Source organism: Marmota monax, unplaced genomic scaffold (assembly GCF_021218885.2).
Source record: "Marmota monax isolate L192 unplaced genomic scaffold, Marmota_monax_Labrador192_F-V1.1 WCK01_AAM20220418_F8-fsc00012, whole genome shotgun sequence".
Taxonomy (NCBI): domain Eukaryota; kingdom Metazoa; phylum Chordata; class Mammalia; order Rodentia; family Sciuridae; genus Marmota; species Marmota monax.
In genome coordinates, this window is record NW_026695227.1 from 4,810,123 (window position 1) to 4,882,211 (window position 72,089).

A 72,089-nucleotide genomic window follows, 5' to 3' on the forward strand; every position below is an offset into this window, starting at 1 on the left:
GCTGTGAGGGTGGAGGAAAAATGAGTAGAACAGCATTCCAGTTCTCAGCTTGCTTATGAAGTTGGTTTTTAGTAAAATGTGGACCTCCTGTGAAAGAGCTGACCATTGAATTCCTAACTGGTAGCAGAGGAGGATCAAATTCTGGCATCAGATCCAAAACATCTCCATCTGAAATGTCCACATTTCCAGGAAAGGCATGAACTTTCTTTCTCAGTGCACTTGCTCACTGGGCACCTGTTGAACTTTAAATCCTGCTCCTCCTCTATTTGCGAGCTGGCACTGACCTGGTGAGCTAGCTACGGACATATTTGGACATATTTCTCCAACTAAAGACTGTAAGAGAATGCCTGGCCTTTCATGATATCGCCACTCTAATATTGGTACCATAACCCCCTTTATTAGTTGTGATCTTGGGAAAGCTAGAAACAAAGGTTGTAGGATCTTGGCAATAATGTGGATGATATTTATTGTTTTCTTACACCAAAAGTCATAGAAGGAAAAAAAGCCCTTTAAACCTATCTTAGGAGAATTCATTCTCAATCAAGAATTAAGTTTGTTATCTCTCTTTTACTCTGTCTCACACATACACACATGCCTACATGCACACACGCATATACACACACACACATGACCACATGCTACCTTCTCTGAGCATGTCATTATATATTCTTTCAAATGATCTTTCCCCTAATGTGGTCAGAAACCACACACATCATCTGGAGCAAGAATGAGTGACAGGAGCCTGGAATTAACATTATCTGAAAGGACTTGAATGGACTTGTTTGCCACCATGATCTTCACCCTTTGTCCTAACGTCCTGTCTCCTAACACCAGGTTACCTTCAGCATTACCCAGTAACCTCCAGTGCATGGGTCTCTCCCTAGGCCAGTGTGAATAGGTTGATATAAAAGCACTAAAAAATTATATGGATCTTAAATATTAACTAGGATAAAGATAAGACACATTCTAAGACAAAGAGGGAGTGAATTTATGGCAGATGGCTTTATTTAATAGATAAGAAAAGCAGACTGGGTGGCTATCACTCTTGAAGCTGTGGTTTGACTCTGTGCTTGCTAAGCAAGGCCTTGACTGCAATCAGTCCAAACTAAATACGAGACTGTTTTCTTCCCACACTCTTTTTTCCTCCATGTCATTACTTTTTCATAGTTAATGTCTATGTGGAACTAACTCACTGTGCTGTTTTTCAATTCCTACTCCCCAAAGCCTCCTCTGGAGTCATAAAACCATGAATAAGAGGAATTAGCAAACAGAAAGCCTATGATTTTAGAGTATCTGGGGTAAATGGGAATATAATTAGGCTGGTGCTGGTTTACAATTAGGAAAGGGATTATATCTGCCTTTACTCACTATCTAGGAAGGTAACCTGGAGAAATATGACTAATTTTGAGGAGAATTATCACGTTAGCCCGTAGCTCTAGGTCAGCCTCTCTGTCCCCCAGCTGTGGTAACCCTACAGGCCCCTTCTCAAAGAGAAAGCACTGGCAACTACCCCTGCTGCTTTATGAATGCTCTCTTCAACCTGAAGGGATTGTGCTCACAGCACAGGGCAATTTTCATTTAGAAATGGGCTTCCAATTGTGTTGACACACCTCATTAGCTAAGCCCTACCTTTTAAGTCAGGGACTTTCATATACGTGTTAAGCACCAGAAAGTGGGGGTGGGCGGAAAGCCCCTAACAAGTAAATGAAGAAAAGCTTCAGGCTTCTTCCAAATAAATAGGGGAGGACAGTGTTCCTTATTCCCAGTCCTTTGTACCAAGTAATACTAAGGCTTGCTATTGTCATTGTTGCTATTTTTGTATTCTGTTTTATTTTTCTTCATTTCAGGTTAGGAAGTTATATAATTTGTAAATGATCAAGGTGCAGAGAGATATGGGTTTGAATTTTTAGAATTATGGGGAAAAAGCCTCACATTTTTTTCTCTCTATGGCTCCCACTACTATGCATTCTCTACATTGTCAGGTGTGCCATTTGGAAGTATTCAGCTAAATTTACTTAAATGTTTTATTTTATCAGTCTCTGTTGAGGGTGTGTTTGGCACTTTATTTTACTTATTGGTTTACCCAGTGAGTTGATTCTCCGTTGTCTAAGGGAATATGTGTACTGATAATGGCAGCAGGTGTTTAAGCCTTTGGCAGGGTCTGTCACTTGGAAGACACCCAACCCAGCTTGGGCTGTGTCCTGTGGTAGTAAATTTCAGCTCCACGCTAGGTTACTCCTGCTCGTTGATGACTTACATGTCAGGAAGAACATCTAGGAGGTTCTGTTGAGTTAGATGACTCTGCTGTCCTCAGAAATATTTAATGAGTCCGTTTCCATTGTAAGACCCGTCTAGAGATAATGGCTTCTCTATCTTGCTCTCTTTCTCCCTGGTTTTTGTTTGTTTGTTTGTTTTCCTAAGCCCTTTCATTTGAAAGAGAATTGCATCATAAACCCACTATATGTAATTACTCTGTGATGCTTGCCTTTTCCTGGACACATTTTTTATGTTTCATGATTAGCTTTGTTAACATCAGAAATGGGAGGGAAACGTCAGGAGAGAGAAGTGGCTGAGAAGGCTTTATGTGTCAGACCATATTGTCAGGCATTAACAGAAAAAACACTGCTGCAGACCAGCAGTGACGTGCTAGGCAGAAAGAACTAGTGGCCTTCCCAGATAGCACCATACATTTAGGTCCTTTATTCATGGGTTATTATTCTGCAAATCTATGAGTATTATTCGGGTAAACTTATCATTTTTAGTAAAACAAATTTTTCTTAGCCACGTCAGTGCCTCCTTTCTAGGTTTTGTGGAATGGCTTTCATTTTAGCCCTCATCCTATGTCCTTTTCATTTGACCTATTTGTAAACTGCAGTTGTGCTTCATTCTGATCATCAATTGTTACTAATGATGTTTCCAGACCTGTCAAACAGTGATTCTACTTTTGAATTGCACCATCACACCTAAAATAGCCAGCGAGTGGCCTACCGCCTGACATATGCTCCATTCTGCTTAGAAAATCTCTTCTACAATGTGGAAATTATGATAAATTCTTTACATACTCATTTGGAGATATTATAGTATTTCTAGTCTGTTTCAAATTCTGTGCTGGATAAAATGCCCTAGGGTAGTGTTTCCAAAATTTGTCTAACCATATAATTTACCTTATTGAAAATATTGATTCTAATCTTGAACTAAGCTGGGTTGAATCAGAATCTCCAGAGGGAGGGGTGCGGGAATTGGTAATTTTGACAAAATGCTTACTCTTACTATCAGTAAGTTTGGGAAACACCTCTCGGTGTCCATGGACCATCTACTATAGGGGAAAGAGAATGGTCCATGAAGACGGGCAGACATGGATTTGAGATGCTGCTTTATCATTTACTAATTATGTGACCATGGGTAAGTAAACTTCTTTGAATGTCAATTCTCGGATGTATAATACTGATAGTGAGGAGCTAACATTAAAACTAACTGACAGTGAATATAGCACAGTAGCAACCAATCAGAATCAATACTGGCCAGAGTACTGCCAAGCTTTTAATTGCTAGATCATGGGGTAGTGGGACAGGTGGTGGCAAGAAAGCCTAGGAAACTGGGGATTCAGTGGAGGGGCACTTGGAACACTGAGTTCAGTGGCTGTTTACCAACCCATGAGGAGGTGTATTTAACCAACTAGGATACCCATATGTCCATCAGCTATCATCCTTGCAAAAATGAAAAGGTTGTTGTTCATATTAAAATCATGCTTGAAATCACAGTGCTTAATACCTTGCAGGTAGTCAACAAGTAGAAGCTACTATTATCATTCATAATTTCTATTATTCAATATGGCACTTGTTTTATCTGGGGTATAGAACTAAACAGAGCAAAGAAAGACAGAACAAGAGTACATAGATACCCTCAGGGCTTCTAAGATAGAATACTGACCAGAGTATTAATCTAGCTGTGGGAAAACACGGATGTAATTACAGAAAGGGACTCTGAAATTGAAAGATTACTTAAAGGGGGAAAAACACATAGGATATAAATCACCTTAAGCAGAGAAGGGGAGCAGGTAGTCATTGTGGGGGCATGTTGAAGGCACAACCGGCAGAGATGCAAAGAGGGGTGTATTCAGATATTCAGTAGTTGATGTCAAGAAACCAGATGTAGGGATGGGCACAAATTAGAAGTCATGGTCAGTTTGATGTTCTATTATAAATATTATGAACTGGGCGGCTTAAACAACAAACATTTATTTCTTGCAGTTTCAGAGGCCGAGAAGTCTAAGATCAAGGTGGTAGCCAATTTGGTTCATGGCCAGGTTCCTCTTCCTGGTTTGCAGATGGATACTTTCTTATTACATAGTGAAACAAGAAGTCATATCTCTGATGTCTCTTCTTATAAGGACCCTAATCCCATCATGAGAGCTCTACCTTCTTGACCTAATTATTTTCATCCTGAATATATTTCAGTGTTTAAATTTTGGTGGGACACCAACATTCAGTTCATATGATCACATGAGATCCCAGGTAATAGAGATGTCTTGGGACCAGGAACCCAGTCTCAAAAGAACTTATGCTGTCGTGATAAAAAAAAAATGATTTAATATGGAGATAAAATTTCTTAGATATGAATGCTTAAATTACCTGTGACTATGAACTGGTCTGATTTCACCATATGAGGCAAGTCTTAGCCTACAGATGAAGGCTAAGCAGACATTTTTCTAATCCATATTCTGATCTACACAGAGGAAACCAACCAAACTCTAGAGAGATACTGGGAAAGGTGTGGATGAGAGACTAAGGCAATGATTTACAGGGAGCAGGCTGGGGAAATAGAACTCAGCAGCCATGGAAGAAGCCCTGGGGTGACATGTCAGTCTCATCCTTCCCACTCCCCAGCTCTTTCTGCTGGTAGCCCATGTCTTTCTCATCCATTGACATCTGCTCCCCTGTAATGTAATCATGTAGAAGTGTATCTGCATGGCCCTAGGAAAGGATTATATATATTTATTAAATGGTAACAGAGCTAATTGTAGAAAACTAAACTTTTTGGGGAAAAATGAAAAATATTACTTTTAAGGTGGTGACAGCATTTTGAACTACTGCTGGAAGGAAGAAGAATCCAGCTTCTGGCACCTCTGGGGGTCTATGAGAGCCACCAGAGCTCAAATCTAGAAACTCTGTTTTGTAACCCACAGCAGTATTGATTATTCTCTGCCTCCTCCTGTGGGAACCAGAAATAATTGCAGAAAGAGGGCTGGCCAGGAGCAACAGAAAAAGGGGCTTCCTAGTAGTTCCAAACACAAGAGAGGGGGTGTCTATCGACTGGGAGTTACAGACTGCCTTCTGCAACTTGCCTCTTTTTCCATATACTCTGGCCAGTGTTGGTATAAAGAGGAACATTGCATTCCATTATCAGTAAATTCCAAAAGGAAGTCCTACCAAACTGCCTCCTGGTTGCTCTCATTTCTAAATTTTGAGCTAGTACCTAGAGTTACAAAGTGGTTAACTTGTACTCAATGACTTAACTAATGCATATTTATTTATATCTTTAAATAAGTTTCTTAGGCATCTTCTGTTCTTAGAACTGTCACAGCAAAACTGAAGAAGGTGAGTTTGCACTGGAAAGACAGTTTCTGTTTCTGGAGTTTCAATTAAAACCTTGACATAAAATATTACAGGTACATTACCATTGTCAATTGTGTACTCTTCGTGTTTTTGCTATTGCATTATTCAGAATTAGATTAAAATTCTTTTTTATTGTGTTTCAATGTTTCTAGGATGTGGACAGATCAATATTTCTAGCCCGTGCACACACTGTACCTAAGGGCTGTGAGTCATATTTGCTTTGAAAGAAATAGCACTTAAGGACTGTCAGTCAAGTCAGTTGTAAGAAACATAAAACTCTTTAAGAATTACTCTGCCTCCTCCTCACATCTAAATATAGCTAACTGGTTGGAGTGTCTAAGAAAGATAGCTAAGCTGCTCTTAAAAAATGGTGCAATTGCAACTAATCAATGCAAATAAAAAGCTCAAGGTCTTTTTTATCTAAACATATCAAATACGTAAACTTTATTAAATTAGAAATTGTATAACAATACAGGTAAGGACTACTTGTAAGGAAATGACCCAGGTTCTTAAAGTCATTAATATATCAATGTTATACTTTTAGATATTTTACTTTTATAGATCTCTAAACCCTGATTGAGAAAGTGCAGGGCTGGCTGTGTGAAAAATGGGATTTCGAGTCTCCATTCCGCCATTGCTTAACTGCATCATCTGGAAAAACTTTGGCCTTCATCTCTTCCTCCCCAAGGTCTGAGTCTCCTTTCAGATTACAGGTTAAAAACTAAATATGAAGAATCAGCTGGGGCTGGGAATATGGCTCAATGGTAGAGAGCTTGCTTGACCTGTGCAAGACTGGAGTTAGGTCTCCAGCAACGAAAAAACCAACAGAACAAGAATGAAGAATCAACTGTATATTTTCAGATTTATTTGGAGTATTTCTGTCAGAAGCCGGAGCTAATATCAATACAGCTTTATATAGAAGAATTTCTTCCTTAACACTAAAACTGACTTGCCTAATTAAAATCTGTTTACTGTTCCTGAAAGTAAATAAAAGCAAAATGGTTCCTCTCATATCTAATATACTAATAACCTAACAACTATTTATCCAGCGACTACTTACTTTAGGCTCATCCCTGTGTGTATATTTGATCTTCTCCCTGTATGAGCTTCCATTTACCTATCACATAATTTATATTTACAAAGTGATATTTGGATTCTTCTGGTGCATTGCTGCCAGGAGTGCCAATAAAGGAGCCATACTGTGCCCTAATATCCCTGATTACATTTGTATCAGTGTCTACAGAGGTTGTATCAGCAGACGGAACAATGGACTGTACCATTAAATTAGCACAATTTTGCAGCATTGCCTGGCAGAGGCTCACGCTTAATCCAAGAGGTTATTCAACCCTATCCAATATGATTACTCTATAAATATTTGCCCAAGCTCAGCACCAGCCGTTATATCACTAATCACACACAGGTTTGTTATAGTGAAGACCCTCAGTGTCAGCAATTTGAAAAACAAAGCTAATTAGTTTTGATTTAGGGATGGGAAGACTTATTAAGTTGAAAGCAAACTGTTCACATGGTATAGTGGCTATTTAGAGCACACATGAATATGAAAGGAGATTTATTATTGTTTGCATAGGCTTTTGAGAAGGAATGGAACGACTACAGGGCTAGGAATGCAGATGCATATGACAATCAGTGGCAGTAACCAGTGTTGATGTGGGGGATGTAACAGAAATACCCCCTTAAAAATATTATTCCAAATAAACACGCATCAAAGTAAACAGTATCTTTAGGAAAAGTCCCTGCTTTTTTCTTTTAAAATAGATCGCTGCCCCTAAATTCCTGTAATAGAGTATGGTGGGACTTACCGTAATCTTGATCCACTAGTACTGATTGGGGGGAGAGTGGCAAAGAAGCCCCTCACCCCTACATGTCTCAGGTACCACTGTACTGTGACATTGACATTTGAGTTTGTTTTATTCTTAAGTCTGTATCCTTTAAAAGCTGTTCTAAATTGTAAAAATCTTACCTAGTAACACATCACTTTGTTCACACCAAATAGTACAGTACTATTTATTCCAGTTTTTCTTTTTTCTTTTTCTTTTTTTTTTTTTTTTGGTATGGGGATTGAACTCAGGGGCACTTGGCCACTGAACCACATCATCAGCCCTATTTTGTAGTTTATTTAGAGACAAGGTCTCACTGAGTTGCTTAGCACCTTGCTATTGCTGAAGCTGAGCTTTGAACTCGAGATCCTCCTGCCTCAACCTCCCAAGCTACTGGGATTACAGACATGCGCCACCACATCTATCTCCAGTTTTTTGAAAGACAATATCATTCGGTGGAAATATATTGACTCTGAGGCATGAGTGAAGCAGAAATAACATTAATTGAACCCTTGTGCCAAGCCCTCTATTACTCTTTTAAAATATACTCCCATTTAACTTAATACTCATAACAATCCTATTTAATAGGCTTATCGTTCCCTCCTTAAAGAGGAGAAAACTGGGATCCAGTGGATTCAAATAACCTCCCTGAAGTCATGTCACATTGACTGAGAGCCAGGTTCTTCCACTCTCAGTTGAGATCTTGGGTGAATTGTTTCTCTTCTCTGGGTCCCTTGCCTCCTCTGTAAAGCAAGAGGAGTCCATGACATCATAGGTCTCTCAACTTTTTTGATTATGCTTTTATATTAGTTATTTTTTTAATCATGTATCCTCTAATATATATTTATTTTAAATCATGTTTACATGCTATTTTAATCCATTCATCTAGTAGTCATCTCATTTCTTATAGTATAAAAACCAATTTTAATATATTTTCTGTTTAACTGAATGAATAAAGTTTCCAATGTATCCTACTTTGGAAAGTACTAAATTAGATGATCTTCATAGTGTTAGAAATATTGGCATGCCTCAAGGAATCAAAAACATACTCAGAAGTAGTATGGCAAGGCAGACTTTATTTCTGCAGAAGCGTATGCTACCAAAGAAAATCAGGCATGCAAGAGCACCTGGGCGGGCAGTATGTCTGCTTTCATCCCTTCCTCTGTACTGCCCCTGGCTCTAACAGGAGAAGCTCAGAGTTACAATCTAGGCGATGAACTAATTTTAAAATTGGGACCAGCAAAGGGAAAGGCTATAATTAAAATAAAGTGGGGTCAGGGAGACTTACTCTGGTGATGTAATGTGCTTTGGGACAGATGTATCTCACAAAGGTGAGGGGAAGGGTTGCTTGGAATGCAGCCCTACACCAAGGGAGCCGAGAAGAGAACAGAAGAGCAGTCCCAATATCATTTTATGAAATTCCATTTTAGCTCTTTTAGATGCAATTACATCAGTCAATAAAACCCTGTTGGTTGAATTTGGGTTGGCTAGTCTCATATGTTCCACATTCAAAAGTTCTAAACAAATACGTAAAGAGAAGTTAGGCAGGGAAGGAGCCCAAACTCTTTTGAGCTCAACTTCAAGTTCCAGGTAGCTGCCATGCTCTCTCATAGCTGTTGACTATTACACAGATCTAGGGTAACTTTGCAGACATTTTCATATTTTCATAGGTGCAGAGAAAAGCCTGGCTGACCTTTTCTGCCATATAAATTATTGCCTACTTCATGACTTTGCCTAAGGCTCACCTAATGACTAACAAAGAGAAGGATGCAGTCATAATCAATTAAATCAAAACTAGAAATCTTGAAGGATTTATGACTAAAGTTATGTTAATATACTCTACAAAATAATTAATCCCATGCTCCAGTGAAAAATAATCTTGGAAGAATTCCCTTATATAAGCATTTCACTTTTTTCTTGATGCAGGTCAATCTCCTTGTATTTCTGATTATTATTTTTTGCATATCGGCTTCCTTCTAACTGTCTATCCAATGGTGCAGAGAAGGGCTGTTTTTCAGAAGCATTTTCTTGTTTATTTTCACCAGTATAGCTCTTGCCTTTTTCTGAACCATTGAAGATGATATTGCTTGTTCTGTTCATGAGCCTTTAGTCCTTTGTTGTCTTATTACAGGGCAGATTTGTGTGTGTGAAAGAGAATGAGAGATGCATCCCCTCAATTAATTCTTAGAGGTCCAAGATAGAATGACTCAAGCACTGTTCCCTACAGGTTGAGTGAAGTGAAAGCAGAAGAATAGGGGTAAAGTCTAGATATGTTGTTGTTCAGCATGAGGGGGGTGGTAAATATAGGGACAGGCATATGGAGTGCTTTCAACTGCAGAATCAGGCCCAGGGTAGAATAGACATAAAGGTGTAAGTACCTTCAAGTTTCATCAAATCTTCATTGTCAAAGGAGGAGCAACATAGAAGATGAACAAATGGCTAATAACAAGCCAAGAGTTGAGGACAAGCACGAAGTGGTCAGGAACATAGCCACGGGGTGACAGAGATTCTTGATAGGAAAAACTTCCCTGGCTTCTGAAATGAAAGCAGAATTCCAGATTCCATTTTTAAATTTGTTTTTGGTACCAGGTATTGAACTCAGGAGTGCTTAACCACGAAGTCACATCCACAACCCTTTTTAATTTTAAATTTTGAGACAGGGACTTTCTAAGTTGCTTAGGGCCTTGCTAAGTTGTAGAGGCTGGCTTTGAACTCATGATCTTCTTGCCCTAACTTCTGAAAATGCTAGGATTACAGATGTGCGCCACCGTATTGGACAGAACTCTAGACTTTGAAGATAGGGTGTAAACAGAGTATAGAGACTCTATGATTCCACTGAAAAGATGTCACAATTTGGAATTAAATGTGAGACGTGTAATATTCTAAAATAATCACAAGCAATTATTGAGATAGTATGACCAAATAGCAGGAATCTAGACTTAAAAAAAAGTATGATCTTAGAAAAGTTACCATAACCTCCCTGTGCTTCAATATCCTTTTTGGTAAAATGAGGTAGTTGGACTGGATGAAGCCCAAGAATCTTTGGAGGTGCTTCAGGGATTTTCTAACCAAGGAAGTATATATTTACCTCAGTCACTAACAAGGTCATCTGAGAGGCAGAATAGTCACATGTTGGAGGTCAGCCTGGGCAATTTGGTAAGACCCTGTCTCAAAAAACAAAAAAGAATGAGGATGTAGCTCCGTCATAGAGCACCCCTGGGTTCAATCCCCAGTACCATACACAGAGATACATAAAGATTGCATTCAAAAACAGAATTCAGAATTCTATGAAAACAAAGTTTGAGAACTAATTGAACTGATGCTCCTGAGATCTGTCAGTGACATGAGCATGGAAACTCTGCTGTCCTTCTAGCGAATAACCCTAGGTGATAAATTGTTTATAAGTTTTGTTAATATCTCTTGGCAAGTACCATTGCTAAAGGATATAATAAGACATTTAGATTTTTTTTTGTACCAGGGATTGAACTCAGGGGCATTTAACCACTGAGCCACATCCCCAGCCCATTGGTATTTTATTTAGAGATAGGGTCTCACTGAGTTGCTTAGAGCCTTGCTTTTGCTGAGGCTGGCTTTGAACTTGTGATCTTCCTGCCTCGGCCTCCTGAGCCGCTGGGATTATAGGCATGAGTCACAGTACCCGGCAATACATTTGGATTTTTTGATCAAATGTGTGTATCCTTATGCTGAACATTATAACTAATACATATCATAATGGGCATTTTCAAGAATATATCAGGAAGAATATGAACACACCCATATACATATATGTATACATGTGCATATGTGTGTGCACATGTATATATAAATAAATAGAGTTTTCAACCCACTTAAGGCCATACTGCATATTTAAATGTTGATTTAGGATGGTTCTGTAGAAATTTTGAATTACACAAGATATCAAATTGCAAGATGATATAAACATGGAGTAAAAGAGATAAATAATATTTGCTGCAAAAATTTAGCAGAGAATGAATTATCTTTTAATTGGGGAAGAGCTTCAGAATTAAGAAGAAATAGGAGCTCAGATTGTACAGACTTTAGACTGATGTGAGAAAGAATATACTTTAAGATAGGACCGTCAGAGGAGCAGTATAGCAATGGAAGCTGGAGGAAATATGTCAATTAGCCACCTCCAGACTAAGCAACGCATTGAGACTCTGACCCTACTCTTTCACTTTCTCTGTCTCATCAGGAATTCCATATGCCGTCAAGACACCAACAGTTTTCTTATTGGCCCCAGAAACTAAAAACTATTTTACCATTTCTAAGCCGTTGCTGATAGTAATGTGAGAGAGGTAGGTTTTGTGGTGTTAAAGAAAGTGTCCTTCTCTGTTAACTGAACAATCTATTTTTGGATCTCCTTTAAAGCAGGAAGTAACTCTTCCTGTCAGAATAAGTTTTGTTGTTGTTGTTGTTGTTGTTGTTTTAAAGAGACAGTGAGAGAGAGAGAGAGAGAGAGAGAGAGAGAATTTTTTAATATTTATTTTTTAGTTTTCGGTGGACACAACATCTTTGTTTGTATGTGGTGCTGAGGATCGAACCAGGGCTGCATGCACGCCAGGCGAGGGCGCTACCGCTTGAGCCACATTCCCAGCCCAGAATAAGGGTTTTAAACTACATCCCCTGTGAGTAAGAGAACAGAAGGATGTTGATCTTACAAAGAGATGGCAGACGTGGAGAATATCATCTGTAGCCAGACAGCATTTAAAGATCATATTGAAAAGAAAACCTTTTCATAGAAGTCACATGTAGACTTCCATACATAGACTGCACCATGAACAAGTGTCCAGGTAAAGGTTGAGATTTCCCAGTAAAGGTTCTACAGCAAAATGCAGCATGGGTTTTGCAGGACAAAATAGAGTAGAGAAATGCACAAGAGAAAAATCCACTTTGAATCAAGTTATCACCACTTACTGAGTTACTGAATTGAATTATTGCTAGCTTATTTCCAAGGAGGAGCTGGAACTGTGATCAGAGCCTGTTGTATGCTTATTCTATTTTAGTTGTTTAACCAAGATTGGCTGTGCCTGAGAGCCCCTCTCTATTCTCAACATGTTGTTTGAAGCCCAACTCAATACCTCTCACAATTCACCAAAGACAAACCAATTCCCTAAGATTTTAGAGAGCTGGATACTTTACTGAAGACTATGGGAAAAGAAGAGGAGGGTTTCATTACACATCATGCCTGAAAACTCAATGAAAATCTCCGTTAGTCACATCTGTTCTTCCTTTGAAGTTCATCTCATTCACCAGCAATTTCAGCTTTCCTATCCCTTTGCCCAATTATTCCTAAAGGTTTTCTGGCTCTTTTTGGTAAAATTTTGGCTCTAGTAACCCTCCAATCTGTTTACGTCCTTCAATCTCTTGTAGAATGAGTTAAATTATATTTTTAATATCTTTATTATTTACTTTTATTTGGTGCTGAGGATTGAACCCAGTGCCTCACACGTGTGAGGCAAGCCCTCTACCACTGAGCCCCAGTCCCAGCCCTCTAAATTCTATTTTAAGAGCTACTTTTTTTTCAAAGGTGCCAACTTGCAAATTATTAAGTGTTCCAGGTAGAATTTTAAAAACTTTCTATAAGGTTACAGAAAAATAATGTTTATTTTCAAAATGTCTGCTTAATGGTGCTCTGCAAATCCTTCATACTCCTTCAAAGAGAAACATCACTCTTTCAAGTTCTGTTGTAACTTAGTACAGGTGGATCTTGATTATTATAGGCAAGACTTTGACAACCCAGAAGTTGACCAAATTGTGTAGGAAGATGATCCAGTTCCCCAATATTTGATCTTATACTACAATGTGACACATTAAGGATGGAAATCATTAAGTTGCTTAGATTCCACTAAGGGATTTTGGTGAAAGAGTGGCTTGACCAGAGCTGTGCTTCAGGAAAACTAAACAGGCAGTGCTGGGACAGGAGGCAGGGTATGTTGATAGGGAGAGAGGTTAAAATTGGGAGAATCCAGTTACTGAGGTAATTATGTGGTTACTTGACAAGTATCCTCCAGAAGGTGAGATAATTCTCCAAATTCTTCTATAGCTCAGATAAAGCATTTCTTTTCGTACTGGAAAACTTGCTATTTCTCATTTGGTTTTCTACCTAAGACGGGATTACTTTACTAAGTAGATATGCATAGTCTGATGAATGGAAAGACAGAACCCACCTCTTTTACTTATTAAATTGGAATTCTGATTTGCAAATCAGTAATCATAAATATGTTACTCTGCATTCATTCTAGAAAGATGAAACAATTGCTTGGGCCATAAAAAGGAAATGTTTCAAATATTTAAGATATTTTAATGTTTAAAGGTAGAGCCATCTGTGAGATTCAGCATTGGCAGCCCACCCAACTGTATGGATTCACCTTGATGTGACTGGAGTCACATTGCATCATAACCACCATGACTGCCCCTAAGTTACCTGGTTGGTTTTTTTCACATAGTTTTCTAGGATACTATAGATAGACTAAACCAACAGATAGTATGTAGAGCCTTATGACTGACCCTGGCACTGGAGGTGTGACTGACTCTTGAGATAAACCAGGTATATTCTGACTTGGAGGAAGTAACTTTTGTCCTAACCACTTTATATACCCCCATCCTCTGATATGTGTTTCATGCATCCTCCTGGTCTCGTTGCCTCTCAGAATCACACTTCCATCAAGTCCCCACTAAATTGTATTCTGTGTAATCTTGGATCTGTCTGCCTCTTTAATTTCACAGCATCTTTGGGTTGGTTCTCATAGGCTGGCCTCATACATGGGGTTCAATGTCATTTAATCTCTGCTCTTTAGTTTCCTAATCAATGAAAGCAAGATAATATTTGTTCTGAAGTGTTGTTTTGAGGCTCAAGTTATCAATAGAAGGGAAAACACTTGGAAAAAATGTAATTTTTAAGATTTCTAATGGGATAAAAGGTCAACTTTGGAAATAGAAATTGTTTAACCTTATGTTCCTGAGTGGGCTATACCAGGTGCTGAAAAAGATATTTAACATATAAATAACCGTAAAAATAATAATGTTTGCTCTAATGTGGCAATCGTAGACTCTGTAAAATGTTGAGAAACCCTGGAATTTAATATGTAATCTTTCTAGCATAAAAATTTTAACTGAGTGTACATAGGTAGCTTCATTTCTTCAAAGGTTGGAAACATGTCCAACTGAGATGAGCCATCTCAGAAGCACTCAGTTTGGGGTAAATTGTTCTTTGCTCACCACAAAACAATTCTTTTTAATAATATTTAATAATCTCAGTGCCCATGTCACCCTTTCCAAGTATTAATGCCTTACCTCAGCTGTACTTGAAAATCTGTGCTGTATCTGTTCCAGAAAGAAACAGGCTTTTGTTTCCAGGACTGTCAAACCAGGAGCTTTCACAAAAACACAAAGATTCACTCTATTATTGCACATCATAGAACTCATGCCTGTAGCTTGAAAATAGAAGTCTTTGGTGTAGGCATTTGCTTGTTTGACAGTTCTGTTCTAAATTTTGAAACTAGTGGTACTGTAAAGTGCCTGTCTGACAATGGTGAACCACGGCTTAGTCATGCAAAATAATTACTGTTCACGGTTCCTTAGCTACAGTCAATAATTCCCTGCAAAATACAACATAATGCAGAAATCTAAAGTTACTAAATCAAAACTGAGAAAAAGAAGAATTTTAAACAAGTTTGGCAGAAAAAAAAATAGATTCTACAAAGATTTACCAAGTGATTTCTCCACCCATGGAAGGCTGTAATCTTTCTAAGAGAAGTTTCATGATAGAAACAGTGGTAACTTTTACTAGTACGTTCTGGTAATTGTAGTCAGTAATCTTATGTGATGTCAAAGACACAAAAGCAATTACAGATATAGCAAGTAGTGCACAGTGCCTGTTTTCTGAACTTGAAATAATATTTTCAGGTTTGCATCTGTGAATTCAGTGTTTTAAAGCCATTAAAACATCACCTATAATGCTACTCTGAAGGTGTACACACACATACACACACACACACACAGTTCTGGTACGGAGGTAGCAGGATGTTTTCTCTACCCCTTTAATAGGATCCAGGAGTTAGTGGAGTGAAAAAGTCAATATTAATGCCACAAATGATAATTATGTCTCCATGTTTCCTGAAACCTTTGCCAGGGAATGTCTGACTACTTGAAGGAAAGGATGATCTCCTGCTTGACCCTTGGTAGACAATTGACTTAAGAATATCCTCTTTCTTGGAAAAACAAGGAAACAAATAACAATATTTATTGTTTTCCTAGAAGAGGCAGAAAGACAGAAACTAACTAGGATTTTACAGACTCCTCTGTGACTTATTTACCTTCAGTATTCTCAATCTAATATGAAAGTGGCAGTACTAGTGGTAAATATATAATTATTTTAGTCTTAGTTTATTGCCACCTTTTATAAAGTTTATGAATTTTTTAAAGTTAATTTGTTTTGAGATACAATCTGTGTACAGTGAAATGCATAGATTTTCAGCATCCAGGCCAGTGAGTTTTGACAAGTGTATACTCCCATGTAACCAATGCCCTAAACATTCCTATCACTCCAGAAAGTTCTTTTATGCTATGCTATGGTTTGAATGTTTGTGTCTTTCCAAAATTCATGTGGAAAACTAATCCTCATTGTGGTGATACTGAGAGGTGAGGTCTTTGGGGAAGGGTTAAGGATGGCATTGGTACCCTTATAAGCAAAACTAGAACGCAGCTCCTTGTCCATACTTCCATGAGAGGATGGAGTAAGAAGTTGCCATCTTAAGGAGCAGAGATCAGGCCTTCACCAGACACCAAGTCTGCTGGTACTGTCATCTCAGACTTCCAGCTGTCAGAGCTAAGAGCAGTACATTTATGTCATTTATGAATTACTCAGTCTAAAGTATTTTGTTATAGCACTTTGAACAAACTAAAGCATGCTCCTTTCCAGCCAATCACTTGCCTACCCTCCAAGAGAAACGACCATTTTGCTCATTTCTATGATTATAAATTAGTTTGCTTGTTTTTGAATTTCCTGTAAATGAAATCATATTCTTTTCTGTTTGGTTTCTTTTGTTTTGCATAATATTGAGATTTAATCATGCTATTTATTTACCAGGTTATTATTATTTTTATTGTGATGTAATTAGTATATATCTTTTTATGCATATGCATTTGGTTTTTGGTTGACATTTTTATGCATATGCATTTTGGTTTTTGGTTGACATTTTGTTTTTTCCAGTTTTGGGCAATTATGAACTTATGAATAAAGCAACAAAGATCTTTTATTTATTCATTTTTTTGTATTAGGGATTGAACCCAGGGGTGCTTCACCACTGAGGCAGCATCTCACTAAATTGCTTTGGGCCTCACTAATTTGGAGCTTGGCCTCAAACTTGAGATCCTCCTTCCTCAGCCTCCTGATTTGCTGGAATTATAGGCGTGCCACTGCACCCAGTCAAAAATCCTTCTTGAGCTATCCTTTTTGAGGCTGTAAGTTTTCACTTGTCTTGGGTGAATATCTATAAATAGAATTATCAGATTATAGGACAGATCCATGTTTATAAAAAACTATAATACAGTTTCTCTAGTTGGTGTTTCATGACATGAGAGTTCCATTTGCTTTACTCCTTTGTCAATATTTGATTTTGTCTGTCTTTGTAATTCTTCCCTTTCTAATGCTCCAGGTTTTGATTTGCATATCTTTGAAGACTAATGACATTAAATACCTTTTCATGTGCACTTAAACCGTCCATTTATCTTGCTTTGTGAAGTGTCTGTTCAAATATTTTCCATATTTTCTACTTTTAATTGTATATTTCTTGTTTCTTATTGTCATTTTTTTGCATATAAGTTCTTTGTCAAATAAGTATATTGAGAATATTTTCTCATGGTCTGTGGATTGCCTATTCAGTTCTTTAATGATATCTTTTGTTGAAAAGAAGATTTTAATTTTAAAAAAGTCCAATAGATCAGGTTTTTGTTTTATAGACAATGCTTATAGACATGTACTGTCTAAAACACCCCTGCCTATCCCAGGTCATGGAGACAATCCATGTTTTCTTTTAGAAGCTGTGTAGTATTATCTTTGAGTCAATGATCCATCCTGAATTAGTCTCTGTGTATGGTGTAAGCTAAGGGTCAAAGTTCATTTTTTCCCATATGGCTATTCCTGTTCCAGTCCTCATTGTTGAAAGTTTTTCTTCTTTCTCCTTTAAATTGCCTTGGAGCCTTTGTTGAAAATCAATTGACCAATTAAATGTGGTTCTACTTCTGGACTGTCATCGGTTCTTTTGACTCACTGGTTTATCTTTATCCCCTTACCATACTCTCTTGACTACCTTAAAGAATTTTATCATGTTTAGTTTTCTTTTGTTGTGGATACTTTCGCCTCTTGCAGGTGTTAGGTTCAGAGTTTATTTCAGAAGTTAACACAACTTTCACATTGCTCTGAATCTCATATCCACAGTAGGAAAAATAAGAATTCACTTATAGAGTTGTTGGGAGCAATAAACTATTTTATATGCATTTATAATTCTAAAATAAAATTTGCATGTTTAGAATATTGCTTATTTTTATTTCTTTTTTTTTTTGCTTCCCTTAAACTTAAGCTTTATTCTCAAGACATATTCTTAAGTATTTCTTAAGAAATTTCTAAGAAGGATCTGCGTCATTAGATTGTGGGGGCACTTATACTGTGGATATAAGGGAAAATAAAAATTTGAGACAATTGAAAGTGGTGATAGGCTGCTGATCTCCACCTATTTGCAGGAAGCCTAGTCTAGTGGTTACTGGAGCCCTAGGCCAGAGGCCTGATTCTGGGTATCCATTCAATCAGGTCTGACCACTCACCCCAAACACCAAATACAAAAGGTAATAGTGAAGCATGAAAGTTGTTGGTGGGACTGCAAATTAGTGCAACCACTCTGGAAAGCAGTATAGAAATTATTCCTCAAAAAACTAGGAACCACCATATGACCCAGTTCTCCCGCTCCTTGGTATATATCCAAAAGATTTAAAATCAGCATATTACAGTGACACATCCACATCTATGTTTATAGCAGCACAATTCACAATAGTGAAGCTGTGGAACCCAACTAGATGCCTTTCAACAGATGCATGGATAAAGAAAATGTGGTATATATACATATTGGAGTATTACTCAGCCATAAAGATGAATGAAATTATGGCATTTGACAGAAAATGGATGGAACAGAAGACTATCATACTAAGTGAAACAAGCCAGTCACCAAAGAGTCAAAGATCAAACATTTTCTCTGATATGTGGAAGCTAATCCAAAATAAGCATGGGGGCGGGAAGGGGAGAAGAATTTTTTAAAAAGGAAAGAAAAAAGAGGAGAGAGGGAATTACTTCAAAATAGCAGAAAGATCAATAGAGAAAGGGATTGAGGAGGAAGAAAAAGAGACACAGAAAGGGAAGAACAGTGGAATGAATGTGACTGGACTTTTGTATTTGTGTGCATGCATGTGATATTGTGGGTCCTGGCATTGCGTACATCCATAAGACACTAATTAAAAAAAAATGAACTGTAAATGGACTGAAGAGGGATCAGGGATTAGCAGGGGAGGAAGAGGAGGAAGAGGATGAGGGGGTGGGGGCTGGTGAAGTATTGGGTACTGAATACCAGTAGGTTAGTTCCAAGCACTTTTGATTATGTCAAAGTGTATCCTGGTGTTGTATCATAACCAGAAGAATGAATAAACAAACAAATAAAAGACTATAGAAATAAAAAAATAAATAAAGGCATGAAAAGAAATTTGATCAGTGCAGCTTCCCTGAAAAGACAAGGGGACCTGTGTTCTTAGCCCTGCCTTCCAGGGGCTGACAATGACCCTGAAGTTTTATAGAAAGGGGAATAAGGGCAAGGTTGAGGGTGTGCACTGTTGGAGGCTATTCACAGCTGCCAAAGCAGGTTATCTTGATCTGGTGTGGTCTAATCATTATCTCAGGATTTGCCAGGTGAGGCCTTGGGTAAGAAAGCTGTGTGGTGTTGCCAGGTGTGTGGGAGGGGAGTTAGCATCCACAAATCATAAGATATTTTTCAGATCACATTGTTCCTGGAATCCAAGGTGACTTGAGCAAGAAGACAGATGCAAAACAGGCAGAGACCCCAAATCTTTAATTCTGCCTTTAGCCCTGCATTGGACAGTTGCAGGCAAAAGTGAAGAGTCTAAGTGCCTGTTACATGCTGGTGGCTCTCCTGTCTGATATTTCTTCTTTGTCTGCTTTAAAGGGTAGGAACTAATGGCCTTCTAATGCTTTGTTCTTCCAGATATTTCTGATTCAATCTCTCCAACAGGCAGCTTTCTTTTCTCTATTGTGGCAGCTACTTTTGGCTGAATGACCTTTGCTCTCCCCCACCCCAAACCCATGACCTTTAAAACTCTTTTTTTTTTTTAATATTTATTTGGGAATTGTCTTGTTGCTTGGATTGAGTTTCTCTGAAAGATTTTATTCTTGGGTTAAAATATGATAAAAAGAAGTATTGGTAATACGATCACTTCCTGTTACTCAAATTGAGTATTCAACTGAAACAAGTTGAATAATAGTCCTTTCCTCTCTCATTCATCCAAAAGGATTAAATGAAGATGAATACGAAGTGTCTATTCCTTCCCAGCCTTTTCCCTGTTACTGCTTCCTGCTAAGTTGTCATTCTTATTTCTAAATTGAGATACTTTCCTCCACAAATTTAATGACAGCTTGCTAGTTTTTTTTTTTTTTGCCTTTGTTTTTGCTATATTATAAATTCTGTGAGGACAATTATTTGATGTTATTGATCTTAGTTTTAGATTTCTGGCATCAAACCAATTAGCTTGCAATCACCTAATGAATGTTTATTGAATTAATTAGTCAAGTGCTGATATTATACCAAAGCTAAGTGATTGACATACACGCGAGTGCTCACACACAGCCAATAACTGTTAAAACTGATTGCAGTAGGAACTCAGTATTTACGAATTGATTAGTTAATAGTTTGAACACTTTACAATTAGATTATTAGGATGAATCAGGTGTTCTTTTCTTTTCAAAAATATGCTAAAACTGTTCAAATGCCATTCTGCCAATAATGTTATTTAAGTAATAGCTCTCCTGTACCTTTTCCTATAATATTACCCATAGGATTTGGGCTGTTCACCTCATAATAAATGAAAAGAGTTTTCAAAAAATAGTTGTAATACTAAACTCTTGGAGAGAATTTTGTCCTTTCCAGTTAGTTATGGCTAGATTCTAGAGTACTTAACAGAGGTAGGTGAGTAAATATAGTTTTCAAAAGGTACAGACATAAAATTGAAGCACTTGGGTCTTCTGATGCTAAAGTGCTCCTACTTATTCTGCTTCCATAGAAATAGTTCTCAGGACTGCCTGTGATTAATTTTTGTTTTCTACAGTAAACTGGTAGTTCTGAATTCCTTTTTTGGTAGAACATGGATTTGCTCATTAAATCCTAGAAACTTAGTCCTGGAGGTATCTCTAAAAATAAAAGGGGTAAAAAGAGAAGTACACACAGCAATATGTGGTGAACGTGTGAAATGTATCACTGTGAGAAGAACAATATAGATGCAAAACATAAATCCTCAAAACTCTTCAGATAAACTCATGGAAGACAAACCCATAAATGTTATTGAGGGGATTGTGGAGAGATAGGTTAGAATATCCCTAATCTCAATTTTGATAGCAATCATGCCTTCCTAAAATACTTCCCTAAATGTCCTTGTAAAAACACCAAGGCCATGGTGTAATGAACTGGTCCAGTATCATCTCTTCCCGTTCTACTTTGGACCCTGAAGGTGGGGGACACAGTGACAAAACAAGTGGTTTGGTGATTTGGAATGCTGCTAGTGATCTTCACTAAAGATACTTTCTTCTGGGGCTAGCCTTTTAAGGAAGTCTTGCCACAGGTGCAGGAAAGATAAAGTTCAATGGAAGAAAATTTGGCAATGACTTCTTATCAGCCTCACCCGCCCCCAAGATTTTAATTTTCTGTAAAGTTTTTTTTTTTTTAAGTTTTCAAAAATCCAACGTTAAGATCTTTTAAGTTGTTTTCAGCAAAATAAAAATTGACAGCCTCCCTGTCCCTCCCCTCCCCCAGTCGTGAAGGGTGTGAGATGATAAGTTCCTTCGCAATCCCTGATGGCCCCTCCGCATCGCAAAGGGGAAAGTAGAGCTTCCACCGGTGCCAAATATAAAGGTTCAAAGAACGGAACGGGCGGATCTGTGGTTTTGTGGGGAGAGAGGCATCAGGCAACTTGGGGGCGGGGCTTGGCAAGGCCGGGCTCTAAGCGCCAGGAGTTAATTAATTCATAGGAAATTAGCCAGAGAGGGGGCGGCGCATGCGTCCCGCCCTCGCCGCGCTCCTCCGTGCAGTGCCCAGTGCCCTGTTGCCTGCACGGCCTTGCAGACCTCCACCTTCGCGGACTCGCTGTACGTGCCGGGAGGGGATGCTGCGGGAGGGCGCCAGCAGGGTGGCCGCGGAAGGGGAGCGGGAGTTGGCGGGGTCTCTGCCAGCCTGAAAGTTTTTTGCTCAGCTAAACTCCCTGCAGCCGTCCTTTTGCAGTCGGATCACTTCTGAAAGGGAATTGCGTTTCTGTTGTTCCTAAGTTGGTTAAGTTTTTACTTTTTCTCAAACTCCGAGAGTGAAACTTGGGAGGATGAATCTTTCATGTTTAAGGGATGATTTCCTCACTTTTTTATTTTCAAGCCAAAGTAGTATTTCCTTTGAAAGGGTCCCGTGATCTTTGGGAGAGTTGTGAGTACTTGCAAGCTTTAGCAACACAGGAAATCGCTGTTGAGAAACTTCAATTCTACGGTATAAAATCCTGTGCCGGCTCTGATTGGACGAAAGGCCTTGGTACCTAAAGAGGGACAGACTTTGTACTTCTCTATTCACTTTGATAGGCAAGAGAAACATCTGTAAGTTTTAAAAATAATAGTGGTAGTAATGATGTTAGATAATGCAAGAGCACTTGAATGAGAGTGTTGTATTGTCTTGTGATGTTATTAGAGTCAGAAGACTGAACAGCTGAGGGTGAAACCCCTTTGGCAGGTTCTTATGTGTGCATCCCCTCTACCCCACCCAAAATCCGAAGGAAGAAGCCATTAGTCCAAGAAGTAAAAAAAGAAAAGGATTTTTTTTTTTTTTTCCATAAGGCCTCAGATACTGCTAACCATGGACTGGGGAGGTGGAGAGAAGGTGCATATGAGCCTTCTAGTGTCTCTGCTTTCCGTTATTAGTCACAGGGCTCTTTGCAGTCTGATCATTTCCCCCAATTTTCCTCATCCTGCTTTCTCTGTTCGTGAGTGCCATGGGGGTGTTGATCAATTTTTAGGAACAGCTGACAGTCTAATAGAGTTCCCAGGCCCTGGTCCACTGTGAACCCCCAGCTGGTCCCACCTTTTTTGCATGCTCTTCTGGGAGTTAAGGTGGTATTGCACTTTGTTGTTTTAAAATAAGTTTATATATAAAAAGGACTTATATGCTGTGTCCATCTTATTCATTTTTTAAAACATGATAAATTGATCCATATTTGAATATTACTCTTTGTGCAGACAAGTAAAATTTTTCTAAGGGTTTATTTTGGAGTAGAGCTTATTAATCCTTGAGACTGGAAAGGGAAATCGGCACTGTCCTCTAAGAATGCTTTACCCCACCATATTCTCCCCTCTATCCTTCCCCACCACCCCCCAAACGATCAGTATTTGGCCTCTGAGACTTCCTTTGCCTGAGACCTCATAGGAGACTCAGTCTGCAGCCACCACAGTCCCTTCCGAAAATTCTAGAACTGATATACAGCAGCATAGCCACTTACCTATCTTTTTTTCCTTGTCCTACCTGTTGTGTTTGTTAGTTTCAGAAAGTAAAAAATTGAAGAGTCATGGTCTGGTGGCTCTGTGCCCATATTTTCTGTGTTACACAATGTTGATTTAGAGAAGCCAAGTAATCCTGCGAAGAAAAGAAGTTTGCTCTTTTGGCCAAGAGCCTATTAAGAGAAAGGGAATGTTCTTCAACTTAAGAGTTTGCAAAAGGTTCTGCGATAGATACTGGGGGAAAGAAAAACCAAATGGGAATGTGATTGACTGGGAAAACAGCCTCCAGAAAACAAGAACATTCTAGCATTCTTAGCTTAGATGGTAGATAGCCCATGAATTATACGGTTGAGGAAACTGGGCTCTGATATTGGTTCCCTTCTCTATGAATTTGGGTCTGGGTACTCATTTAATGCCTCTGGCCCTCAGTTTTATATATCAAAGGTAGAAAATATTATTCACTCTTTTAGGATTTTTGAGATCAAGTGAAATAAAAAGTATGCCACAGCTTTTTAGAAACAAATTGTATCCTCAGTGCCTAGAACAGTGTCAAAGTAGGAGCTTCTTTATTTAGCGAACACTCTTAATAGCCCTTAGCCAGGTCTCAGTGCTTTTGAAGACACTTTTCACTAAAAGCAGTATTCATAAGAACCCTGCAAGTTTATTTATCATTTACCTTGTTTTTTTCAGGAAAGGTGAGTAGGTCCTAGAAAAGTTAACTTGCAAGTAATAAGTGGCAGTGTTGAGATCTGCCAGGACTCCACTTTACCTCTAGAGTTTGTATGTGTGCATCATCTGATCCCTTGGCCTCTTAAGGAACATTCACCTCCACACCAGGGGACTGGGAGCTGGTTTCTGGGCAGATATTCACTGTGATGCCAGCCAATGAATGTATAATAAAACAAGTAAACCACTGTACAATACGATTCATCATTTGTAACCATTTATTTTATATAATTTGTTCCGTTTTTTTCTCTGTTCACTTTTCTAGATTATTTTTGAGACCTCTTTTGCATGAAACTCATGGGAGGCTGAATCTGTAGCCGTCATAATCCCTTCAGAAAATTCTAGAACTGGTAAACAGCAGCATGGCCACATAGTTATCTTTTTTCTTCATGCCACCTGTTGTGTGTGTTAGAATATTCAAATCACCTAACACTTTACCCCTGCCCCTTTTTTGGGCCAGGGATTGAATCTATGGGTGTGCTATCACTGAGCTACATTCCCACAATTATTTTTATTTTGAGACAGGTTCTTACTAAATTTTCCACACTGGCCCCAAACTTGCCATCTTCTTTCCTCAGCCTCCTGAGTAGCTGGGATTATAGGCATGCACCACTGCAAACTTGGCTACACTTTACCCTCTTAGTTTTTACCACTGCTTTACTCCTTCTGCCCTCTTGGAGACTATTCTTGGGAGAAAGCTTTCATAATTTTGTTTTCACTGCAGTGCCTAGCCATGACAGTTTGGGCCACTGGCTCCTGACAATTTGTTAACAAATTGGCTTTGGGAAAAAAAAAAAATTAAAACCAAGTCCAGACCAACATCCCTGTAATCCATGTATTCAATGACTCTAATTGCTTAATGTTCTTGCCTTTATTACTCAGTACCTGGGATGTGGAAGGTATTGTGTGGGAAAGTTAGTTTATGAAGCCATTCAGTGTGGTATCACAGGCTCGATGTTGGCCCATCTCCTACAAATTCAGGCTGGAGGAGTTCTATTGCATTCTTGGTAATTGAGAAATGCTTACTGTGTGAGGTGTGCTTTCTGTGTGTGGCTCACATATGAAGAAAAGAGTTCCTATTTCCTTTGCCCTAGCTGTTGACATCTTTTGTGTATTTCTCCTGCTAAGGGTTCCAGAAGGCCTCCACTTTTTCCTCTGCTCTTTTAATGCTGAATTTTACTACGGAGAAAAGAAGTTTCTTGGACTTCTGTTCCATCCCTGAATACATTGCATTATGGAGAAAACAGCAGAGACTGTTTAAAAATTATTAAGTGGCAACATTTCCTACTTGAACTTCCTAATTTTTAAATAGTTAAGGTCCCTGCTGTATTTCTTCAGATCTCTGTCCAGAGGCATAGGCCTTAGGGATCCTTTATTAGGCAAATTAACTTTACAGGAGCCCTGAAGGATCTTTGATCCCCACCCTTCCCATACTAGAACACATATTTTACGTGTTTTAAAAAGTATTATTGGGCACTGAGAACTAACCTAACATACTGTGCTTTCAAGACTATAAACTCATAGAGGTGGATTAATTTACTATCATGTAGGATTTGTTTTTTCTTTTTTAATATCTAGATTAACTTTGATCCTCCATACCTGTAGGTTCTAGCCAACTGTGGATTGAAATTATTAGGGAAAAAAATCATGTCCATATTAAACACATACAATCTTTGTTCCTTGTAACTTTTCCCTAGATAATGTGGTATAACTGCTGTTTGCCTAGTGTTTACTTTGTGTTAGATATTACAAGCCATCTAGAGATGATTTAAAGTAAGGGAGGGTGTGTGGGAGAATGTACACAGGTTATATGCAGATACTAGCCCATTTTATATTGAGCACTTGAGCACCACAGATTTGGGTTTCTACAGTGGGTTGTTCGGGGATTCTGGAACCACAGGACACTGAGGGGGAACTGTATGTAATCAATCTCTCTTTCTCTCTCTCTCTCTCTTTCCCTCTTTCTCTTTTTTCTGTACTGGGAATTTCATCCACTGAGCTATATTCCCAGCATTACCCCTCCCCCCTTTTTTAAACATTTTTTAAAATTTTGAGACAGAATCTCACTAATTTGCTTAGGAACTCACTAAGTTGCCCAGGATGGTCTTGAACTTGTGATCCTCCTGCCTTAGCCTCTTTGCTTACTGGGATTATAGGTGTGTGCCTGGCTGTATGTAGATTCTGTTTGCCTAAATTTACGGAGTAAATTATTAGTCTAAGGAAATAAAAATCATAATATACATAGGAAGCTTTGGTTTCTTTATCTGCAAAATGGGAATGATAATACCTACCACATAGCATAACAGGAAGAGGAAAGCAAAAAACATATGCAAGGGGTACCTAGCTGTGCCAGCCACAGTGGGCATCCAATTTTGGTTGAATCAGAATTAAACAGAATTAAGCAACCAAAAGCTAAATTAAGCAGGTCTCTTGAAGGATTCAGTGCAATGTGTTAGCATACAGGATGTCAGGTCAGAGACCTGGGTTTGTTTTTCTTGGCTGCTTAACATCCCTAATTCTCATTTTCTTTATGTGTGAAATGGATGTATTTACGAGAGTTACAGTATTATAGTTAAAAAGATTTTGTAAGGTACTGCACCTAGAGTATGTGGTATAATTGGACACATAGCACATTCTTGGGAAATTAAAAATGTACGTTTATGGATGTGATTTATATCACAATTCAACAGCAACTCATGAACAACTACATGACCAGTAACAAAATATAGAAATACATATGTGGACTTGTAGATTATTTGTAAATGGATAGAATGATCAGAATTGGAAAGATGTCAGTCTAACAAGTGTTGAGATTTAAGGGCAGGAAAGGACATCATTGAGAAGAGAGCAGTGCAGTCTAAACAAATTATATAGGGTCTAAGTCGGGTAGGAGAAAAGATAGGTGTTTATATGGAAGAGATAGAAGCAGATAGCAGAGCTCATGACGAAACAAGAGGACATTACAAGGAATGACCACAAGATAAGGCTGTGATTTAAATTTAAGCATTATCCTAAATTCCTATCCACTTTGACTTCAGTATCACTAGTGTGCCTCACCTTTCCTCCTGACCCAATTATAGTTCCAATTCACTCTCAGTTTCATTCACTTTATCCTTGACAGCATTTAGATGCTGTAAATATGGAAGGTGAAATGACCTGAAGAGACATATAAAGCTCATCCTTCTTTCTTTTAAAGTACCATGCATGCCATTTCCTAAGTGTGTGCTTGCAAGCCTGATATTTGGATGTCTCTGTTGTCTTGCTTCTCTTTCTTCACCTGTGTGGGTGTTAATGATGACCATGATCATGATGATCAAAATGATGCTAGGTTAAGGATATCATAAACTTTATCGAGGGTTTGCTATGGGCCAACTGCTGTGCTAAGTATTTTTCTGCATGTTTTCTTAATTAAATCTTGCAACAAGTCAATGTTAGGAGCTATTACTATTCCTGTCTTATAAATGAAGACATTTATCCTCAGAGAGGCTAAATTCCTCAAGCAAGGTTAATAGACACATCATGGGCCTGGAATTCAAATCATGGCACCTAAGATCTTGAACACTCCTGAAATGACACAAAGGAGTAAGGTGGGTTTCTAAAGCAGGACATACTTTTAGAACTTAGGCATCCCAATACAAAATCAGTGGTACTGCTCTGTATATGGTTGGGTGTTTCCAAAGAGATCAGTCCATGGCCTTTGGTCTTTTGCATTCAATCTGTGGTCCATCTTGATGCAAATATAGGGTTGTGGTCCATTTTTAGGGCATTTTGGCTATTTGTTTTTGCTTGTAATACCCACAAATTTTTATTTAGTATCTTTAATCTTTAGGCTTAATGACATAGAACTAGAGAAAATATACTACTGTTTATATTGAAAAATTTGAAACTTAATGATCAGTTTTTTTTTTTTTTGAAAATGGCTCCCAGATATTTTTAAGAACAATGTGGTCAATGCTGCAAGTACACCTAGTGATCATGAAGTTATTTTGCATATTTATGTCTGTTTTTTCCTTCTTGTCTGAAATCTTTTGAAAATTCTAGAGCAAAATTGAAAAATGGCTGATCTCACCCAGCTCCTGGAAAATGATGTATTCATGGCTTTTGCCTCCTATACAACGATTATCCTTTCAAAAATGATGCTTATGAGTCCTGCAACTGCATTCTATAGACTAACAAGAAAGGTAAGACATTTTTTGGACTAGTGTTTTCAGTTCTATTATAGATTTAGAGTATAACTTTTGGGGTGAGAGTGGGGAGAGATGAAAAATATTGAATAAAAGAAAGAAAAAAGGCTAAGAATTAAAGTTCTTCTTCCTAGAGTGGGCTCTTATGACTGGAGTATGCTAACCATTGAACTTTGTGTACTTCTGACTTAAGTTAATAGTATTTCTACCCAGCGTTGTAAGAGTGAATTTAAAAAAGTCAAGAGGCATGGTCAAGGTGACAGAAAGATTTTGAAGTACACATCCCATGTTCAAGCAGGTCTATGACCAAGTGAGAGGAGCAGAGAGGCTGCTAGACAAAGTGTAAAATTTTCATTGGTGCTATCCCTGTGCCTATTAAACATCTTCTTTCTGGAAGCCTCCTGTTTCTCTCTTAGGTTCCTGTCCTGAGGTTTTGTCCTCTAGAGTCTTGCTCCTGTCTAGAGGTCCTGGCCCTCTCTGAGGTGTTTCCTTGTCACTGTTGGAGATATGGGGTTGATATCTGGAGAACATTCCCACATATTTAATTCTGTGATAGGGTTCAGTTGTCCTCTGGAAACAAAGTAGAAGCAGGGAAATCCTCCTGGTCTTAAAAGAAGGAGGGAATTTGAATTTGTGGAGTGGCAGGCGCCATTATGTTATTGTCAGCATAGTCAGGTGAAGTTCAGGTTGGTCCCCTTTTTATAGAATAACTGAAAGACACAGAGGTTAAGGTCAGTAGCTGTCAGATTCATCTTGAGCTGCCTTTACAGGATATCTTGGACTGGATGGTTTACAATAGCACATATTTGTTCCACACAGTTCCTGAGGTTGGCAAGTCCTAGATCAAGATGTCAGTAGATCCAGTGCCTGGTGAGGGCTGGATTCCTGATGTGTACATGGCCATGTTATCCTTGCATCCTTACTTGGGGTGAATAGAGAAAGAAAGAAGCAAGTTCTGCCCTATCTCTTTTTAAGGGCACTAATCCCATCCATGAGGGTTCCACACATATGATCTAATCACCTCTCAAAAGTCTCCACCTCCAGATACCTTCACACTGGGGATTAGGCTCAAATATATACGTTTTGTAAGGACACATTCAGTCCATAGCAGGAGGGGCCCCACAGTGGCATAACAGTAGAGGATAAGGCTGAGATTCAAATTCAGATAGTTTAAATCCAGATCTCATACTCTTTCATTGTAATATATTAATTTCTTTATTTAAAATGAACATGTCAAACATCTCATAGCCAGGCATTTATTTAGAGGATACTGTGATGAACAAGGCCAACAGGCCTGTCTGCAAGAGCTGTTGATACTGTATCCCAACCCTGCCTATCAGTTCTCCTCAATACTTTTATCTAGAAAGAAAGCTCTTATCATATTAAGAAAAAGTTATAACATTTATGAGATGTTTTTCAAGCTTAAATTAGAACTAATTTTATAGTTTTTTTTCCTTATTATAAATTATTAAACATTGGGACATACTTAAATATTTTTAAAATGCATCTTTCAAGTTTCAAGGGATGGGGAAATCATTTCAAAGAGCATAATAATCAGAGGAAGCGATACATGAACACATGCCATGCCCTCAAATGTTAACTTGTTCTTCCTAGGAAGCAATTCAGCTTCTTAAATTTAATATTATTTGACCCAACATTTTATCTGGCTCAAGAGAAAGAAGCATACATATCCTATCAAAGTACAAAATACCTTTACCATCCCTCACTTTCTTATGCTTCTTGCCTTTTTTTTCTAACAACTTTTGGTAATTAAATGTATTACCTTCAGACTGGCTGGTTCCTTGGAAATGCTAAAATACTCGAGGGAGGGTGTGTCCACATGTCATTGTGAAAAAAATGCTAGGGTACCATAATAATAATGATAATAATTAGTGCTGACTCAGACTTATGCCTCTTTCTATTTTTTCCTTCCTTCTCACTATTTTTATATTCTGGTTTTCATTTAAGTTCACATTTATGCTGCTTTTAGAAATAATTTGCGGGCTGGGATTGTGGCTCAGAGGTAGAGCGCTTGCCTAGCACATGCAAGGCCCTGGGTTCGATCCTCAGCACCACATATAAATAAATAAAAGGAAAGGTATTGTGTCCAACTACAACTAAAAAATAAATATTTAAAAAATATAGTTTGTATTGTTAATAAAGATTCAGGTTTAAACTGTGAATGAACTGTGGATGCTCCTGTGTGATTTATTGCTCTGAAATTTCTTTGCTTAGGGACCAACCTACAGGCCTGCATTTCTGACATTAAAATGCAGATAACTTAGGTAGAATACCCTCATGCTGTTTGGTGTTTGCAATACGTTTTTTTTTTTCCCCCCTTGGCGTTTGGAATAGGTGTTTGCCAACCCAGAAGACTGTGAGAGCTTTGGCAAAGGAGAGAATGCCAAGAAGTATCTTCGAACAGATGACAGGGTGGAACGTGTACGAAGGTAAACCAGTGTCTCTGGAAATTACCTACTCAAAGAATTTTGGTCAAGGAGCTCAGTGAAGTTGTTTGGGCCTTGGAGAAAAGGAAAAAAAAAAAGTCATCCACTCGGTATAACTACAGAAAAGTAGAGATCTCAACATCTCTGAATATAACTGTTATTGCACATATTACTAATTTAGTTGCACTTTTGTATGGACTTTTTATTTGTTCTAATTAGCTATACATGACAGTAGAATGCACTTTGACACATCATACATAGATGGAGTATAATTTCTCATTCTTCTGCTTATACATGATGTAGAATCACACAGGTTATATAGTCATGTATGTACATAAGATAAAACACCTGACTTTGTTGGGATTAGTAACTGTGCTCTGTATAGTAGTAATGGCAGGTAGAAGGTAAAATGGAGACAGTGAATTCTTGCAGTTTTGTCATCTTTCTCCAGAGACATGACTCAACCCATATAAAGGGTTGAAGAAACAGGTGTTTTTGCATAAGGTTTGAAATATGGAAGTTGACACTCTTCAGAGAAATGAGTACCAGCTGAAGTATCTAGATCGTATTGGCATTATCCATTTTTTGATTCCTGGTGAAAGTCTGAAGCCCATCTCAAGATTTCTGCAGATTCTCCCATGGTACATGGCATATGGCCTCAAGATTAACTCAGGCTCTGGGTTCATGCATTTGTGCATGCTTCTGCATTCTGCACTGGGTGTAACCTCAGTCTTTCTCTCAATTCCCTTGACAAATCAGCTTAAAAAATGTGTATAAAAGTGGATTTAACTGAATTGAAGTGCAGAGAAGGTTACTGTGTGGCAACCTAAGCATTGTGTATTAGAGTTCCATGTCTGACAATGTCCTACAGAGTCCTCAGGGAGAATTTGCACCACACCTTCTTGTACCCCAAGTAGCATCCAGCATTTTATCTGGCCCCATATACTTTTTTGCCTTTCCTGTACTAAAATTAAATTTACTTTTTTATTTATGCAAAAACAGTTTTATCTCCAAGCTTTTTATCAAGCAAGTTTTTTTTTTTTTTTTCTCTCTCCTAACAGAAAGCCTGTGTTAGAGATTTAGGACAAAATGTTCACTTTTGTTTCTTTTAATTATATACTTGTTAATTCAGCAGCTCCTGAGTTAGTCAATTAGTCAATCTTGAAAATGGATTGTGTAGAGAGTGTGGATCCAAAATAGTTTCAAGACAGAATCAATGTGAGGATCTCAAACAATATCAAAGGAAAAGAATTAAAACTAGAAAAGGTGAGTGGCACTCACTGTCATAGATTTCTCAAAACCATTAGACATAGAGTTTAAAATATATCCTTTTTTGTGTTTGCCTTTGACAGCAGGACCAGAAAGTGCTAGGACCCTCAGTGGTATTAGGAAGATTGAAAGGAAGTTCCAAATTTCATATATGAAAGTTTTAACAATAAAAGCTATTTTACTGGGGAGAATTTAGATTTTTTCCCCACTATCATTTCCTACTTCTCATCCTCAACCCCTGTGCCCACAGGATTGTATCTCTGAAAGTGAAAGCCATAATCTAAGCTGATCTCCAGTCAGGTTGCAATTGACCTGGTTCTGAAAGGGTTGTCCCTGAGGTGCAGGAACTGTGTGCACTGCGCCCCCTGGTGATCAGACACTGACCTTACAATGTGGCAAGAGGAGGAAGAGGAGGGTATCTGGCAGAATAGGGTGCTAGTTGCCTGTTCTAGTTTTTGAGAATTTATTGGCTTTCTCAAAAAAAGTTCCCAATAACAATACACTTTTGAAGATAATTTTCAGAGAAGGCGTTTCAAGAATTTCCTTTTTCCATTTAACCTAGATTTTTTCCCCCTCTCTCCATCATTACACAATTATAACACAATTATAAATCCAACACTATTAGCACATCTGCATATTTCAATGTCAGGGACCCAGGAGAGACACAAATGAGGTTAAAGGTAAGCTTTAAGGAATGTGATATTGAAAAAATAAATATATACACATACAGATTAATTAGTTAAAAACAGAGTAATGTATGTTGAAATATCAAGGTTTGTGGCTCAAAGTCAGTTGTTTTGAGCTGTAGGCAGACAGAATCACTGATGATTAGGAAATCATCTATTTAATCCTGTTTCACTTATTCTAGGAAGAATTCCAGACCATGTACATTCACTACCACAAGATAAATGAAAGTTGAAAGGCAAATGGGGCAGCCACAGAAATAGTCATTCAAAAGAACTTGGGTTTGATATTTAGGGAAAGCAGAGACATTGAGGACATACTACCATCCCACCTTCAAAGGTAATGCCCATTTACTGGGAGGGTTCAATGGATCCTCAGTGATACTTGTTGGGGATTCTGTCAAGAGATTGAAATGTGTGGCTGGGCGTGGTGGCATATGCCTGTAATCCCAATAGCTCTGGAGGCTGAGGCAGGAGGAATGCAAGTTCAAAGCCAGTCTCTGCAATTAAGCGAGACCCTGCCTCTAAATAAAATATAGAAAAAGGGCTGGGGATGTGGACGTTGGTTAAGTGCCCCTGGGTTCAATCCCCAATACTAAAAAAAAAAGAGAGAAAGAGAGATTGAAATGTGAGCTGGAGGTTGAACTGTGTGATCCCTCATGTGGTCCCAGTGTATGAATAAAGCATTAATTGAGGGAGCCTTGTGTATATATCACTGCTATATCTTCTTTTGGGATCCTGTCAAGGAGCTTTAAGACTAGGTTCCTGGCCAGGCATGGTGGGAAGCTGAGACAGGAGGATCATAAGTTCAAGGCCAACCTAGTAGCTAAACAAGGCCCTGTTTCAAAATAAAAAATAATAATTAAAAAAGGGATGGAGATGTGGCTCAGTGGTTAAATAATTCTGGGTTCAACCTCTAGTACCACAAACAAACACAAAACAAAATTAAAAAAAACAAAAACAAAAAACAATTTCCTCCCCAAAATTACGTTTCCTGCTAGTGTTCCTCTTCAGAGGTTTATAATGTTCCCCATGAAAATAAGATCAACATGTCTATAATAGAAAATATTATGTACTTAGGAATATTTTATGAAGGAGTAACCTGAAAAATATGATTTAGAAGTAGGAAGAAGAAAAATATGATAACAATTTGAGGAAATTTCTTTGTGGGAATTTGGACACACTGCTGTATGCTAAGACTGAGAGGTTTGGTGAAGACGGGGTAGGCAGGAAGTATGGTTACAGCTCCTTTTGTAGTTGGCCGACCTTTGACAGTTTTTAAATGCATGTTGCAACTCTAGTCCAGGTCAGGTAGATGCCATGATCCAAGTTATTCTGATCTGAGGGAATGCGTGACCATGGTCTCTTGAGCACAGAGCTGGTGGTAGTCCATCACAGGGCAGGTGTGTTCCAAGGGGCATCTGTCCAAAGAGAAGGAAAGCTGAGAACATGGACTCATGGGGCAGTGGAGAGTAGACCCGGGTAAGAATGGTTGCTTCGGCAAACTGATGTTTACCTGGTAACAGATTCTAGCTGTGTCTATAAATAAGGCTAGATGGAGAAGGCTGCCACTCTGTGAAGGACAAAAGAAAGGACAAGGAGAAGGGTGGGGTGAGCTATATAGGGGTGTCAGTAAGTGTATACCCAGGCAGGTTGGCACCAGGTGTATACTTACCCGACTGTGGGTATTGGGCCTTCCTAGGACAATGAGGAGTGTTATTTAGAAAAGCTTTTCGAGGACTGACGAAAGAGAAAAAGAATGGAAAAGGAGAAATGAGAGAAGGAAAAAGTTGGAGGGCCCAATAAGGCCAAGAGGACCCAGTCCTTGACTTTCTCCTCCTTCTTCCACATTCCCCCTATTGCCTGTGACTTTCTTCTTTGCTTTAACGTTGTGTTCTATTTGACAGCCATCTAATAGAGGCTTAGGAGTAGACATGGTTTTCCAAGGGTATCCCTTTTGTCATTTCTTCCCCAACGCTGAAATTTTTGTCACATCATCATGAAGGAAAATCATGACATGCCCGATACTGGAAGTGAAGGCGTCTTGGTCTTGCAGGAGAATTCAGAGGAACAAAGCAAATGGCACTGGTGGACAGGCGAAGCGGGCCCTTCCACACGGAGTTCTGTCCTTCCTTCCCACTCCTGCCTGATTCTCAGTGGTCCTGGCACTGTTCCGGGAACCAGAGGGGACAAAACCACTTCATTCTGCCTTTGCTTTTACTCAGGGGCAGGTGGTTCTTTATTTCAGCCGTTTCCCAGGCGTGCCTTCTTCATCCTTCTATGCTGTCATTGTCTTTGTCAGTCAGCCTGGAGATCTTCGGGAAGACAGAAGGGAAGGGAGGGAAGGAGAGCGATGACCACTAAGCAGGCAACATGGAAGAATTATCTTTTTGGGGGTGGGGCATACTGGGGATTGAACTCAGGGGCACCCCACTACTGAGCCACATCCCCCGCCCTATTTTGTATTTTACTTAGAGACAGGGTCTTAGCGCCTTGCTTTTGCTGAGGCTGGCTTTGTACTCGCGATCCTCCTGTCTCCACCTCCTGAGCTGCTGGGATTACAGATGTGTGCCAGCAGCCTGTAAATAATTATCCTTTATGCCAAAGTAGAAGAGCCCTATAAAAGAAATGTTTTTCACTTTGGTATATGTATCAATAGCTGACAAACTCTATCAAAATCTCTAGTCCTAGTTTAGAAACTAAAACAGTTTGGGGGGCTGGGGCTGTGACTCAGCGGTAGAGAGCTCGCCTAGCACATGCAAGGCCCTGGGTTTGATCCTCAGCACCATATACAAATAAATAAATTAAATAAAGGTATTGTGTCCAACTACAACTAAAAAATAAATATTAAATAAAGAAACTAAAGCAGTTTGTCATTCTGTAGGCTTAAAAAGGGGCATCAGATTTTAAGATTATGAACTTTTAAGAATGTCAAGTCAAAAAAAAAAAAAAAAAGAATGTCAAGTCAGTAATAGATGTGCCTTTTATTAAAAATTCTAGCCAGGAAAGCCCATGGTGCCTTATGGCTAGACTATACTTTTTGTTTTCTTCTAGTGGTGATATAAAGATAAAATTTAGGAAGTCTCTTTTATCTTTTAAAAATATTTTAAAGTTTTAGTACTGCAGATTGTTCTCTATCACTGATTTATTTTCCTAGCCCCTTCTATATTTTTAGTTTTTAGACAGGGTCTTGCTAAGTTGCTGAGGCTGGCCTTGAACTTGAGATCTTCCTGCTTCAGCTTCCCAAGTCTCTGGGATCACAGGGGTGCACCACCACACCTGACTTCTTATCATCTTTTGTGTATATTCTGTTTTATACTGCAAGCTTATTAACTTATTCCTTTTGTGGTTTAAAGATATGAGTGGCTAAAGTTTTGGCCATCTTCAAGAGGCTATTTATGTGTTGTGCTATTTTTATTTGAAGAGATGAGTCTTTGCTATTCAGTTGGCTATTGCTATTAAGTTTGTAATCTAGTGGTTTGGGTAAATGGGCAAGCATTTTCTTAATCACCATTTTAAAGACTAGAAAAATTACAGGAAGTCTCTTAGGAAAGATTATACCCCAAAAGGTTTTTTTTTTTTCCTTTGTGAAGAAGAGGTTTTAGTAGGAGGAATCTTGAATTGCAATATATATATATTTCATATTAATAAAAATGAAGTGAATTTTCCTAGATGCAATTTTGATATTCCCAAAACTATAAAATGACTTCAACAGACACTAGTATGGCAGTATGTATAAACGTGGATGTATAACCAATGTGATCCTGCAATCTGTACACTTGGTAAAAATAAGAATTCATACCCCACTTGAATCAAATGTATGAAATATGATATGTCAAGATCATTGTAATGTTCTGAGCAACCAATAAAAAAGAGATACACTAAAATTAAAAAAAAACAAAAATAATGAGATGATATAACAATGAAAGTCAAGTGAGTGAGGAAGCAAAGCAGTTTGAGAGAAAGGCTTTTACTTTGCAGTTTAAAGATCCATTAACATCTACATTTAATTTTTGGAGGGCGGGAAGAATGAATACGTTTCTGCTGATTTTGAAATTTTAAGAGTCATTTTTTTCCCACAGAGCCCACCTGAATGACCTTGAAAATATTGTTCCATTTGTTGGAATCGGGCTGCTATATTCCTTGAGTGGTCCAGACCTTTCTACTGCTCTCCTGCACTTCAGGCTCTTTGTTGGAGCACGGATCTACCACACAATTGCATATTTGACACCCCTTCCCCAACCAAATAGAGCTTTGGCTTTTTTTGTTGGATTTGGAGTTACTCTTTCAATGGCCTACAGGTTGCTGAAGACTGGATTTTACCTGTAAAGAAAATCGAGTACTTCCCATGCAATTGGTTTTTAAGAATTCTATACTTCCAGTATATAATGAATATTTTCTGAGGCTTTAAGTGGGAAGGGAGCAGAGAAAGTAGGAATGGGGAAAACCCATTTTAAAGATTAGCACTGCTAATATCCTTTTATTCTTGCTTTATATTTTCTGTAGACATTCAACAATAATTCTTAAGTCTTTTGTGTGATTCTTTTAAGTTCTGATTGTTATAATTTTCAACATTCATCAACATTTCATATTATGAATCTATAAAAAATTGATTGTGTGTGTGCGAGGTCTATATTTCAATACTGTGGAAATAGTAATATGAAATAAAGAATTTAATGAATGGTTTTGTTTTCCCAACTGTTTATATTTCAAAATTTCAAAACTATGGAAAAGTTGTAAAATAGAATAAAGAACCTCTATATACCATTCATCTAGATTCACCTGTTGTTCACATTTTAGCACATTTGCTTTAGCTTTCAAAAACAATTTTTTTTTCATAAACAATTTGAAAGTAAATGGCAAATATCATGATACTTTACTTCTTTATATTTAGACATATTTCTTGTATGAACAGCATAGTCTCCACAAAAACCACAGTACCATTACCACACCCAAGAAATGTCACATTACCACAATGGTATTTGACATATATATTCTACAAATTTATCCAATTTTTCTAAAACCACCTTTATAACTTCTTTAGGATCTAAGAATAAAACAAGGCCTATATGTTGCCTTCTGTTACATTTTCATTAAAATAGAAGCATTCCTTCACTTTTTTGTTGTTTTTTGTCTATCGTGACATTGATTTTTTTTTTTTTTTGAAGAGTATATGCCAGTTGTTTTACAGAATGACCTTTACTCTGGATTTTTCCTATTTAGTATGTTCTTAGTCTTTGATTCAGAATAAACATTTGGGGTCTGGTTATGTGCTGTTCACATTGTATTATATCAACAGGTTTAAGACATCAGTTTGCTCCATTATTAGTGATATTAAATTCAATCAGCATAGTAAGGGTATACTAACCAGATTTGTCTATTATAAAGATATCTTTTTGTCTTTATAATCATATGAGGGATAATAAATTAGACTATGTTCCTATCCTATCCCCTTATAATTTTTACCCACTGAGTTTAGTACCCAGTGATGCCTAATTTGATTTCTACAATAAAGTAAATAAGCATAAAAATTTATTCAGCATATATAAACTATAAACACATTAATCTGTATAAATGCAGATTTTTTCTCTTGAATGCAACTAGGTGTATTTCAATTTTTACAACAGAGGGTTAACTTTTAAATCTCAATATTCTTCTATACATGCCATTAAATTTAAGTTAGTTGTTTTCCTTTCTACCTCTTGATTAGTCTCAATTTAAAATACATATTTCTTAAGTAGTACGTTAATGACTATTGTGAAATGTTCATTTAGGTTTGTCACACAAGAGAAAAATTACTGCAATATTTTAGTTTTAATAGTTTGAACAACTCTAAAGTCTATAAACAAAACCTATTAGGCAGTTTTCTGTGTAGACTTCTTCACAAGGTTTCTCTTGTTTTCCTAATGTTAAAAGCAGCTCTGCATACTGTGGACCGAACTGTAGTAAATCTTCATGGTGTAATTAATGGAAAAGAACATGAATTCTAACATGAAAAATCTAAAATCCAAGGATTGGGTTTGAACACACACACACACACACACACACACACACACTCTTCTGTTCTCTGGATTTGGGAAAACCCTCTTACCTTGTCTGAGCTACAGTTTCCTGAAGCTTTTTATATGACTTGTTCAAGGTAATGTGCTTTTATGTATTTGAAGCATATGAAAAAAGTATGTTCTCACAGGTAAGTGTTCTTTCTGTGTGTCACTTACTAGAGCAATCTATTAATAATAAAGACCCCATTTTTAGTTGAGTTTTCCTGAGCTTTCAGTAATAACTTTATTTAACCCTTGTCAGTGTTCCCATTGTTTTCTTAAAATTTCTACTCCCCTGGTAATGATTCTCGGAACAGAAGCAGAATGGATTATGGTTATTGTATTGGTTATCTATTAGCTATATTTAATATCCATTACTAGCCAATTATTAGGATAAAAGAACATTTAAATTTTAGAGTTTTAAAACTATACATGCAGAGCATGCTTCAGGGGGAAAAAGCCTGGAGATTAGCTACTTAACTTTCCAAGTTTGAATAAAAATGTTTTTTAAACAACAATGGTTTCTATTTTTTCACTCATAAGAGAATCTTTAGATGTTGGGAGATTTATTAGTGAAACTGCTTTTATATAGGAGGAACAGGAAGGGAAGAACATTGGTTCATGCTCTACTAAGAAATCTCTACCTAACCACATGACAGCACTGGCTTTAGAGTAGTCTATCTGGTAGGTGGTTTTAATAGGGGATGGGACGTGGGGATAGCACAGCTTGGGTTAGCACCATTACCTATGAAGGATGCTGTCATTGGAATGTCTCCCAAATGTCTATGTGTAAAAGGCTTGGTCATGGGCCTGGGGTGCTATTGAGAGGCAGTGGAAACTTTCAGAGGTGGAGCCTAGTGGGAAAAAGCACATCATGACAGTATGATATGCTATGCTGTCATAGGCCCAAAGCAACAGGGTCAAGTGATCATGGACTGAAATCTTGAAACTGTGAGCCCAAATAAACCTTTCCTACTTTTAAGTTGTTGGTCTCGGGTATTTTGGCACAGTGGTGGAAAGATGACTAATACAAAAGAGAACATGTTTCTTCCCCTTAGTTGTACCTCTTTGAAATAAAATATTATGGTTTATTTATATCTGGATGTGCATCCTCATTTGTATACACAGAAATACACACATACATTTACACACACCACCACCACCTCCACCACCATAACCAGTACTAACCATTATGGATGCTCAGTAATTAAGTTATGTTGTTGCATCTTCAAACATACCATCTCTGTTTATTCATGCCTTGCTCACTTCTCAACTGCCCCAAACCAACTCTATCATAAGTAAATCAAGATCCTTCTACTGAAATCAGAAGATATTTTTCTGTACCTCTTACTGAGGAATTATCTAGGGCAATGATGGATGTTCTGAGGGGAAGTTTCAGACTCTCAAACGGAGAGGGGTAGAAGTTTTATAAAAAATGTGTATATATAAATTACATGAAATCTTCATTATATAGTACAAAGCCCTATTGTTTTCTCTTATAATGTTATATGAGGTAGAATCTTCTTATTGGAAATGTCTGATATTTGGCTTGGGCACATTGAAAGATGGAGATCCATCATGAGATTTTCGTGTATATAGAAAGACTGAGGTTTTAATGAGGTTGAGGAAATTTTGTCCAATCAATATCAGGTGGACAAGTCCCTCTATTTTTGAAGAATGAAAAAGTTACTCTTTTCAGGGTGCAGATGTGATCAGGTGTGAAGAGGCAGACTCATAAGAACCTAAACATCAATGAGACTGGAATGAGTTTCAGAATGGCAGGAATTTCAGGGAAACTCACACTTGTACTTGTTCCATGGCCAGATTTTCTGAATTCCAGAGTTTAGACCCTTTTTTTTTTCCTGTAGTCAATTGCCCTGGCAGATAAATTGTGATAAGAGAGGAGAATCCATGTTGGTACTCTATGCAGAATCGCTGTTAAAGACACCAGAGTCATGCCACACCACAGTGCTCTGCTCATTGCTGTTTGTGAGCTTATGTGCAAAATGCAGACGCTAGTCCAAAATAAGGAAAAGGAAAGGGGACAGAATTCTATCAAAATAGAAGAAAGATCAGTGGAGTAGAGGAAGGGGGTTGATGGGGAGGGAGGAGGGTTGGGATAAAGGAAGAAAAATGGAATAAATCTGACCTAACTTTCCTATGTACATATATGAATATATCACAGTGAATCTTACCATCATGTACTAAAACATGAATTAAAAGCACTATAAATAAATAGCAGAAAGATCAGTAGAGGGGAGGGAAGAGGGGGAAGAAGAACTGGAGGGAAAGGAAAAGGACTAAGGACCGAATTAGAACAAATTATATTCTGTGCTTTAATAATTATGTCAAAATGAATCCTACTGTTATATATAACTAACAAGAATGAACTTAACTTAAAAAAAAACGTGTTTGGTGAGTGTGGATTTAGTCTACAGAGAGTTAGAGGAACTGAACTTTAAACGGCATGGAGCTGAGATAGTCTGACACATCCATTCCAAGATGGAGATGATTTCCACGAAGGGGACTAAAAATATTCATTGTCAGTTGGCTGTAGCTCCCCATGTTCACCTCCACACTTGGAACAGCTTTGCAGTCAGAACCAGGGTGGCCATGTCTAATGATATGTACCCTTTACTACTGTGGACAGCATGGTCCAAGGCTCTTTTTGTATCCTCCTCTTTCTGTTTCCTGGGCTATCTTCTTTCCTGACTGAAACATTCTTTCTTTCAACATATCAAGATGCAGTGGCTATCTCTTGGGTCACACTAACCAGAAAGTCAATGACTCAACATACAAATGTTGTGGCTGGCTGGAAGGTCAACTATCAATGGGTAATTGTATAACTTTGGTCCCTCTTTTTTAAGCAGACCTCTCAAGATTCCCTGAGCATTGCTAACAAGTACCTTATGGCTTCTTGGTTTAATGTTTGATGATTTTAAGGCCAGAAGTTTATCCAGGTAGTGAGGAGAAGGGCACAGAGTTTCTGGCACCGAAAGCATTAAAATTTAATAGAGAGGACACTCCTAGGGAATCCTGTTTGGGTTCTATAAACCATTCACCTGAGGGCTCTACTTTATAAATTAAAAAAAAAAAGTTTTTTGAGTTACATGGTTGCATCCCACTGACTCTTCGTGAAGGCAGATGGTGAGAAGTGCAGTGATTTGCCTTGGGAGTCCGTACGATCCATTCAGAAGCAGCAGCACAAAAATCCTATGATCATCTCCCCCCTGCCAGCCTGAAATGTCAGCCCTGTGGGAAGCTGATAGGTGTTCCTGCTATCAGCTGAAGCAGCACCTCTACATTCGCACCTTTCAGGGTACTTTATTCACTATATATTCTATGTAAACTGTTGGATTTGACAAGGAGGAGTTGTCGAAGGCAGACTACTGGGAAGGGGCTGTGTTGGTTTGAATTTGGCACCAATCTCTCATACTTGACAGCTCAAGTACAAGATTGTGGAAGAGCTATAGGACCTATGAGCCTCCTCAGTCAGCAAGCGCAGGCCCTAAGTCACATTTAATTCAGAAAGCTCTGACAGCCCTGCATAAAATGTGAGCCGTAAAATGGAGAGATAGGAGCTGTGTGCAAGAGTAGGCCATTTACGTTATTTCTTTTTACTGGAGTTTTGGAAAATACTAACCAGGACAATACAGACTCTGATACATCATGAAGACATCTGCATTAGTAACCCAAAGAAAATATTCCAAACTTCAAGCCAGGGCAACATGATTTTTAAGGGCCCAAATCTAAGAGGGGAAATCAGAGGAGTTAAAAGCTAACTAAAATTCTTTGTGTTTTAGACTAAATCATACATATCTATCGATGTATAAATTAAACTACCCAAAATAAAGACAGAAGTTTAGGGTTGAAGCAGTTTTTAAGTGATAAATACCAGACTTGAATAACACCTGTATCTGAGTCGTGGCCCTGAGACTTTCTGGCTGCTTGAGATATGACCAAGTTATTTAGCTGCTTTAAGCCCCATCTTTAACTCTAAACTGACAAAATTAATACTTTTTCCACTGAGTTAATACTCTATTGCTATGATAGTTCTGCATGACACACCATCCCGTGACTCAGTGACTTTGCTGACATTTCTACAGGGTTGGGCTGATCACGGCTGGGCTGACACCTATGTCTTCCGCACATTATGGTCTGGGCAGGCAATTCTGCTGGATTTGTGTCAGGTCTGTCCCATTTCTGGAAACTGATTGAAGTTTGATTGATTCAGAAAGATCTCAACTAGGATTACTGAGGTGATTTAACTATACTCAATGTTTCATGGTCCAGTATAGGGCTCAGCAAACTATGGCCTTTGGGCGGTATTCACTCCATGGGGTATTTTTATAACAACACTTTCTTAGGACACACCTGTACTCATTTGTCTTTATTTATTTATTTATTTTGAGACAGGGTCTTGTTATGCTGCCCAGGCTGGCCTTGGACTTCTGGGCTTAAGCAATTCTTCTGCCTCAGCCTCCCAAGTAGTGAGACTACAGGAGCACAACCATGCTGGGCTATTTTGGTATTTTCTTTTTCTTTTTTTGGTACTGGGAAATAAACTCAGGAATGCTTAACCACTGAGCCACATCCCTGCCCCTTTTAAATATTGTATTAGAGACAGGGTCTTTTTTTATTGATTTAAAAAAATGGCAGTGGAATGCATTACAATTCTTATTACATGTATACAGCACAATTTTTCATATCTCTGGTTGTATATAAAGTATCTTGACACCAATTCATGTCTTCATACATGTACTTTGGATAATGATGTCTATCACATTCCACCATCCTTGCTAATCCCCTGCCCCTCCCTTTTCCTATCACCCCTCTGCCCTATCTAGAATTCATCTATTCCTCCCATGCTCCCCCTCCCTACCCCACTATGAGTCAGCCTCCTAATATCAGAGAAAACACTCAGCATTTGGGTTTTTGGGATTGGCTAACTTCACTTAGCATTATCTTAAACGCCATCCATTTACCTGCAGATGCCATGATTTATTCTCTTTTATTGATGAGTAAAATTCCATTGTGTATTTAAGCCACATGTTTTTTATCCATTCATCCACTGAAGGGCATCAAGGTTGGCTCCACAGTTTAGCTATTGTAAATTGTGCTGCTCTAAACATTGATGTGGCTGTGTCCCTGTAGTATGTTGTTTTAAAGTCTTTTGGGTATAAACCAAGAAGAGGGATAGCTGGGTCAAATGGTGGTTCCATTCCCAGATTTCCAAGGAATCTGCATACTGCTTTCCATATTGGCTGCACCAATTTGCAGTCCCACCAGCAATGTATGAGTGTACCTTTTCCCCCACATCCTCGCCAATAGAGACAGGGTCTTGATGAATTGCTAAGTGCCTCACTAATTTGCAGAGACTGGCTTTGAACACATGATCCTTTGGTCTCAGCTTCCTGAACCACTGGGATTACTGGTGTGCACCACCATGCCCGGCTATTTTCATATTTTCTATGATTACTTTCATACTACAATGGCAGAAATGAGTAGTGGCAACAGAGACCATATGGCCCAAAAAACAAAGGATATCTAGAGAAAGTTTGCTGAATCTTGTTTCAGTAGGTTAGCCTCAGTGTACTATCATGGTGATGGCAAAGGAGCAAAGGAGGAAATGAAATTATGTAAGTCCCCTATCAAGAGTCTTCATGCATCCACATCCACCAACAAGCCATTGCTTTAAGCCCCACCTATATTAATTCTAAACTGACAAAATTAATACTTTACCCAAAGGAAGTCACATAGTTGACTTCAGAACAAGCTCTGTAAACTGAACTCCAACTCCTCAGTGAGAACAACTGTAAAGTCACATTGCACAAAGGTGTAGATACATGAAAGAATAAAAAAATTCTTTTATTTATGCAATTAATCACATATGCCCACTTTGTGATCATAAAGTTAAATTCAGACACATGTAAAAACATTTTATAAGCATTATAACATTCTGCAATTACAATAGCCTTTATTCTAAGGTCATTATTTTATTTGATTAATGATAATTGTGATGTGCTCAGAAAGATAGTAATAGTTATAACTAAATAAAAAACAATACAGTGCTGATTATGTGAACTTGGCCCTCTCCCTCTCATTTGCAATGCGCTGCCTTAGGAAGACAGATGGGACAAGGAACAAATATTTGGATAGCCTTATTGCCTCTATAACCAAGTTGGTTCCCAAACTGTGCCCAGTCTGTTCTCTTGAAATTATCATCTGCACCCTGCTCCTAACCAAGTGTTTCATCAAATTTAATCTGTTTCTAACTATTGGTATATTCAATGTAGGCCAGAGAATATTACTGGCCTAAACATGAAGTTACTGTGTAGCATTTGCTGAAATAATTATATATTATCTTCTATGAATTGTATTCATCATGAAAATAAGGGCTGTGTTAAATCTTTGTTTGAGCTACTCAATCTATAAACCTGATAATTAATGAAATGTAATTTCCTTTTTAAAATAAATTTTTGACAATATAATATAATATAATATAATAGGCATGATCCAAGAATTTTAACAACAGTTTTTCCATCAACATACATGGGAAGTAGACAAGTCACCTTCTCCTGCTCTCTCATAACTTTACATTTAAAATGAAGATATTTAATTAGAAAACTTTTGAAACATCTGGAGACTCTGTAAATTCTGTTTATTCTGGTTGCAGGTGTTGTCTATGCTTTCTCCAGTGATAAAATATGAATATCAACATGTGAGAATAATAATAATAGAAAACTTGTAGCCTCTATTAATGAGGTCAAAGCTGAATTTGTAGCCCCATCCAGTAGTGCACACATGAAATACCAGCAATTTGGGAGGCTGAGGTGGGAGAATTGCAAGTTTGAGGCCAACCTCAGCATCTTATTGAAGTTCTAAGAAACTCAGCAAAACCCTATCTCAAAACAAAACATAAAAAGGGCTGGGGATGTAGCTCAGTGGCAAAGCACCTCTTGGTTCAATACCCAGTACCAAGAAAAAAAAAAGCGGAGATTGTGAATTAAATAGAATTTTTAAAAAAATTATCAATGTCTTAGATTAACAATTAAAATTCTCTCGGAATCACTAATGAGATGTCACCAAAACAAAATGAGCATTTGTTAATTTTCAGAAAAAAAGTTAAGTAAATGCATTGGTTTTTTTCTACTAATTTCTCTTCAGAATTGAATATGCTATGAGTGGAGTAGACCAGTCACTGGTACCGGTGGTTGATGGTAGGACAAACAGAATGACCAGAAATGAATCAATCACATAGCTTTCCTTGGTCTTATTCATTCTGCGCTCCCAAAATCTTGACCTTGACAGGTTCAACTTAGTCCAAATATCTGTATAGCAAGACATGCCTATTTTTTTCATGAAGGTACAATTTACTAAGGGCCTTTTGTGTGCCAGGCACTGCTGAAGGTGCTTAGTATATAATTACCTTTGTAGAGTTTGCATTCTAGAGGGGGTATTTCAAGTTGGGGCTTGGAAAGAAAGCAAAAGATTTGTTGAAATGACTGACCTCACAATATAATGAAAATTTGCTATGCCAAAGGTCAGTCTGCCATAGTGTGTGGGCCAAATCTGGATGGCTATGTTTGTATATAGCCCACAAGTTAAAAGCCTGTTTGTTAATGAATATTTGCAGTCAGTTTGATGACCAAGAATACTAATCTAGAACCTCAATTAAGCAAAATGTTATTCCCTGTATTAAAAATTCCATTTTTCTTCTCATTAGTTTCCTCAAATTACCAAAAAAGTGCACGATTATTACTGTTATCCTTTGAATTTCATAAAAAACTACATGATCATTTATTTTTTGTTTTGTTTTATAGGTACCTATATAACACATTCAGCTTTGTCTCCTGTCTTTCAAATCCTACAGTATTTACTCTGCCTATTTACAAAGTTTGTTAACCCCCAATATATACAATCAAATAAAAAGTATATAATTACTGATTTCTCTAGGGTACTGAATTTCTTCAGTTTTTTGTTACTGATACCAGGATTTAATCAAAGTGACCAAGAAAGTCACTTTATTTCAGTATTTACCCTCAAACCAAATTATCTATTTTTGTTGTAAGTTATTATGCACTTTATATATCCTGGTAAATTCTGGACTACCTGGTAATTTTTTAAGCATTTTCTCAATTGTTAAACAATTTAGATACTACCAATTTTCTTCCTTGAAAACAGCTTTTTAGCAGAATGTCTTGAGTTTCTGTGTGCTCTCCCTGGTAGCTGAGCTTTTTTCTGAGATCAGTACTTTTGATGTTACTGTGATGGAAATTGAAGTTTTAAAGCCCCTTTGGCTGGAAAAGTCTCTTTTTGCTTGGAGTAGATATATAGAAATCATGACACTTCCAGCATTCCACTATTAAATCACTCACTTCTCAGAAGTGGTAGTTAAAACCATTAATGTTTAATCACTTCATACCCAATGCCAAGGAGTTTACATTAACTGAGAGCAGAATATGCTATGGCCAAATGAAAATGAACAGAAAACTCAGAAACAGCTGATGATGTCTAATTTAACATCTTTGTTTTTTCCTGGGACATTTATGCTCATGGTGGTGATTTTATATTGCACACATATAATATAGTCATGGTTATTGCTTTTAAAATTGCTCCTACTTTCTTTGATGGATTTAAATTTATCACTGTTTTATGGAGAGAGAACATATTGTTCCACTAGGAGCATCATGACTTCTCACTGCTCTGCCACACAAATTCTAAATCTGCTAATTCAAACATCACCCCAAACTCCTTTGCCAAAAACAAAAACAATGACCATTATGTTTAGAGTTTTTTGATATGTATTTCAAAATATGAAGAATAAAAATTACACAGATTCCTGTTTCTAGAGATCCGTCCCAGAGAAGCATTAGACAAAAAATTTGAAAGTATTTGCAAACAAATCTATTCATTGGAGCCTTTTTTGTAATAGCAAGCTAGTGCAAATAATTAAAATATTCACCGATAGAGAACTGATAATTCATACAATGGATTATTATGGATCTACAAAAGTGAGAAAAATCTCAATATGTTATTGTGTTTCCTATGGAATAATCTCCAGAATACAAGAATATGTACATATTCTGATAAGTATGTGTGTATTTGTGTTTATATTTCAAAAATCAAGGACAAACCATGAGTTTAGAAAAATAGGTAATTATAGAGGCAAGAAGAAAATATCATGAGGGGAGAAATATATAGACACTAATTTTAATTATTTTGAAAATATGGCTTTTGAAAATGTAAATATTTTATATAATAATAAAATAAAATTAAATACAAAAAGCAATTCTTAAACATTTCAAATAAAACAAATAAACAAAAACTATATGATTCTTTTGATGGCATAACCTCCCTCAGGAACTGTGACTTCAAAGTATAACTTTTTATTGTACATCCTTCATGGAAAAAAAAACTTAAAAAATCAAATCCTTCTTCCACCAGGAATGATATCATTGGTGGTAGTGTCAAGATTATTCAGAGACTGTAGTAAATGGAGTGTGGAATAAAACAAATTAGTAATATTTGGGTATCTTAGTGTCACTGAAAACCAGGTTTGGGGCATGTCAGAAATGAGATAGATATGAAATTGATTAGGTTAAGGAAAAACTCAGTATTCCTGAATTTGAACTGGAAATATTAGTTTGAATTACTGATGTGTTTTATCTAAAAAAATTAGGCTAGCTGTGTGTATGAATTAGGCTAGCTGTGTGTATGGGGCCGGGGGAGGGGGAGACAGACACATAGGAGTCACCACTAAAAAGAACTAGTAGCCAGATGCAGGAAATATGAGATGAACCTGGTATAACTTGCCATATAAGTTATAAGCATCAATAATAATGCTACTCAAGATTAATAGTGCCATGTCAAAAGGGCTTGAACCTAAATGAATAAGCTCCCATGTCAATAAATTGTAAGGTATCACTGAATCCATGGGTTCATAAAATATGTCCATATAAGTATATACAAACTATATATGTGTATGTGTGTATACATACACACATATAGTCTTCTTTGAAGATGTTAGGGAAGATACTACTTTTGAAAACTGTTTATAAACAAAAATGTCCAAACCTTTTTCTTACCTTTCTTGTGCAAACTGTACCTTGGCACAAGCAATGATTGATGAAAGAGAAATGTCTCTGTGTAGAAGAAAACCAACTAATAGTTGAAGAAATAATTTATCTTTTCAACATCTAATGAGATAATGGATTTAAGCAAAGATTATCAATGGCTGTTCACATCACAAAATAAAAACAACCAGAAGTTATTTATTCCTGAATGAAGCACACAATAAAATCTATGAAGTCGTGTGGATAAAAAAGCCAACAAAAATCTGCATAAGTCTCTAATTTTGAATACAAATTTACCAGAAATCAAAAGGAAACACACACACACATACACCATGAAAATCAAATCATAAAAATTCAGATTGAGGAAAAGTTTAAGTATATGAAGCTCATTTATTCAACAAAAGCTTGCAGAGAGAGGAAAGAGAAGGAGAGGAAAAGAAAAATCTATAGATGAAAAGAAATGAGACATTTATCATCATTTGGTTGTAGTGCATGGATGTGGTTTGAGTTCTAATTCAAAAAACAAAGTAAAAAAGATAAGCAATTGAAGAAATAGGAATGAGTATTGAATATTAAATAATTATTTAAATATTTTTAGGTGTGATAGCTATTGAGTTTGTAAAAAGCATTTCTATCTTTTATAAACACCCTTGGAATGTTGAGGTGTTTGGGCTCCAGAGCTAAAAGAGAATGTATTTCTGTTTTAAGCCACTAAATTGTTGATAATTTCCTATGATAGGCCTTAGAAGACTTTTCATAGCAAACTCTGGGAGAAGTCATCTCATAAGGTATCCATGTGCAATATGAGATGCCCAAAGGAATGTAATACTGGTGTCAGGTCGTTTGGAAGGGTAAAACACAGAAGTTAGGATTCTGAAATCTCTTTGGACTTCCTTTCATACAGTTTTCTGGAGTCCTGACATGCTTCTGTGGGCAGCAGGAGATAGCCAATAGCTGAGAACCAGTGGACCCATCACAGGGATCCCTGCAGTGAGGGATGACTCTCATGAGGGCCATAGCAGAGGTAGTGGAAGGATGTGGGCCGCAGAGCTAGAGAACAGAGAAGGAACTGAGGATGGATAGGAATGGGGAGATAATATGTACTAAATATGCTGTGGCCATATGATTTCTTTACCTAAGCTCTTGGTACAGGGGATTCATGTAGGCCGAGTCTGAAGCCAGAGACCAGGAGAAATTAGTTACAGCTCATCAGAAAAGCAGAAGCCAGGAGAAGAATTATAACATAAGAATTAGAATTCACCTCCTTAGAATAACTTCCTCTTGTACTCCCATTTTGACTTGGGGAAGGAGGAGCAGAGAAATTTTTCTATTAAGTAGTTTCCAGAAAGAGTTTAACTACCATAGACTATTCTAATCAAGTGGAGATTTAGCAGCATGCATAGACAAGCTTAAGAATTTTCTTTATTTTGAAATATTTTTAAGGTATATTTTATTTATTTATTTTTATGTGGTGCTGAGGATTGAACCCAGTGCCTCACATGTGTGAGGTAAGCACACTATCACTGAGCTACAACTCCAGCCCTTAAGAATTTTCTTGATGTGTGAGGTGGGGCATGCCTGTAATCCCAGCTACTCAGAAGGCAGGAGGGTTACAAGTTCAAGGTCAGCCTAGACAATTGAGTGTTCTTCAGTAAATTAGTGATACACTGTCTCAAAATAAAAAATAAAAAGGACTGAGGATGTGGCTTAGTGGTAAAGCATCCCTTGTTAAATCCTTAGTACCAAACAAAACAAACATAAATAATTTTCTTTTGTCACTAGGTGGAGTGGGGGTTGGAGGGTTGAAAGGAGTACTTTGAAATCACATCAGTTAGAAAATTTCTTAAAAACTACATTTGGGTGCAAAAGTTGTAGCATATAAATATTTGACGTCACATATAGAAGTAGCAAAAATCAGTTGTTGTAGACTTTGGATATTTTTTCTTAAATAAAATCCATGATTTTTTTTAACTGGGTAATTTAGACCTTACTTATTTGCACATCTGTCTGCCTGTGAAAGAGTCAGATTCAGACAACGAAAATCTATTGCAATTCTATCTATTTTAGCTTCAGTCCTACCTACTATCAGAGTTCAGGAGAAGCTGGTCTCTTGGAAGAGCTTCGTTGAACAATCTTAGGGGGCCACTTTTGATGTGGTTTAGGAGTGTTATTAAGAAACTCATGAGTAACTCTCATTAAGAGTTTTACAGATGCTAACTGATAGATCAGCAAGTTTGGAGGGCTGTTTTTAATGTATTTGGTTATTTTGGAGTTTTGCATCTTTTTAATTTAACCTCTCACGGGTCAGGTCACTTTTATAGTAAACTAAAAGGAGAATATTGAAATAATTGCCCATAAAATGAGGGTCTCCTATGTGTACCCCTGCCTGTGGGTACACATTTGCCTGAAAAATTTGCCTCTTGCCCTCACTCTCTGCTTTGTTTTGCTCTACAGTGGACTGTTAGGTGTGGATTCTTTGGCCAGCATGAGAGTTTTATTTCAGTTTTCTCTGACGCTTGTCTGTCTTTCTTCAAATGTAGGAAGTAATTTGCTAGGGTGTGAGATAAAGTACAAAAAAATGAATCTAAAGCACCCAAGCAGCTCATGGTCTGGAAATTCTTGAACTCCTTTGAGCAGATCGGTGATTTCCCATTGCCACTAGATGTCCCTGTGTGGCTTTTCTTTTGGACATCAGTGCAGTACATACAGCAAGATATTTCCACTCTGCTGGATGAAAGGAAAGGGCTCCGCAGGCTCTGAAGAAGCAGTTTACAGTGGAATGTCATCCAAACTGCGACTCCACACAACATAGCCCTAGTGCACAGATTTAATGAACAAGGGCACACAATGCAGGGAATCAGGAAACTGCATAGAAATCAGGACAATATATTAGTCCTGGGCTCTTTCCAACTTGTATTCATTAAGCTTTCCCTGTCTCCTAGCCCACTCTTGATAGCCTAGATCAAAGCTTCTAAAACTGTCTAGCATGAAGAAACACGAAGAACATGCTTCGAAATGTGGAAGTTACATCACATGCAGCTCAACATGTGAGTTTGATAACACCCAAAGTGGGTATTCCCTGGTGAGTGACATCAACTCACTGATTAAGTACTTGGATGGTCCATCAGTGTTAGCTGATAGTGAATGTATTTTTAATGCTTAATTCCAATTTTGGGATTCATTTCGTTATAGATTGACAAGTTTGTAGACCAGCTCTGGTCTGAGGGTTAAGACTGACTTCTATATCCTTGAATTAAAACTAGCAGACCTTGAGAAAAGAGGCTCAAGGCAGCTTCAGGAGACTTGAATGGAAACTAATGCAATGCAGAGGGGCTGTGGTGTGTGCTCTCTGTCTTTCCAGGGATCCTGCTCCCGGCCAGGCCTGGATTTCCACTGAGCCCCTATGCTGAATCTACAAATGAAGGCTGCTTTAAAAGAAATCAATGGGTGATCTCAGGAAGCAGCAGCAGTGGAAAGTGTGAGTTCTTGCAGTTTCTGAATGTTCTGGGAAAATAAAACAAATTTTTAATTAAAATTTTTTTTTTGAATGAGAAGAAACACATTTAATTGTGTCAAAATTATAAATAAATTTTGGGTTGATGCTCTCCTTTTTTTATCACACTATTGAGATACTCACAATAAAGAATAAGAAGAGTTACAGTTTCCGAGTCTTGTATGAGTATTCAAGGACCTCCTTTGGTAGGTTCAAGATAAGTTTTAGTTTGAAGTCATTGAGCTCAGGCCTTTTTGCTCCCAAATTTTATTCATACAGTTTAAATGAGAAAGTGCCCACTGTGAATTGAGTAAAAATACACAAACTCAGTGATATAGATGTTATTTTGTACCAGGGACAATTTACTGATTTAACGCTAGGCTACATCCCTAGCACTTATTTTATCTGGAGATAAGATCTCACTAGTTCACCAAATGTATAATGTACTTACATTACACATCTCAAGAGAAAAAGCACAAGTACTTACCTTTTTCAGAAAATGCCATTTCACTCCTATCTTTATGAGAATAAATCATTTAATAAATAAGGAAACTTATGTGAACAATTCTAGGATTTGCCAAATACAATCTCATGATTTAGTATTAAATTCCAATATTCAGATAATAAGACTTATAGTAGATGGTCACAATTCATCAAGAGAGAAAAACTGATGTTTTACTGAATTTGTGATTCAATTTGTCATAACAATTTTGAGGAAATGTACTCATTTTTCTGTAGCCATAATGGAAGAGAGATTATCTCTAGTTATAAAATGAAGCCTTTATAGTGCCACTTCACACATTTGAAAAAAATGAAGATGGTATAGGGTGGCAAATACCATGTACTTGGATTAATTTTAATAATTAGTCACAGAGACACCTAGGTGATAGTGTGATGGTTTACCCAGAAACCAGCTCCAATTATAGAATTAGTAGAAAGGAGTCTTTTAGCTGTGCAAACTGAAAAGAAATAGTTTGTTTACTCTACGCATCAAGAGTTTATGTCTAAACAATCATTTATTAAGCCCTTTATTTGTAAGGCAAGCATATAATTTGCCTAAATAACAACATTGAGAATGGTGATTAATTGTCCTGTTTACTGACAGAAAACCATTTAAACCAGACTATAGTTTAAAAAATATAACTAAACTATATATTTTGCTTGTTTATTTATTTATTTATATGATTCCATGGGTCAGGCCAAATAAAGACTGCAAATATATTGCCTTCTCAGCTCCAAACTCTTGAAATCATAATTCCACATTTTGATGAGAGAGATTTTCTTATTCTTTCTCAGGCAATAGAGAACTGCAGTTCTTCTGAACCACTGTGCTTTGATAAGGGCAGCAGTATGTTATGAGTCCCTCATGGGAGGAGCCAACAGAGTACTAAATGGTCCAGAAACTTATTTCAGAATACATGTGTATATGTACATATGTGTGATATCATATCTATCCCTATATCATATATACACACACACATTACCTTACTCCAGTTCTTAAATAATCCCCACAAATAAATATCTAGGAGAATAAGTTCTTCACATATTTCTTTGTGAATTGTTCAAGGAAATTAGGCATCATAAATAAGGACTCTGAAGTATCCACAAAGATTTCAGATGTTTATCAACAGATTATAAAATATGAATGTCTAGTTGATTAAAAAATAAGATATAAATTTGAAATATTCAGAGAACAGAAACTTTAAAAATGACAAGTAATTCACAGAAAAAAAACTAAATTTCTAAAAATGAGAAATATAATAATCAAAATTTAAAATTAAATATAGGAATTTTGGAGTAGATTAGACTCAACTGACAGAGAATCTATGAATTGAAGATAGGTCAAGAGAAACTATCAAGAATGTAGCCTGGATTATCAATGAGTTAAAAAAAATGAAAAAGAGAAGAGGAAACATGGGAGAGAGAATGATCCAACACATATTAAATCAGAGGTCCAGAAGTAGCAAAAAAGAGAGAATGGAAAGAGGAGAGCCCTCAGTATTTGAAAATATATTGAATAAACAAGAATTTTCCAGAAGTGATGAAAGATACCAAAACACAAATACAAGAAACTCAACAAATCCAAAGTAGGACAAAAAAATTCATGATGAAAAGCAAAATGCTAGAAGAAACAGAGGCAAAGATTAAATGTAAATGACATTTGGATGGATAGTGTTCATTCCAACAGCTTCCATGGAAGTGAGAAGGCAGTAGGATGAGAGATGGAATATGCTGAGAGCAAAACATTATTATACTACAAATCTGTGCTCATAAAAATAACTTTCAAGAATGGCAATACAATAAAGATGTTCCTCAAAAGAAAACAACGGAGAGCTTGTCACCAGGAGACCCACACTGAAGGCAATTCTATACGATGAACCCCAATCCAGAGGAAACAATCCTCAAAATGATTAAATTATAAAGAGAATAGTACAACTTTACAACAATAGTGGAAGAGTTTAACAACGTTTCCTCATAATTGATATCTAAAAATCAGAAAAAAATTAGTAGTATAATTAAAATTCGATATATATAATATATATGTTAGACAATTGAAAATTCCACATTGTTTTAAAACACACAGAGAATACTTGTTAAATTGACTATATAATGGTCCATGAAGAAAATTTAAACAAATGTCAATGAGCTGAAATCATGCATATGTTTTCTAGCTTCAGTGTATGTAAGCCAGAAACTAAAACCAACAAAACACAGGAAAAAGAGGGGAGTAACTTCACATGTTTAATATTGAATAAACATACCTCTGTGTAATCTATGAGCCAAGGAAGATTCTGGAATGAAAATTTTAAACATTTTAACCAAATGATAATAAAAATCCTATATATGAAAAATTTTAGGGAGAAGCCAAAGTTATACTTTTAAGTAACTTATGAGCTTAAATTTTTATATTAGAAATTTAAAATTATACATTTTAAAATATAGGTAAAAATGTAGAAAATAAAATCCATAAAAAGTAGAAGAAAGGAAATGATACAACAAAGAACAGAAATTAACAATGTAGAAAATAGATAGAAAAGATAAAACTAAAAGTTGTGTCCTTAAAAAATTAACAGGAAAAAATTTATAAATATTGTCAGACCAAACAATAAAAAGTTTAGAAAGCACATGTAAAAGGAAAATATAATGTAATCTGTTATATTAATAAGAGATTTAAGCAAGTTTATTAGATACAAAATAAATTTTACTCTCTTTATCTGTGAACATAGTGTAAAATAATTATTAAGAGCATAGGTTTGGGAATTAGGTGAGACATATTCAGGCTCAAACAGTTTGTGTTTTGTGGTCTTTGGAGAATTACATAAGTTCTATAAGTCCCAAATGACACTTGGTGTAATGATAATACCATCCTCATAAAGCTGTTGTTGGGATAATAAGAGTTAAATCATATAAAGTACATAGAAAAGTGCCTGATGACTAATCATCTATTGATAAGTGTTAGCCATTATTACTTGGTAAATTAGAGCTATCTTAATTCTGGTTAGTTTCTTTATAGAAATCAAACTTAAAAAAATGCACCAGACTTACAGTCAGAAGACTCTGATTTGAATCCAGCTCACTGTGACCTTGGGCACAACCTGAATTTTAACAACTACATTGATAATGTGGGGGATAAAAACACTCACCTGAGGGTTGTTTTAAACTTACAAAATATAGTAGATAATGCAAGTTTTCCAATCAGATTGTCTACTTCTACATTTTTTCCCCTGTTTTTGTACATTGCCAAATATAGTGAGGTATCATTTTGGAATATTAATATTTCCAGTTGGAAATTGGTCAAAGCCATTGATTACTTTAAGGAGCATTAGAATTGTGGATAACAAGCATTTAGAGAAAGAAACAACACAATGTTTTACTTTGGACATCTCAGAAAGGTTTTTGGTGTTCTCAAACAGTAGTTCTGAAGACTGTATTATTCAGGGTTCTTTAGAGGAATAGGATCAACAGGAAATATGATTATCAAAAGGGGATTTATTAGATTGCCTTGCATGACCAGAAGCTGGAGTGTCCACAATGATTGGCTGCAGGCTGGAGATATGGAAGAACAAGTAGCTGTGTTGTCCAAGATGCTGACACCTCAGAACAAGAGGGATCAATGATGCTACCCTAGTCCAAGAAGGAGGGCTTCTGGAAACTCCCTGGAAAATCACTGGCAGAGTCTGCTTTGGAAGAGTGAAGAAGCAAGAGTCTGATATCCTCAGGAGATTGCAGCAGCAGTCAAGAACCAGTTCAAGAAGAATACAGCTTGCATCTGCTGCTGCTTCATTGATCTTCCAACTTTTATACCATCCAAGCCTCCAATCTATTGGATGCTGCTGCCCATGTTTAGGGAGGATCTCCATTTCAGTTGGCTGTCCCACATGCCAGTCATTCCAAGACACACCCTCATCTACACACCAAGAAGCCTTTAATCTGCACCATTTCTTAATCCAATCAAGTTAGCAATTCAAATTAACCATTACCACATTATATATATATATATATATATATATATATATATATATATATATATATATATATATATATATATATATATATATTTGTGTGCATGTGTATTTAATTTGGAAGACCTGGCCTTTTATAGAAAGAAGAAAAGGATCTTAAGATTCAGAAGGACAACTCTGAAGGAAGCAGTATATAAAGTATCTGTTATAATAATCAGCTTGGAAATAAGGAGGGAACTTCTACTCTGCCCACCCTTGATGCTGTGGTGCTGGTGGTTATTTGGGGGTAAGTGTTATGGCACACAGTGAATACAGCTTAGAAAGAAGAGAGAGGAGAGTAGATGAGGCCTACAAATTAGCATCTGTCCTTCTCTAACCCCAGGTTTTTTGTGCAGGAATTAAACTAATACTTGCAGGTGCTGTGTGGCCTTGGATGACCACCACATGTCACTGGTGGTAAGGAGACAGGCTAGCTGCACAGGTAGCTGTTAAGAATCTTGCCATCAATGGCTGCCTGCATGTTGTCTGTGGATTCTTCAAGAGAAAAGACATCTATCTCCTGCTGACCTTCATCAAGCAGCCACATTGTGAAGAAACAGCTCAAATTTTAATGTCTTAGTCATTTTGTGATCCCTGGGGTAGTAGGTGAGTGGATGTGTAGAGTTTGACCAGGGAAAAATCTCCCAGCACCAGTATCTGGGTGGAAAGGACAGTAGTCAAATACCTTTCACACAAGAATCCTCTTTTATCCCCTCCCCATGTCCAGTAAGTGAATTCCTATTTATCCTTATAGATAAATCTCAAATGTCTCAAATACTCTTAATTCTTTCTACACATTCCCAAGGAAGTGTTGACCACCCCCTCCCTTTTGGATAACCACTATATCTTGCATTCAAGCACTTGTTAAAGAATGTTGCCAATATTTGTTTACATTTGTTTTCACTTTTAAACTATGCAATTAATAGTGTTATTTAATCTTGGCATCTCCAGCATATAATTCCTGGCACACAGAAGAATCGTAGTAATTGCCAAACAAATGAATGAATATATATATGAATATTATATTTTTATTTTTCCATAAGCATTTTATTAAGGCTTACTCTTTGCAGAATTCTTATTTGCTTTTTTTGTGGAGTAGGGGGAGGGTGTAATGGGGATTTAACCAAGGATTGATTTACCACGGAGCTACATCCCCAGCCATTTTTATTTTTGTATTTTGAGACAAGGTCTTGCTATGTTGCTGAGGTTTGTTTTGAAGTTGCGATCATTTTGCCTCAGCCTCCTAAGTTGCTGAGATTACAGGTGTACACTACTGTGCCAGGCTCTGCAGAATTCTTTCAGTCTGAGTGAACATAAGTGTTTTGAAAACTGTAGGCAAATATTATATTTTCCTGGTAAGAGTTGCATCCATCTGGTCCTATGCAAACAATGTAAGTCATTTTCTATGAAGAGTAACTTTTACTGTGATTCTGGAAACCTCTTTTTGAGGCCTAATCTTTAGGGCACAAGAAATTCTACCACATTTTCATCTCACATATGAAAGCTTGCAAAGATTCAGAAGTCTGAAAGCTCCAATCAGTAGCCTGGGTGTGAGGGAGTTGGTAGAAAAATGGAGAAACAGTTACAGTTTCAACAAAAATTTTGAGTGCATTGTAAGTTCAACCTCATTATATACTAATAATTGTCTTAAAATAAAAAGTAGTTCAAAGTACTCCCATTATTTCTTTAAAATCAAGCCATCTTGCAAATGTTTTAATAATAAAAGCATTATTCTTTTAAAGTAAGGGAATTTTAATTTTAAAGTTGAGGTAGTTCTTGTTTGTTATTCTCTTTTTCATTTATTTATGTCCTCCTTTCTAGACCACCTTCCCAATGGCCCTCACTAACACAGTTCTAAATACTTTTTACTCTCTGTTTTCTGTGTCAAGCAAATAGTAGGATTTGCCTTCATATTGGATACTCCTGAAGGCCCGTGAACAGTCCAGAGCCAGGAGGGCAGGGACCCACAAAGAGGAGCCACCCATGAACTGGAGACATGCCTCAGTGATGGACTGCTTGCCCAGCATGTGAATGTCTTGGGTTCAATCCCCAGTAACCCCCCCTCCCCCGCCACCACACACACACACACACACACACAGGGAAAAAAAGAGGAGAGACCCAGAATGAGTTTAATGATGAGGATGATGCTACCAAGTTTGGCAAGCTCTGTCAGAATTGGCTGTTCAGCACTTCATTGTTGTCAATTTGAAGCAAACTGTCTTAAGAAATTGTAAATATATATGTTAATTTCAAATCTAGTAATTTTCAAGCCTGACCAACCACATGGAGCTTACAAAAAATATAAATTCTTCACCCTTTTGGAAATTTTATTTTAGTAGGTTATAGAAAATACCTGCATTTTTTAAAAGTCCCCAACTTGATTCTGATGTTCTGTCTAAATGTAATATTCAAGGTAATACATATGTATCATGATTTTTATTTCACAGAAGATGTTTTATACAACTGTGAATCCTATGGGTGGTGAAAATTCAAGTCTTTCCAATTACAGATGCTGGCTTTTTGATGCCTAAATAAATGTTTCAGATGATGTCTCCACCAGAGTTTAGCCATTTCAGAGACAGCACTCATTCTAGCTTAATACCACCTTGGTCGTTTCCCAAGGCCCCCTTAAAAACTTTCCTAGAATGAAGACTTTTGAAACTATTTCTACTCATACAATCTTTTTCTTCTCCAAACACCTATATCAAGAAGACCTCTAATATGCAACTCAACATTTATTAAATGAAATGTTGAGAATTCTTTGTAAATTGCAAACTGTGATTCAAATGCTATTTTTTATTGTACCTTGTGTTGTTTGTTGTCATGTTTCTTTGCTTCTAGATTTCCTTTCTATATTTTGAATTCTCCGAAAGCTACTAGGTGTTGCACTTTTCCCATCCAAATAATGAAAAAGCAAGAAGAGTATGCTAGTTAACTTGGGAATAGTATTGTAGGCTGGGGAAGATGGGCTACTAATTTCTACCAAGAGAAGTAATATTGAAACCCGACCAGACAAGTAAGTCCCCTAAGCTTTCATGTTCTCTTATTGCTTTGGAATGGCAATTTTTATAACTACTTTCTTTCAGTTTTATGTACACAGATTTATTATTTTCTATCCCCAAAATGTATACTCTATAGGTTGGGGACTCACAATCAATTAGTAAAACATTTGTTTGGTTCAAAATATTGATGTAATGTGAAGAATTTATGTCTTCCTCCATATTACTTGATTTTTCTCAGGCCTCAAAATAGTTATTTAAAAATATTTTTGATAATTGCTATATGTTTTCACATTTGTGACACATTAGAACATTTGTATAAGAAACTAAAATATTAATAACTAAATTTGCATTTCATAGTTGGTACATACATTTTTTTTGAAATACACAATATTAAGATTTCAGATATTTACTCTACTCTTCATATGGGTCTTGCCATCTTTCTAGTTTGAATACAGATGTGATAACTTTGCTTAGTAACATTTAAATTTTATATTGTTTATTTTATAATGTATTAACTTCCATAGTGAGTAAGAATGCATTCTAAATGATATAGATCTGAGGAGCTTCTCTTATTTACTTACCAGATTTTCCTGGCAATCAATAAAATATATCTGACCACAGAAGTGAGAGGAAGTTTTAATTCTCAATGGCAAGATTGGCTTGCTTATCTTCAAACATCAGTAGTAGAAAACACAGATAAAATTCTCTAGTCTTTTATGAATATTTGTATCTATATTCTAGAAATGACCTTTAAATCCATTTCATATACAGAGATTTTAGCAAAAAGAATAATACATGATTAGTGGTCCTTTCCATGTGTGTTTACACACAACAGCCATCCTTGGTGTCTGGAGGGGATTGGTTCCAGGATCCCTCTGCAGATATCCAAATCTGCAAATGTTCAACTCCCTTACATAAAATTGTACAATATCTGCATATACACACATCCTCATTTATATACCAAATCTGAAAGAATTCCCCATGCAAAGACACTTCGCCGGGAGAAGTCCAATTTTATTGCAAAAAGCTGTGTGCTTATATAGAACTAAGGGGGAGATGGTAGGGCTTAGATAAATGGCAGGCAACCCGTTTATTGGCAAGTTCTTCCAGATATCAGCTCCGGAGCCCAGGAATTAGTTCTCATTAGGGCTAAGGTTCCCCGCCAGTGAGATTTGAAATTGGAGCCAGCGGGAGAGTTCACACGGGCGGGAACTTTTCGCGCCACTGCAGAAAAGAAGAAGGTAGGAAGAAGAGGTCCTTAGGCGCCATGTTGGGGTTTTTTTCTCTGGGGTATGGCTGCCGTTTATACTTTTCCCAACATTCCTCCCTTTTTGTTTTCTTAGGAAGTGGGGCATCGTTGGTCAGATCCGGCTGCTTCCTGCTGTGTGGGGGCGCTGTGGGGCCTAGAAAGGGAAGTGGAGGCATGCTCTGGGGGCAGGTCTGGGGATATCATGGCAGCCAGAAATAGAACCCAGTGGCTATAGACAGCTACTTCCGTAGGGGTGAAGTCTATGAAAGTTCCCTGAAGCCACAAGTTGTCGATGGCATGGAACCAGTCCTGGATGGAGGAGATTGTTGGTATCAGCCACTGGTCCTGAAACAGAGACTCTAGGAAATACTGGAAGCGTTGCCTGGACATGGCGTCACCAGCACCTGAAGAAGATCAGAACGAATAAAAACAGAATGAAGATAAAAATTAAAGCAAAGGTCAATTTTTGGCAGAAGTTCCATGTTGGGGGACTGACAGAGAAGAGGCCAAGGGCCATGAGGAGGCTTAAAAGGACATAAAGACTCATGAATCCAGGATGGCAGATTAAGAGGTTCTCCGAGCTCTTTGTCTCCCGCTGTCTGATGTCCGTTGCATTCCATCGTGCCTGGTAGTGAGCTTCAGCACTGAGTGAACTGTTCTCTTGGAGATGTTGGGGGTTCATCGGTCATCAGAGGCTGGTAGTGCCTAAGCAGAAGCTGGTTGAAAGTTTGATTAGAAATTTTTTGCAGTTGGGTTTGAAGGAACTTCATTATGCAGGGCAAGAGAGCACAAAAAAGGAGCATCCCAATAAGGGGCCCCAAGATAGGTAGTAAGTACGTGGCAAGAGAGGATTGGAAGAACCCTGTTATGGGATTGGAGGAGGTGGGTTTGAGCAATTGGGTCAATAATTCCTGCAATTTAACAACATTTTTTTCTATTAGCCCAGACTCATTAACATAATAGCAACATTCCTCTCTGAGGAACAGGCATGTACCCCCTTTTTCTGCAGTGAGAAGATCAATTGCCCTTCTGTTTTGTAAAGCCACTTGTGCCAATGAAGTAACCTGCCGCTGCAAGGAGCCCAGAGACTCAGCAGTGGTATCGAGTGCTTCCTGCAGTTTTTGTTGCAGGTCATTGGATGCCCATAGAGCATGACCTGTAGCTCCACCAGAGAGTCCGAGACTCGCCACTGAGGTTGTTAAAGTGAGGCCTACCAGAACCGGCAGAAAGACTGCCCTACGGGTGCGGGAAGGTAGGGCCAACTGTTGGAATTCGGTGGGAGTATACAAAGACAGCTGAGGAACTACAGTAACCAAGAAACAGGTGCCAGAGACATTGATCGTTGAGGTACTTAAAGACCCGTTACACCAGAGGAAATGTCTAGGTTGCATAAACGCAGGGCTCGATGGGGTGCTATAGCTCAAGGAACAAATGGGTAAAGGATTCATTGTTGGCAGGTGGAAACAGATGAAAGGGAATGAAGTATTGGTGGAATAACTTTCCCATAGTGGGATACGTGTCACAGGTAGGGGTTGTCCTTTCTTAGAGAAATTGTAGATTTTTGCTGAGATATTTCCTGCCGCTAATGGGACCGCTGCTAGAAGTGGACGACTAAGTGAAGCACAGAGAAAGCACTGAGAAGTAGGCACAGAAAGAGGGGTGGAGTTTAATAATCGAAGAGTTTGGTGTAGCAAATTGAGCCATGTGGGAGGGGGACCTGAGGGGGTTGAAGGCTCTGAATCCTCTTTGGATGGGCTATGGCTAAGATCTCGAAGTTTTGATTCTGACTCCTTGATGTGTTCGACTACCTGGATGGTTGCCTTAGGTGGCATAATCAGGGTGCGGCCAACAGTCATCCACCCTGTGGGTCTGGCTGAGGTTGTCCGAGCATAGACAGCAAACTCAACATTGTCCCAACGTTTGGCCTTGGGGTCAGGTATATCTAAAGTATACCATCCATTGTTATCGGATGAAGAGCCTTTATGCCACTTTAGGTAACTAGAAGTCCACCCTTCAGGGTAACCAAGTGAGTGGTAAGAATAGCTACCACGTTCATCATGGAACCTGCATGACAAATAGGGGCACCCATTATATATCTCAGGCCACCAATGACAATAGTCTTTGGTTTGATCAAAAAGGAAGCAAATGAAAGGCCAGTTCCAGCCACCACGGATGAAAGTCCTGGAAGGTGACAATTTTAGGGAAATAGAGGTGCAGTTGTGGATGAAGCAAGTAGTTGCATCCACTGTGCAGACCTTCTGCATGCCATGTTCTGAGTATCGTTCCCGAAGAGTGAATAAATACATGGTAGGAGAGGAGGGTAAAGACCAGTCCTGACAGAGCACAGAAAATAAGCAGAGCACAAAAAACAAGCAGAGAGAGAAGACTAGGGTGTTGGGAGAGCTCATTGTGCCTTCTTTACGAGGAATTGGGCTGCGGGGAACACTGTGTGAGCCGCAACTTAAAGGGGTGAGATGGGTGTGGAGAGCAGGAGTAAAGGGGAGGTTCAGGAGGTGATTCTTGGAGTTCCTCTGGGGTGGTCCTGTCGTCAGCAGGTGGGGCCTCCTGGTGATATGGCTTCAACCTAGAAATGTGAATCCAGGGAGTGAGATGGTTGTCTGGTAAGGAGAGTTTGGCGGCGGTGGGGGTACAGAGAATGACAGGATAGGGGCCTTCCCATTTTGGGGCAAGAGGCCCTTTCTCCTCTGGGGTATTATAATAGACTAGACTCCCAGGTGTTAAGGGAGGAGTGTTTCGAGAGGAGACTGGGTCCGGAAGAAGCCAGTCCTGATATTTCCAGAGTTCCGAGCGGAGATGAAACAAGAGAGGCAAAGACAAATCTCGGGTGAGAGGTCCTTGTGAAACGACCAACCCAGGGGGTATAAGAGGTCTTCCATACATTATCTCAAAGGGAGACAGTAAAGATGGTTTCTTAGGGAGAGCTCTGATTTGAAGCAAAGCCAAGGGAAGGAGTTTGACCCAGTCTAAGTTTAATTCCATTGTCAATTTGGTAAGGACTTCCTTTAGAGTACGATTTACCCTTTCCACTTTCCCTGAAGCCTGGGGGTGATATGGACAGTGGAAATGCCACTTGAAGGAGAGGGCTTGAGAGACCTTTTGTGTGATCCTAGAAATAAACTCAGGGCCATTTGCTGGGAGCCATTAGCCAAGTAAGTATGACAATTTCCTTGCCAGCGTACCCCATGTTGCAGTGACATTGAATGTACTTAACCTTGCTCAAGGACCAAGGCAGATTAGGGTGTTCCCGGTTTTAAGATAATCTTGTTTAGGGCGTTCCCAGTTTAGGTTCCAGGTTTAAGGTTTAAGATTATTCCTGCTGGGAATAGGGCGTATCCTGCTGCCTGAGTTCCCCTTGAGTTCTCACGGGATTCAGACAGTATATTTTGGAGATAGAAGCCCAGTGGAGGTGAATTTGGGAGAGAAGGAGGATTTGGGAAGAGAACGTGGATTTCCCCAGAACGTGATTGTAGACGGCTGGTGTGAGTTCGGGAATAAAGAGTTGCTGTTTGAATCTACAAGCTGTGTGGTGGCTCGTGATTGTGTGCCCAGCCAGACTGCGGCATTTGGTGGCCCGTGCGGGGAACTTCTGAAGCTTGGAGGTAAGTGAAATTGCTTGCCCCTGAGGAAGAGCGAAAGAATGGGTGACCAATTCAAAAAACAATGTGTTATTGTTTTGATTTATCTTGTTTTTGTTTCAAGCTGCCTATCCCTAGAAATTTCTCAGGCAAACTGGAAAAAATGGTTGACTAAAGGTTTGAAGTTTGTCGGCCCTGAGGAAGAGAAAATTGATACAACGATTTTTTATTCCGTTTTTGTTTCATTCAGTTTCGGCTTTGTTTTGTGCTATCTTATTGGGTTGCGTTATCTTTATAGTAGATTAGAAATTAGTAAAAAACAAACCGAAAAGATGTTAAGTAAATTGTTAGAGGTTCAGACCATGGAGAAAGACATTTTAGATCAAGCAAAAGAGAAGGTCTCTCGAGCTAGTCAGACAGAGGAAGAAAATTTAAAGGAAAAGGGGTTGTTAGGAAAAAGGCCACAACAGGAGGCTTTTAGTAACTCCGTTTTATCACAAGAGGGCGTAATTCAACCAACAGCCCCACCGATGGAGACAGCTGAGTGGCCCTCAAACCCCGTAGTTGATAAATGGGATCCTGAGACAGGACCTCAAAGATTAGCATGCCCTGTACTTGAACAGGCAGGAGGGCAGCGAATTCACCGTGCTTTAGATTTTAAAACAGTGAAGCAGTTGAAGGAGGCTGTAACAACCTACGGGCCACAAGCTCCCTTCACGGTAAGCATGGTCGAGTCCATTACTAACTTGGACATGACGCCAGCAGATTGGGCTAGCATGTGTAAATCTGTACTAAATGGAGGACAATATTTGTTATGGAAGGTTGCCAATGAGGAATTTTGCACGGAGACAGCTAGGCGAAATGCAGCAGCCGGTTACCCTCAAAGAAATCTAGATATGTTGTTAGGAAAAGGACCTTATGAGGGTCAACGGCAACAAATTGAATATGATCCTGCTATATATGCACAAATTGCTGCAGACGCAGTTAGGGCATGGAAGACTTTACAAGGACATGGAGATTTACAAGGTCAGCTATCTAAGGTAATACAGAGAGCTAATGAACCTTACGCTGACTTTGTAGATAGGCTAATTCAAACGGCTGCCAAAATTTTTGGGGATACAGAACAAGCAATGCCATTAATAAAACAACTGGCTTATGACCAAGCAAATCGTTGCTGCAGAGAGGTTATTAGACCATGGAGACATGAAGATTTAAACACATATATTAAATTATGTAGAGATATTAATGAACAAGGGCAAGTCTTGGCAGCTGCAGTACAACAGGCTTTAGATGCCAGGCCAAAAACATGCTATGATTGTGAACAAACAGGACATTTTAAAAGGAATTGCCCCATAAGAGGAGGGTTTAACAAAAGTAGGTATCAAAGGAATAGAATACCGGGTATTTGCCCACGATGCCGTAGAGGGAGACATTGGGCTAATGAATGCCGTTCTCAAACCACCATAGAAGGTACTCCCTTATCAAAAAACGGACAAAGACCAGGTATTTATCCAAGATATCGTGGAGAAAGGCATCAGGCTCCATTGCCAAAAAACGGACAGGGGGGCCCAATGCTCCGGGGCCCACAACCACAAATATACGGGGCAGTGGAGGATCCCAGCAACACCATCAGGGTAGTGCCCAGGACACATTGTCCATTAAATCCCTCATCAGACAAACCCGAGGGAGCGCAGGGTTGGACATCTGTGCCTCTGCCAGAGCAGTATTAACTCCAGAGATGGGAGTTCAAATCATTCCCACAGGAGTAAAAGGACCTCTTCCCCAAGGAACAGTAGGCTTATTACTGGGACGTAGTTCATCTACATTAAAAGGACTTATGATAAGTCCTGGGGTAATTGATCCCGATTATGTAGGTGAAATAAAAATTATAGCTAGTTCTCCAAGAGGTATATCAGTAATTTCACCTGGAGATAGAATAGCACAGTTGTTAATAATACCCAGCCTACATAATAAATTTCCTAGTCATAGTGTAGAAAGAGGTTCCAGGGGATTAGGCTCCACAGGTGTAGATTGGGCTATGTTGTCTTTAAATTTAGATTCTCGCCCAATGCTAAAACTAAATATTCAAGGTCATGAGTTCAATGGGCTACTGGACACAGGAGCTGACCTTAGCATCATATCTCGTCAAGAATGGCCAAAACATTGGCCATTACAACAAGCCACTCAAACGCTTCGAGGCCTAGGAGTGGCGACTAATCCCCATAGAAGTTCTGTGATATTAGATTGGAAGGATCCTGAAGGATGTGAAGGAACTATACAGCCATATGTATTGGATCATCTTCCTATAAATTTGTGGGGACGAGATGTCCTAGATCAATTAGGTTTGACGTTAACAAATAATATCAATCCTAATGTGCCCACTACTAGAGCTAGACAAGGCTTTAGGAAAGAAAAAAGATTAGGAAAACAAGGGCAAGGTATAACAGCACCAGTACAAATAGATCAAGGAACAGACAGACATGGGTTGGATTTTCAGAAAGGGCCACTGAGACAATCAAAATTACTTGGAAATCAGAAAGACCAGTGTGGGTTCCTCAGTGGCCCCTGACTAAAGAAAAGATACAAGTAGCCCATGATCTGGTCAAACAACAATTAACGGAAGGACATATACAACCTTCCATATCTCCCCATAATACTCCCATTTTTGTCATCAAAAAGAAATCTGGTAAATGGAGATTATTGCAAGATTTAAGAGCCATTAATAATGAGATGGTTGTTATGGGACCTGCTCAATCAGGGATTCCTCAATTGTCTGCTTTGCCAAAAACCTGGCATGTTTTAGCTATAGATATTAAAGATTGTTTTTTTTCAATTCCAATTCATCCCGAGGATAGTCCACGTTTTGCATTTACTATCCCTGCATTAAATCATGAAGGTCCTGATCAGAGATATGAATGGAAAGTACTCCCTCAAGGGATGGCTAACAGTCCAACTATGTGTCAAATATATGTTAACAAAGCAATCCAGCCACTTAGAAATCAAAATCCTGAACTACAAATATTTCACTATATGGATGATGTATTATTGGCACATAAAGATAAAAACATATTGCTGGAATGTTATGCCACACTTACAAACTTATTAAAAAATTATAATCTAGAGATAGCAATAGATAAAGTACAATTAAATTTTCCAATTAATTATTTAGGAGTTCTATTATCCTCAACCATGGTCCGTCCACCAAAAATTCAAATACGAGTAGATCAACTCAAATCACTTAACGACTTTCAAAAGTTATTGGGAGACATAAATTGGATAAGGCCTTATCTAGGTATACCAACAGGAGAATTGGGACCTTTATTTGATATTCTAAAAGGTCCATCAGATCCAAATTCACCCCGCATGTTAACTCCTAAAGCGAGAAAGGCATTAAAAATTATTGAAACATATATGGAAAACATACATTTGGATAGAATTGATATAAGTTTGCCTTTATTATTTATTGTACTACCAACAAAAAATATTCCTACAGGAGTATTTTGGCAAGAAGGTCCATTATTGTGGATACATTTACCTTATTCTCCTAACACTATTCTTACTAGGTATCCTGAGGCTGTAGGACAATTAATACTCAAAGGAATAAAAGCAGCGAAGGGAGTGTTTGGAATTTCTCCCAATAAAATTATTACTCCATATACTATGGATCAAATTGATGAGTTAGCTAATGAGTTAAATACTTGGGCAATAATCATGTGTAAATCTAATGTTTCATTTGATAATCATTTACCATCTAATCCTTTGTTGTCTTTTTGGTCTAAGCATCCTGTAGTTTTTCCTAAAATGACAAGAAAAACACCTATCATGAATGCTCCAAATATATTCACTGATGGGTCAAATAATGGTACAGCAGCAGTAGTTACCCCTGATCAAACTTTTACATTTTTAGTACCCAAACAATCAGCTCAAAAGGTAGAGCTTAATGCAGTTTTACAAGCTTTTTTGATGTTTAAAGATTCTGTATTTAATTTATTTTCTGATAGTCAGTATGTAGTTAATGCTATAGTATCTCTTGAAGATGCTGGTAGGATTTCCCCTTCTTCTACTGTTTTCTCTTTGTTTTCCACTATACAAAGTCTAATCTGGGACAGAAAAGATCCATTCTTTATAGGACATATTAGGGCACATACAGGATTGCCTGGAGCCCTTAGTTTAGGCAATGATTTAGCAGATAAAACTACACATGACATACATATTTTCTCTACATTTGAAGAAGCTACAAATTTTCATAAAAGGTTTCATGTTAATGCTAATACTTTACAAAAGCGTTTTAAAATAACTAAGGAACAAGCCAGACATATAATAAAACAATGTCAAAATTGTGTGACATTTTTACCACAAGTTAATCTTGGAGTCAATCCTAGAGGACTGATACCTAACCATATTTGGCAGATGGACGTCACACACTTGCCAGAATTTGGAAAATTAAAATATTTACACGTTACAGTCGATACTTCTTCTGGATTTTTGATGGGCTCCCTTCATGCCGGAGAAAAAACTAAAGATGTTATAGCTCATTGCTTACAAAATTTTGCCACTGTGGGTGTTCCTAAACAGTTAAAAACCGATAATGGTCCTGGCTATACCTCTACCTCTTTTAAACAATTTTGCTCATCATTTGGTATTACTCATATAACAGGAATCCCATACAATCCACAGGGACAAGGCATAGTTGAAAGAGCTCATCAAACTATTAAAACATACTTATTAAAGCAAAAAGAGGGAATTGGAAGGGGGTATATATCCCCCAAAGATAAACTTAAAATAACGCTTTTTACTCTAAACTTTTTAAATTTGGATTCATCAGGACTTAGTGCTGCGGAAAGGCATATGTATCCAAAAAATGTACATAAGCCTAAAGTACTTTGGAAAGATATTCTAACAGGACAATGGAAAGGTCCTGACCCAGTGATTGTCTGGAGTCGGGGGTCTGTTTGTGTTTTTCCACAGGGAGAACAGCAGCCCATTTGGATTCCAGAGAGATTAACTAAAACAGTTTCTACAGATCGAAAAGAAGATGATTTGACTCAAATCCATAACAGTTGATATCCAGAACTCCAGCTTGGCCATTCTTACATCTGCGACAGTGATTAACCAGGATGCTTTTTTCAATAGCTATTTTATTATTGCATTTTTCCACATCATAAGGTTCTATTTTTATTTTTTGAGCTCATACAAACCTAGGTTAATGTTTTTCTGATCAGTTTTATTTTTTGACTGTGGAGTTTTTAAACATTGCAATGGAGATTTCACCTAGGTAAAGCTACAAGGCCTTTACTATTTTCTTATGTGTTGTACGTTTGTGTACACTCTTGTGTTTTGTGTTGTATGTCTGTATGTGCGTATGTCCATATTTCTTGTATGAGGAGCGCTCATGAAAAAATGGATCCGAATTATTATTATTTTTTTTATTCACGTGATTTAAATGGTTTAATTTAAATTAGGTAAACAGCTGTTAAGGATTGTTTTTAAAGGTGGTTAACAGATCTGTTTGTTTACTAATTTAAATTAGGTAAAAAGCTGTTAAGGATTGTTTCTAAAGTAGGTTAACAGATCTGTTTGTTTACTTTCACCTTTCCTTTTCATTATATTTAATAATTCTTTTCAGGATAATGTCTCTTTAGCATCATTGCCAGAATTCCTATCTCCATCTCAGTGCTGGTGAAGAACTCAACAAGTAATGCTCAATCAAAGAGTCAACTTACTTTGGGAGGAAACGGATTTTGGGAGGAAATGGACATATTGATAGATTCCTCTGCTTTGAACTGCTTGCAGAACTTGCCTGGACTATGTAACTATCGTTTGATGGTGTCACTAGTGATGCAATTTTTATTTCCTTGCCAGCGCACCCCATGTTAATTGTGATAGTGCTGACATATCTTTGCTGATGGTGTCACCAGTGATGCAATTTTTCCCAAGGAGCCGTCAATTGGCTTGGTGTCGTGGCATTTCTGTATCCTCCTCCCTTCTGCTAGTGATGGTCTAAAATTTGGGGGCCAATGGCTTATGCTGGACCGGTAGTCAGTGACGGGTATGATCCAATTGCAGTGGTATCAACCTAAGACAGGAGGCTGACGCCTAAAGGTCAGTTTTCCGATGACGGGTAAGAACCATATGTTGAATTGGACAACCTACCAGGCACGGTCCTTAAGCCACATTGCTTGTTGTTTAATTAATCAGAAGGGGGGAGATGCTGGGAGCCATTAGCCAAGTAAGTATGACAATTTCCTTGCCAGCGTACCCCATGTTGCAGTGACATTGAATGTACTTAACCTTGCTCAAGGACCAAGGCAGATTAGGGTGTTCCCGGTTTTAAGATAATCTTGTTTAGGGCGTTCCCAGTTTAGGTTCCAGGTTTAAGGTTTAAGATTATTCCTGCTGGGAATAGGGCGTATCCTGCTGCCTGAGTTCCCCTTGAGTTCTCACGGGATTCAGACAGTATATTTTGGAGATAGAAGCCCAGTGGAGGTGAATTTGGGAGAGAAGGAGGATTTGGGAAGAGAACGTGGATTTCCCCAGAACGTGATTGTAGACGGCTGGTGTGAGTTCGGGAATAAAGAGTTGCTGTTTGAATCTACAAGCTGTGTGGTGGCTCGTGATTGTGTGCCCAGCCAGACTGCGGCAGCCATTGTCGGATTGTAGGGAAGTGGGCATACCAAACCTGGGGATGATGTCTGTCAGTAAGATTGAAGCTACAGTGGAAGCCTTTTTATTGGAAGTGGGAAATGCCTCAACCCAACCAGAGAAAGTGTCCACAAAGACAAGGAGGTATTTAGTGTGCCATACTGTGGGCATGTTGGTGAAATCTACCTGCCAGTCAGCAGCAGGAATGTGTCCCCGGGCTTGGTGGGAAGGGAAAAAGGGAAAGGTTTGGGCCTTAAAGGAGTATGAGGGTTGGTCCACTGACAGATCTGACAGTTAGAGGCTATATTTTGTAGCATGGCTTTGTCAGAGGGGGTGAGGGAGAAGAAGCTCTGTAAAAAGAGGGTCAAAGACTGAGAATTGGAATGGAATAGAGTATGAAGGAACTTGAAAAGATCCTTGTTCTTACTGGAAGAAGTAGGGGCTTCAGATGAGCTGTCTAAAGTGGCCATTATATGTCCCCCAGGGGGGCCATAATTGGAAGTGGTAGCAGCCATTCGTGCCGCCTGGTCAGCTTTGGCATTGCCCTCAGTGATAAGAGAGCTGTCCTTCTGATGGGACTTACAATGGACAACTCCCAACTGGGTGGGTAAGTGGGAGGCCTCTTTCAGATTGGTTATAAGAGCCGAATTAGTGATCGCATTACCTTTGGTGGTAAGTAGGCCTCGCTCCTTCCATATTGCAGCATGGGATAATAAAATATGGAAGAGATATTTTGAGTCAGTATAAAGGGTGAGGGATTTGCCTTGTGCTAGAAGGCAGGCACAAGTGGCTGCTATAAGTTCAGCCTGCTGGTTGGTAGTTCCTGAAGGCAGAGCTTTGGCCTCTATAATCTCAGTGGCTGAAACTACAGCATATCCAGAGTAATGAGTGCCGTTCTGCCTAAAGGAA

At 38.0% G+C, this 72,089-nt stretch overlaps 1 protein-coding gene and 1 long non-coding RNA gene across 2 annotated transcripts; both read left to right on the plus strand.

The window, feature by feature from the left end:
- Positions 1 to 21,733: 21,733 nt before the first annotated feature.
- Positions 21,734 to 37,260, plus strand: Mgst1 (microsomal glutathione S-transferase 1). The gene is made up of 4 exons (XM_046436117.2): positions 21,734 to 21,887; positions 28,038 to 28,177; positions 30,536 to 30,630; positions 36,662 to 37,260. The coding sequence occupies exons 2-4, from the start codon at positions 28,052 to 28,054 to the stop codon at positions 36,906 to 36,908; spliced, it is 468 nt and encodes a 155-aa protein (XP_046292073.1). The 5' UTR covers positions 21,734 to 21,887; positions 28,038 to 28,051; the 3' UTR covers positions 36,909 to 37,260.
- On the plus strand, positions 30,638 to 35,537 carry LOC131423130 (uncharacterized). The gene is made up of 2 exons (XR_009225961.1): positions 30,638 to 31,893; positions 32,765 to 35,537. It is a non-coding gene; the product is annotated as an uncharacterized LOC131423130 (long non-coding RNA).
- Positions 37,261 to 72,089: the final 34,829 nt, after the last annotated feature.

What these genes read in the sequence shown, in the direction of transcription:
- Mgst1 (XM_046436117.2), top strand. Translation starts at nt 28,052, where the DNA reads ATGGCTGATCTCACCCAGCTCCTGGAAAATGATGTATTCATGGCTTTT. An exon ending in TCTATAGACTAACAAGAAAG is followed by an intron (nt 28,178 to 30,535) that starts GTAAGACATTTT and finishes CGTTTGGAATAG; the next exon opens with GTGTTTGCCAACCCAGAAGA. An exon ending in AGGGTGGAACGTGTACGAAG is followed by an intron (nt 30,631 to 36,661) that starts GTAAACCAGTGT and finishes TTTTTCCCACAG; the next exon opens with AGCCCACCTGAATGACCTTG.